This window comes from Canis lupus, chromosome 3, assembly GCF_011100685.1.
Source record: "Canis lupus familiaris isolate Mischka breed German Shepherd chromosome 3, alternate assembly UU_Cfam_GSD_1.0, whole genome shotgun sequence".
NCBI classification, from domain to species: domain Eukaryota; kingdom Metazoa; phylum Chordata; class Mammalia; order Carnivora; family Canidae; genus Canis; species Canis lupus.
The window spans coordinates 55,520,780-55,592,868 of record NC_049224.1 but is presented as its reverse complement, the minus strand read 5'-3'; the positions used below and the strand labels follow the sequence as shown (position 1 = coordinate 55,592,868).

Genomic DNA, 72,089 nt, shown 5'->3' with positions numbered 1-72,089 from the left:
ATTAGCATCTCTCTCGGGAGAAGAGAGAAAAGGAACCAGAGCCAACTTTTGCTTGTCCGTTTGGCTCTTTGTCAGCAACCCTGGTAAATGTGTAATCTGATGGAACCACCGTCCAAGATGAGAATTTGGACTCCTTCCCTCTCTCTGCCCCTTGCCAGGCATGTGAACTCCTGTCGAGGCTTCAAGTCCCAGCCTTCCCCCAAGGCCCCCAGGCAAAGTCAGAGGTTAGTCACTCCCTCCCTGCCTCCTGCGCCCCGTCTCCAGCACTGGGGAGCACTCAGCACATGATGAGCATCAGGCCCCGCTGCCCACCAGCAAGAGGCAGGGAACTCCTGGCCTTCCTTTCGCTCCAGCCCCACTCGTTGTGAGGTGAGAAATGGATGCTGAACAAACACTTAAACCCAAGCAGAACTTCTTCACCATTTTCTCAGAAAATTGAGAGTTAATGCTTTGAGGGTTTTCTGTTTGGGATTTTTCAGGGTATGTGTGCATGCACAAGTGCTCACTTGTTGTTTTTAAGAAAACAACATAGAATTTCTATAGATGGGAAGTCCTTGATTCACCTTATTCATTCAGCAAATGTCTGTTGATGATCCATGATAGACCAGTGCTGTTTTAGGTACTAGAGAAACATCAAACCCTCTGCCGTTGGGCCACTCACATACTCGGGATGGTATTCTTCCTCAGGTACTGATTCTCCCCCATAATTTCCTACTTTATATTCACCTCCCTAGTCCTTTTCCCTAAAGACAATGACCCATCTGAACTCTGTCCACCAAATAAGCAGAGATACCCAGGTTAGCAGTAAGTAAAATGGTAGGCACTTCTTTCTGCCCTTTTGGTGGCCCCCTAAAATCCACACTGTTAAGTAAAAAGCTCTTTAGGAGACCAGATGGCAGGGGGAGGCAGCAACCTGGGAGCACAGGGGCAGGTGGCAGAACAGGGAAGGCTCGTCACCTCCTGCAGCATAATGGCAGCCCAAGACACGTGGGTCCCCCAAGGAAAGACTTGGGGTCCTTCTTGATATCTGCTTCTGAGCAGGGAGGCACAACAGGAGACTAAACCAGGTCCACTTCCGCCTGAGTCAGGTCTTTAAGGGGAAGAACATGGAGTTTATCTACAGTGCTGTGAATTCCCACAGCCTTCGGCAGACCCATATTCCAACGTAAGCACAAAAACAAATTCTACAGCCAAGTGAATGACTGGTGATGAGCCACAGGTATGCATTATCACGACTGTTGCTTTCTCCGAGAATTCTCTCTGCAAGGGGAGGGGATCCGCCCCACGGATGCAATGTTCAGCCAACTTTTTAGCAACTGCTTTTCGTGCTTGGTACTGAAATAGCGACTGGCAGATAGGTCGATTTGCTCATTCCAAGGGTGTACTGCTAACACCTGAAGGAAGGGGGTATGTTACAGATGAGGCTGTCCCTCTGGGCTTGCCATTCTGAGGATCAACTTTTAAGCAACCAGAGCCGTGACTATAAAGGAAGATCTCTGTGTGGACAGAAAAGCAATAGTTTTTTGATGACTTGGAGTGATGATGGAAGTCATTTTGGCTTTCCTGGTGTCTGGGTGGAAAAAGAACAGGTGCATCCCTCTGCCCAAAATGACAGCCTATGAGTTCTATGGACACCCAGGAGACAGAGTCCTTCTGTGCCCTCCGTGAATTCCTCAGAGGCTGGGAGGTCTGCAGATAAGCACTGGTGTGTGTTGGGGGGGCGGGGGGAGTAGAGCTGGCCAAGACCTGGTTTCTAAGCAATTGGTGGGAACAAGTGTTGAGAAATATTTCTACGTCTGCCCAGCCATATTCGCCCACGAGAACTACATACCACAACTTCTGCTTCAGAGCAGTATTTGGTGCTATTGGCCAACTGAGGGATCGTGGGCACACAGAGGCTTTCCTGATGAGGCTCTGGCTTCATCTATGGGTCTCTGTCTTTGTCTTATGTCTGTCTCTTTCCAGGTGACATCATATCTGGTCGGCTGGCTGTTCTGTCTCATAGACATGTGTGTGTACACGCGTGCAGACGTGTGCCTGTGAGCAAGTATGCATGCACATTTACCCGTCTTTCATCAACACAGGCAGGATTCTTGCAGAGGCTTTCCTAGTGAGTTTAGAACATTTGGAGAAAAATCCACACTCGGGATGGGGGGGCTGTAAATGGGAGGGGCTGGGGTAGTCCTGAGAGCTGGGGTGGTGGGGGAGGCATTGCTGCAGGCTGCCTGAGCCCCTGGACAGCCATACCAGGAGAGAGAGAACCCGGGGATGAGACATTTGTCCCCAAACAGCCTGCATGCGGCCACACTCAAGATTACTCAAAACAGCGTGGAGCTGGACGTCTATACTCTGACACCGGAGGGCAGCTTGTCCCGTCCCAGGTGCGTGGAGCTGGCACAGTGCTGGGTGCAAGAAAGGGAGTTCCTGCTATGCTGTGCCATTTAAGGGCAGATGTTTCAGGAAGCCTCGGAATCAAGCTGACACGCATCCCACGGCATGACAACTGCGGTGCGAGGTTCTCAGGAAGGGCTGAGTGTGTGCATGAGGTCACTGAGCTCTGTTACTGCTCAACCAGCCTCAGCCTGTGTCGTGGTGACACACATCTGCTGACTGGACGGATCAGTGCCTTGCGCTGTAGGCTGACTGGTGGGCCATGCTTGAAAGACTCCTGGCATGTGCCCCTGCCTGCATTTTTCACTCTTGGCTGAAAGCATATGCTCCACACAATCAGGACAGTGTTCGCATGTGGGTCCGAGGCAGCTTCCTACACATCTGGCTGAGGCTGGCTGAATCACTTCCCCCGGGAGGGTGGCTTCCAGCCCTGTGACATCTGGAGAGTGGCAGGAAGTGTCTGGATTCATCCCAGAATGATTTTTATCTCCACATGCTTTTCCAATTTCATCAGGGCCTCCGTGCTACATTCCGAATGACATGTCCACATTTGCCACGGACAAGAATGACAGATGGAGAAAAATCATCTTTGACCCTTGAAAGTCGGTCATGTTTTATGAGGTAAGAGCGTTTGAGCCAGGAGGTATTGTAGCAGAGGGCCCAGAGATGGCTTGAAATAGAGAAGGTTATGGATGTTTAGCTTCTGGAAATAAAAACCCCCTTCCCAAATGACTAGTTTATCAAAGCAATGAAAATGGCATTTAAAAATTTTAATGTTTCAGGGCACCTGGGTGGCTCAGGTGATTGAGCGTCTGCCTTTGGCTCAGGTCATGATCCTGGGGTCCTTGGATCGAGTCCTACATCAGGCTCCTGCATGGAGCCCTGCTTCTCCCTCTGCCTATGTCTCTGCCTCTCTCTATGTGTCTCTCATGAATAAATAAATAAAATCTTTTTAAAAATTTTTTAATGTTTCTTTTGTATGAAGGCAGAGCTTACATCCACTGAAATGCACAAATCTCAGGTGTCTACCTTGGTGACGTTTTGATTTTGACACATGTACATTCCCCCCCGCCCCAGTGGCACCACCCAGACCAAGGGTTTAGGATGCTCCCAGCTCTCCAGAAGCCTGTCATTCCCCTCCCTGTCAACAGGCCACCATGCGGGTCCCCACTGTCCCAGTCTCTCTATCCCCATAGAGCAGTGGAAAGGGCATTTTTATTTTAGGGTCTTACTGCTTACCACGAACACACGATACACAAACAACAGCAGTCATGTAAATTGCCACAAATTGGCACAGGGGGCCCAAGTCAGGGCTCCCATTGAGGGATTGTTGTGACACTCATCTGCCACCGCACATAGGGGTCCTCCTGGACCGGATGTTTCACCATCGAGGAAGAAATGCTCCAGGAAGAACACTGGGTCTTTGGTGATGGGAGAGGAATTCTGGGCTTATGGTTACTGAAGCCTCCTGGGACCTGGCAGCAGAGCTCGTGCCCCAGTAAACAGGTAGCCACAGCCTTTGGGCTCCCCTTCCCTGAAGGACACCCAGGCCCCAGGCCTCAGCCCTAGCTCATCCTTGCTGTGCCTCTCCCGGCCCTTACTCCCATCCAGGAATGAGGCCCTCGTTGTAGCTTGCTCCTCTCCAGAGAAAATGCTTAGTCAGACCCACAGCTAGTTGCTGCAGGCCCCACACTGTCCTCAGGACATACCAGTAGAGAGGGCCGCAGGAGAGAGGATTAAAGCCTCTGCATGTTCCCAGACCCCACAGCTCCATTCTGCAACTGCCCTCGTTAGGGCGGATGTGCCCACTTACCCGACCGGCTGCCCTCCCTCAGAAACAGCTGTCGCCACTAGGACCTGACCTGCAGGTGCTGGCCTCAGGTACCTGGGCACAGCGTTTCTGAATGATTAGACTCTCTGTCATGCTGCTTTTATTTTTAGACTTGAGGGCAAGCACTTGGGAGGATTTTCAGTTACATTTGAGGGTCAGGAGGAGGGGGCGCCAGGCACCAGGCACCAGGTAGCGGTGGCACTGATGGAAGAGTCCAGAACAAGAGCTGTTTTCGTCTGGGTATGACACTGGCTGGCCATAGCATCCCTGCCCTGCGAGGAGCCTGCTTCTCCCTCTGCCTGTGTCTCTGCCTCTCTCTGTGTGTCTCTCGTGAATAAACTCTTTTAAAAATAAAAGTAAAAAAGACTATTAAAGGCAGAACTGTGTTGCTTAGAGCAGGTATAGGGGAGGCCCGCTGGGAGGCCCCCTGGGATGTGGCCTCTAGCAGTGTGGGGTTTTGAATGAGTGTTTTCCTCAGCTTCTCTAACTGTAGAAGGAGGAGTTGAATCTCTTCATGCCCCCCAAGGGCCTGGATTGTTTTGCCATGCCGGTGACAGGTGGCCCTGCAGCTGCCCTAGAGAAGGGGTTCCTTCTAGGAGCGCTCCATGCAAGGGGCAAATCTGAAGGGTCGCCGTACCTGCTGTCACAGGAGGACTTGGGCAAGGTGGGACTCTGAAGATAACTCTGAAAACCCCAGATAGGACAGGGTAATGCACTTCCCCACATGAGGAGGGCGGACGTTTCCCTCATCATGGCCAAGTTCACCATCCGCGGATACCCACTGCCAGCACAGCCACTTGACACGGGCTCACGGTGTTTTGAGAGCTGGTCTTTGGCGGAACTAGTACATATCCTGGGAGAGAACACCCAGGGGGCTGCTTTGTTGCCATATCATGGGGCCCTTGTGGGTATGCCAGTCTTCACGATGGACTGTGGTCACCAGCGTGGAGTCCACCTTGTCCAGAAATGTTCTGAGAAGGCTCTTTTCCAGGACTAAAGATAATATGAATAATTACTGTGTTTGGTCTTTTTATCTATTGGGCTGGTCTCATCCAGGCACTTCATATTACCAAGAATGGAATTTGTCATGTAAAATGTGCCATACATGGGTCTCCTGGGTGCCTCAGTCAGTGAAGCGTCTGCCTTCGGCTCAGGTATGATCCCAGGGTCCGGGGACAGAACCCCCCCCTTTTCCCAGTTTGTGTGCTCTCTCTCTTGTTCTCTCTCTCTCATATAAATAAACTCTTTAAAAATAAAATAAAGTGTGCCATACACAGCTTCTAGAGTAATCAGTCGTGTGTGTGTGTGTGTGTGTGAGACTATAATGCCAGTACTCTACAACATTAGGAGTTGTGATGTCCACATTAAATTCTGCACGCTGGGGCCCTAGCTCTATGGGGAAGAGAAAAATCTCTCCCATGCTATTTGAACCTCTTGGATTTACTTCACCCAGTGTCCTCTTCTGGGTCCTATACCATGCCATAGACAACACAGATTGTGTGGGGAGGTCCCCTACCCCGTTTGTGTTGTTCTCATGTCAACGGTGATGGCTATATCTCTGTACCCACAGTTGCTCAGAGTTGACACACCCTCATCAACACAATTCAGACAGCCCTGGGTCACCCTGTCCCACTGGCCACTGCACAGACTGTGCACATGCCCTGAGTCCCACACACTCAGTGCAGACGCCCCCACCCCCTGCGTGGCTCTAGCAGTGGCACGTCTTTGTGCCAAGCACACTTTGCCCAGAAACTCTTTCCATTCAGCAGTCTGCCTCCCTCACCGCCACTGTAGCCAGGAGGGGTTTTTTGGTGAAGGGAACAATTTCAAGGCTGAGAACAACCTGAAAATCTCTCCCCGAGCATGCCGACATCATCAGCTTCAGTGAGCTCCCTGTGGCAAGACCTTTCCAGGGATTTGCTGCTATACTATGAAAATGTCTGGAGATTGCTTTGTCTGGGGCCCTCTCTCATCCACCTGCATCCCCGGTGGTGTGGGATGGTGACTTACACATGCAAGAGATGTTCAGTGGATGAATGGATGAACTTGGCATCTTTTCACTTCAACCCAATCTTTTTATTGCATGTACTCGTCGTCTTTGATAAAATAAGCTTGGGTTCAAAAGAAAGCTGCAACTGAAGTGAAGTTTCTTTCCAGAGAGAAAAATTGCCATGCGTGCATTTTAACAATGGGGATGCTGGAATGAAGATGTGTTTTCCCACCCCTGAGATTCTTCAAATCATTTTTAATGAGGTGGGTTATCTATAAATAATGTCAACTTCTGTGACTCTCCTCCTCCCATTTCCTCCCCCTGAACTGTCCTTTTATCCACCCCATCCCCAACTTTGAGTGTCTAATTATGTCTATTATCCAAGACCCACATTCCAAGAAGCTCCCTGCCTAATGTTCCCAACTCCCTTCATTAAAGTATCTCTGTGGCTTTTACGGAGTTCTACCCCACATCCCAGCCACGTGGATTTTTGCCCAACCCTCTTAATCTGTGCTCTGTAGAGAACTCCTGGAGAATAGGACCAGGCTCTCTCCCAAGAGGTTTTGTTTTTTTTTAATTAAGGTATAATTGACATATAACATTATCAAGAGCTTTGCACATGGTAGGCAGTCAGGGAATATGCAGGAATGAATGGTTCAAATGGGAACCCTTTTGTGATTCAGAAGTAATTCAGATTAGCTTTTGGGAACATGGATTTTGATTATTACAACCTTCCATTTCCTTTTTGCGCGTCCAAAAATTAAGCTATGGAAAGTAATCTGCATATTCACTTGTCAATCTTTACACATACATATCATAAAACTTATCTTGGGACACCTGGGTGGCTCAGTGGTTGAGCATCTTTCTTCAGCTCCGGTCATGATCCTAGGGTCCTGGGATCAAGCTCCTTATCAGGCTCCCCATAGGGAACCCGCTTCTCCTTCTGCCTATGTCTCTGCCTCTCTCTCTCTGCATCTCTCATGAATAAATAAATAAAAACTTTTTTTTTTATTTATGATAGTCACACAGAGAGAGAGAGAGAGAGAGGCAGAGACACAGGCAGAGGGAGAAGCAGGCTCCATGCACCGGGAGCCCGACGTGGGATTCGATCCCGGGTCTCCAGGATCGCGCCCCGGGCCAAAGGCAGGCGCTAAACTGCTGCGCCACCCAGGGATCCCTAAATAAATAAAATCTTTTAAAAAAAACGTATCTTTATGAGTTCCTAGTTGGACTATTTATAATAGCCCAAAGCTGGAAACCATCCAAATGCCCATCACTAGCAGAATGGATAATAAATTGTAGGATTTCACACAATAGAATACTACAGGGCAACTATATTGAGCAATCTACAGCTATAGGCAACAATTTGGATAGATCTCATTAACACAATGCTGAGTAAAGGAAGCCAGGCACAAAAAGTATAATCTCATTTAGGTTAAGAACAATAAGAGGCAACACTAGGGTTTGCTAATAGAGGTCGAGATATTAACTTCCCTTAGAAGTATAAGGACTGGAAGAGGACATGAGGGGAGGTTCTGGGATGCTGATAGTAAACTGTTTCTTGATTTGAGTGCTGACTGTACAAGTTTTCAGTTTATAAAGATTTACTGAGTGTTTCATCTATGACACAGGTACCTCTCTCTGAGTACATCTCTGCCCCATGCACTGACTCTGGAGAGATCTTGGCCTGAATCATTCTTTCCATGTCAAGGGTCAAAAAGTATCAAGAATTGAGGTTCCTGGGTGGGTTAGTAAGTTGAGCATTCAACTCTTGATTTCAGCTCAGGTCATGATCTCAGGGTGGTGAGACTGAGCTCCATGTCAGGGTCTGTGCTGGACATGGAGCCTACTTGAGATTCTCCCTCTCCCTCTCCCTCTGCTACTTGCATGCTCTCATTCTCTAAAAATAAGTAAATAAATGAATAAACAAAGGTAATAGGAATCAAGCTCTGCCACAATGACAGTGTATCTGTTTATTAGTTATCTATTGCTATGTAACAAAATACCCCAAAACATAGTGGTTTTAAAGAGCAACCATTTATTATCTCAGAGCTTCTGTGGGCCAAGAATCAAAGAGCAACTTAGCCAAGCAGTCCTACTCAAATGCTATCATGAGGTTGTAGGCAAGATGTCAGCAGGGGCTGCAGTCACCTGAAGACTTAACAGGGTCTGTAGGATCCAATTCCAACATGACTTATTGACATGCCTATGGGAATGGGACCTAAGTTCCTTGCCATATGAATCTCTCCATAGGACTGCTTGAGTGTCTCACAATACAGCGGCTGGCATCCCCCAGAGCAAGTGAGAAGGTGTGCAAGGAACAGCCTCAGTTTTTTATCACTTAGTATCAGAAGTCCCATATCATCTTTCCTACCATATTCTATTCATCAGAAACAAGTCATAAAGTCCAGCCCACACTCAAGGGGAGGGGAATTAAGGTCACCTCTTGAAGGAGAAATATTAAAGAATTTTTGGATATATTTTTAAAACCATCAAAGTCCATCTCCAATGCACAAACTATTTATATTCTTCCCCTTCCAAGGCCACCAAAATTCTCACCCATGTGAGCATCAGCTATCAGAATCAAGTTCAGGAGCAGAGGAAGCTCCTTTGGTATCATCCTTGAATACACTTCCTCTCACTATGAGCTAAAGATACCAGTTATCTGCATCATTCCCCCACCCCCACCCCAACACACACCCCCAACATACAATGATGGGACAGGCACAAGGCAATCACCATAGATGCACCTATTCTAAAGGAGGTAAAACAGGAGTCACACCAAAGCCACTGGCCAATGGCAGTACTGAAATCCAGCTGGGCAGATGTGGGAAGTTCCCTGACAAGGATACAGTCCTGTATCTGCTCAGGAGTGATTCTCATGGCTCTTGGTTCCACCTCCAAATGTTTCTTTCTTTTCCATGAAAGGTGACATGTGTTTTCAGCTGCATGATTTTGGTTGCTTCTTGCTAATGGAATTCTGGGAGTCCAAAGACCTCTTTTCATTTTGTACTATCTCTTTCTGTTTCAGATTAAATGTGATTTTTTAAATATTTTTTTAAGTAGGCTCCACACGCAATATGGGGCTTGAACTCATGACCTTGAGATCAAGAGTCACATGCTATGCCAACTGAGACAGCCAGATGCCCCATCAAATGTGATTTTTTAAACCAAAGAGAACCTAAGGTTCAGAGCCTCTCTCCTGAGACAGGCTCTGAAGTGAATGTGCTGCTCTGTTTCAAACTGGTGTATGGCCACCCCATACAAATGATCTCTCAACCTGCCACTAACATGCCCATGAAAACATAAGGAAATATATATTTTTTAATTCACATTGCTGAAAACTGAGACAGCCCTTACCCCAAGAAAAAGACAAAAATCTCATAGAAATGGATATTAAACAATAAGGGGTAGGCAGAGCAAAAATTTTATAAACTGTCATTTTTTTACTATCATCATCCATGGAATGATCTGGTTTCTCAAAATAGAGATCAGCAGAAGAAAAGAAGGGGAGATATCTGGAGCTTCCTTATCATCACCAGAAAACCAGATAGGTAGCCCTCTACCTTTTGGGCACTATGCCTTCCCCACCGACCCCACCCAGTATAACCATCTCTACACAGAGAGGGGATATCCTGGCAGAAGGTCAGGTAAATGGTGACAAATACTGGATATCCTGAGATGTGGTCCCCATAAGTAAAGCAGTGAAGACAAAAGAACCAGGGTAGCAGGGCACGCTGGGAATTATAGTGTTTGTGTTCTACAGCAATTGAGAGTATTAAAAAAACTAGGCCAAAGAACGGGGGAAATTATTATGAGCCCCAACACCAGCTAAAATAGATTAACTTCTCAATTAAATGCAATTAAATACAAATGTTAACATATTTTTTTAAAAAAGAATCTACATTTTGAAGAAGAATCTGCATCTAAAATCCCCAGACCAAATTTATAAACAAGAGAGAGAAGAAGAAAATTTAAATATCAGCTAGCTAACTATTGACCCTAACAATGAAAGACGTGTGGATGAAAGAAGATTTTGGAAGACTTATGAAACAACTTATGAAATTAGAACTCGGATATATATGTTTCAAAACACTAGACTTCAACCGGAGGAATTCATACACCTAGAAAAGCCAAGAAAGTGTTAAAGAAGTGTAATAAGGTGTACTAGTGGTTCTCAAACCAGTATGCATCAGAATCACCTGGAAAACTTGTTAAAACCATTTGCTAAACTCCACCCCTCGAGGGGTTATAATTCAGTGGGTCTGGGTGAAACCTGAAAATTGGCATTTTGAACAAGTTTCCAGGCAATGCTGAAGGTCTGAGGACTCTACTTTAAGACCGTTGAGGTACTAGAAAGTGTATTATAAAATTACAATAACTGGGGTGCCTAGGTGGCTCAGTCGGTTGGGCATCTGCCTTCAGCTTAGGTCATGATCTCAGGGTCCTGGGATCAAGTCCCATGTCAGGCTCCCTGCTCAGTGGAGAGTCTGCTTCTCCTTCTTCCTCCCCCCTCCCCCTGCTTGTGCACCTCTCTCTCTCTCTCTCTCTCTCTCTAGTAAATAAATAAAATCTTTTTAAAAATTATAATAACTGATGGACAAATAAAGAAAATGTACATCCATACAAAGAAACAACATCTTGATCCATCCTACAACATGGAAGAACCTTGGGAATGTTATGCTAAGTGAAAGAAGCCAGACACAAAAGGTCACATAGTGTATGGTTTCATTTACATGAAATATCCACAATAAGCAAATCCATAGAGACAGATTCGTGGTTTTCGAAGGTTGGGATGAGGAGGAATGCAGAGGGCTGGTAATGGGTATAGGGTTTCTATGCAGGGTGATGAAAATGTTTAGGAATTAGATGGTGATGATAGTTGCATGACTTTGTGAATATGCTGAAAACCACTGAATCCTACATTTTTAAATGGTGAATTATAGGATACACACCAGATATCAATTTTTAAGTGTAACCATAAAGCTTACCAAACAAAAATATAAATGGTTCTCTATGTATTCTTGGGGTAAAGGTCAACACTAAAGATGAAAAAATTACAGATTTGACTCCATGTGTCTAAAAAAAAAACCTTGAAAGATAAACTTCAAAGCACTATTTGCAACAAATATGGTATCATCAATAACTTTACTCTTTCAGACTTTACAAATTATTACAAAAGAAAAAGACCAGTGCCTACAGAAAAGTGGACTAAAGACACAAACGGGTTAGTTCTTAAAAACTAAAATACACATTGCAGGAAAATGTACTTAAAATATTCATTCTAATTACCTAGCAAAAATAGAAGTTAGGGATGCCTGGTGGCTCAATGGTTGAGCATCTGCCTTCGCTCAGGTCGTGATCCTGGAGTTCAAGGATCTAGTCCTGCATCGGGCTCCCCACAGGGAGCCTGCTTCTTCCTCTGCTTGTGTTTCTGCCTCTCTTTCCGTATCTCTCATGAATAAGTAAATAAATAAATAAATAAATAAATAAATAAATAAATAAATAAATAAATAAAATCTTTTAAAAAATAGAAGTTACACTAAGACACTTTTTTGTCTAAAAAAGTGGCAAAGAATTTTTAAAAAATAATCTTTGGTAGGTGAGAGTCCAGACTTCCCTGGAGGTGAAAGGGACAATCTGGCAACGTGCATCTCAAACCTTTAAGGTTCTGCATCCTTTGACTCTGCAATATCACTTAAATGATTTTATGCTAAAGAAATAGTTAAGGGGAACCTGGGTGGCTCAGTCAGTTAGATGTGTGACTCCTGATTTCAGCTCAGGTCATGACTGAGGCCCATGTCAGTTCCATGCTGGGTATGGAGCCTGCTTAAGATCCTCTCTCTTCCTCTCCTTCTGTCCCACCCCCAAAAAAGAAAGAAAGAGTTAAGAGTGCATCCAAGCAACTCTCCTTCAGGTGGTTGATCAACAATCCTGTTTAAGATTTCAAATCAGAAAGGAGTTGTGTGTGAAACAGTAAGACTTATATTGAAAAGTAGTCCAACTATCAAAGGAAATGGTACTCAGCCATTAAGAATCATGTTGTAGAATTAATATTTTCTGCCGTGGAAAGATGCTCATGATATACAGTCAAATGGAAAATACAGGTCACAAAATTATATATATAGTGAGCCAAGGTTTTTGTTTTTTGTTTTTTTGTTTTGTTTTGTTTTGTTTTGTTTTTAGGCTATGTCTGTAATATAAAAGATCCAGAAAGCTGTACACCTGGGGTTACAGAAGGTGTCTCTGAGTGGTGAGAATAAGATGAGTTCTTTTTTTTCTCTCAAGCTGTTTTTTCTGCAAGTACTATGCAGTACCTTTGTAATAAGGAAACAATTTGCACTTTTCTAAAGGAATGTAATGTAAAATTGAGAGGGACACTCAATTTTCTGCGATGACACTCTGATGTACAGGAAATGGAAACCAGGAGCAAAGTGTAAACTGCAGAACGAGACAGAGATGCCTAGGGGCCCCACTCTTTCTGCTCTATTCCTTGCAATAATATTCCTCTGCTGTATTCCTACCATAAAAACACATGATTCTGCTAGCCAGAGGCGCTCTGCTCTTGAGGAAACTTGGTAACATCAAGGAGGAGGCGCTTCTTGAAGAGCATCCTCCATTCTTAGAAAAAATTTTATTTCCCTAAATATTTTATCTGGGAGAGAATTCAGAGACCCCAAATCACTGAGCAGATGAGAACATCAGACCTGAATGCCTTAGTGGGGAGTTATCTTCACCAGCAGGAATAGCCACCATTATTCAACACTCACTACCTGCCAGGCTCCACACCAAGTGTGTTCCATATAGTAACTCATTTAATCCTCACTGCAATCCAGCATGCTAGGTATACTATTATCCCCAGTTTAGAATAAGAAACTGAGGCACAGAGAGATTAAATCACTTGCCCGAGCTCTCAAAATACAATCTAAGCATTCTGGATGTAAAGTCTTTTTTTTTTTTTTTTTTTTTTTTTTTTTTTTAGGATTTTATTTATTTGAGAGAGAGAGAGTAAGCATGAGCAAGGAGCAGAGGGAGAAGCAGACTTCCTGCTGGGCAGGGAGCTCAATGTGGGGCTCAGTCCCAGGACCCTGGAATCATGACCTGAGCCGAAGGCAGACATTTTACCGACTGAGCCACCCAGGTGCCCCTCTGACTGTAAAGTCTTATAAATACTTTCTAGTGTCTCCTTGACAATAATTTTGTATTTCTGGGTCCAAGCATCTTGCTGTTGTCACTTGGGAAGGCTTCTTTACTTCTCACCAGGCTATGATCACTCTTCCCGAGAGGATCAAAGTAGTCCTAGAGATGTCTTGCATCATCTTACATCCATCCATTCCTGATCCTGAAGACGTGGGATTCCTTGGACTCTCAGGTCTCCTTCCCTGTTCCCATCCCGTTACCTCACGAGTTCACATCTGAAGAGCAAAATAGGAGTGGGCAACCACTGGGCTGTTGGCATAATGGCTGCTCATAGCACGGTATCCTCAGGGGGGTTAAGGTTTGCAAGTCAGGTCCCTAGTCCCTCCTGCTGCGACATGCCAGGCACACAGAGATCCAGATCCGGTTTGAAATCTCAAGGCATTGATAATGTTCTTGAATTTTCAGGTTTTTCTGACTTTTCAGGAAGTTATTTTGTTTAGTAACAAATGGGGCGGGGAACAAGGGAGGAGTTCCCCTGGGATGCATGGAGTAAGGGAGCACGGGGTCTCTAGAGAATTTTAAAACAATAACAAAATTAGGTATCTGCTTATTTGTTTTTGAGTTGACACAAAGTCTATTTTTTATCATCTCCATGCATCAACAATTCTAAACAATGTTCACGGGGCAGCCCGGGTGGCTCAGCGGTTTGGCGACATCTTCAGTCCAGGGCGTGGTCCTGGAGACCCGGGATTGAGTCCCATGTCAGGTTCCCTGCATGGAGCCTGCTTCTGCCTCTGCCTGTGTCTCTGCCTCTCTCTCTCTCTCTCTCTCTCTCTCATGAATAAATAAAATCTTTTAAAAATAAAATAAATAAAAATAAATAAACAATGTTCATGATAAAAGATTCCCATCTGGAATCTGGATTCTTCTCCCTCCAACAACCCCCCCCCCCCCGCCCCCCACACTCCATCCACACACACCTTGGCATAACACAGCTTTCATTCCTAGCTTTTTTTCTGTTCTGCCATTTTATTTGTGAGTCATTAACCCCACCCCCCAGTGCCCTCCCTCTTCACTGGGGTTCTTGGTACCCCAAGTGGTGGGGGAGGAGGAGGATGGGTGGGGGAGGTGGGTGATAGGAGGGAGGGAGGGAGGGGAGACGACTGGCCTTTAAATTTTGTCTCCCTCTCCTCCCCCAGGAAGGCCTCTGGGAAACAGGAGCTGGGAACCCAGGTGTGGGGCCCCAACTCCAACTTTCCCCTGAGGACAGACACTGTCCCCAACTTGGAGTCAGGCCCCTGCTGGGAACCGAGCGGGTGTGCCTTTGAAACCCAGCCCTGATGTCCCAGCTTCTGCAAGACATTCCCTGTGCCCCCAGGCAGAGTTAGTCACTTCCTTCTCGAGAGCTGCACAGCCCTCCTGCGTACACCCCTTTGTCAGAGCCCTGGGCGTGCTAGAGCATCCAGCGCACCCCACTCTGCAGGGAGCACCCTGAGGGCAGGGACCTACTTGCTCATCTTCAGTTCCCGGGTTCGAACAGAGGGACTGACACAGAGCCGCTGCTTGAAAATGTTCGGTGACCCCGAAAACAGAATCACACGCTGTCTTCGTCTTTCCCCGGGGAAACCTGTCCGCTCTCACCCCGGTGATGAGTGTGGTCTGGGGTGAGGCGTCATTCATTCATTTGTTCCCCGCGTGCCTGTATAGTCTTATGCAATTATCATTCCGGTAAAGGTGCTGCTCCTGATCTGAAGGATCTCATTTGTGAAAGCCATTGAATTCCTGCTAGAGGAAGAGCAGCTCAGTGCAAGGTGGGGACATTTTTGGAAAGGAATTCAGACAGTACGGACAGGAAGCTCATGCAGTTAATTCAGTCTGTGTCCCCGGCCGTGCCACTGGGGCTGGCGGCGACCAGGGCTTTGCTGAGGCCTCGGTGTAGTAAGAGAATTACTTACTAATCACGGGTGGGGATGAGCCTGGAGGGCAATGCGATGGGACTCGTTCAGCCTTGTCCGGGCCACACCCAGTTTAGTCAACCACTTCTGAACCCAAAAAACGTAAAGGAACACAGTGAAGCTTGGATTGAGGGCTGCAAAATAAAATTGTCAACCCGCTTCTGCCGTGAAGCACAATCCAGTTCCTCTTCCAGGAAAAGCGGTGGCAAGGAGGGTCTGCAGAAGGAGCTCTGTCCTGCAGAACACCTGACCCTTCTCCGGATCTGCTTCCTTCCCTTGACACAGGACAACTGGTTCAGTGGCTTCCACCAGACCCGTGTCAGCAGGAAATCAGTGTGACGAACTTTCTGCCAAGATGAAATCCAACCTCCACGGGCATGTGCTGGGGCGGCATTTAAAAATACATTTTCTAGGCCCCTGAAATGTAAAAGCACGTAAAATAAATAAAAGCCAATTAACAACAGCATCTGGGGAGATACCGCTGGGGGGTGGGGTGGGAAGAGGATGGAATGTAGTGGAAAGCCTTGGGAAGCATACAGCTGATGGCTTCAGCAGCACTTCCTGAGGCCTGGCTTTCACCTATGCTCGGAACCTTCCCAAAGTGGCCTCTCCAGTGATGTGAGCAGAGGCAGGGTTTGCAAACTCATATCCCATGGGCCAGATCCAGCTCACAGCTGTGTTTCATTTTGTATGAATGGCATGTTCATTTTTAAAAATTTGAAAATCTGCAAATAGGAGATGTGCTTGACCACAGTCCTTACTACTCCCAATTGTCTTACGACAGGCTGGTCATGTGACCTGCCAGGCCTCTGTGGGCATCGAGGTCTGTGACCCCTTATGCCCTGGACTCTCAACCTTGGCTGTGCTTTGGAATAATCAAAGGTAGCTTTAGAAAATACCTATGCCTGGGTCCCACCCCTAGAAACTCTGATTTAATCTACCTGGTGTACAGCCTGGACAGTGGTTTCAAAAACTCATCAGGTGACTCCAATGTGCAGCAAAATTGGAGAACCACTGCCCTTGAGAAAGCAAAATGGCTGGAGAGCTCTGACCCAGGACTTTTTCCACCAGGCACTACTTATCTCCAAATTGAGTGGTTTTTTGTTTTTTTTGTTTTTTTGGGTTTTTTTACCTAAGGCTGGGCCACCTGGTCATAGAAGCACCACCTCACCCAGACCCTTGAATCTGACCTTTTCTGAAAGGGGTCCAGGCCAAAGGCCCCAGAGGATCCCTAATGACTTGGAAGATAATGATCCCTTTTGAAATGATGACTTTAGGGCCACTTTTCTAGAGCTTTTAATGGTCAGTGACTTAACCACAGGCACATTCAGAATCAATCAACCTATATCAGGCATGAAGCACTTTCTCATTTGACTCCTCATCTTAGATCTACAACAACATCATGAAGAAGGTATTACTCTCCCATTTTACAGGTGGGAATATGGTGATACCTAGCCCTAGGGCCATAAAAGCCCTACTTTGTAACTCCGGCTACAGTTGAATTTACTTTTTTTAAATTTATTTTAATAAACACTTAATGTCTGCGATGCAGTCTACGGAGGGCTATATTCCAGAACAGCCCTAACAATTGTTTGCGGCCAGAATATACGCTGATTGCTCAGTGCCTGTGCCATGTTGGTTGGCAAACATTTGCATCTAGAACTAATGGGAATATATGAGGCACCAGGCACTTTGTCCTATCACTGCTGCTGCTAGATCCACAACAAAGCCGATTAAGATGCACCCCCGTGCTCCAAGGCTCATCATGCCTTGAGAGGGAGCTAGACCCTGTCATAGTTGCAGTGGGATCTGTTGCATGATAGAAGAGGATATAAGCTGAGGATGCAAGAGCATCAGGAGGGACGCATATACTTCTACTTGCAAACACCAAGGAAGACTCACAGAGCAAGAGGTATTTAGACCTGGCATCTTGAAAGATGAGTAGGAGTTTCTCAGCAGAGGAGGGGGTGAGTGGGTAGTGATACTTGCAAAGCAAAGGCATCAAGGTGCACCACTACCCAGCGTGTTTGGAAAACTTGGCTTGGAGTCAGGAAAAGATTTCCAGATTCCCTTGAAAGTTTAGTTTATTCTGCCTATCTATAAACTAAATGGTTCTGAATGGCTTAATAAGTTTTTTCAATATTTGGCCCATCAAGATGAGTTGAAGAGGAGTTTCGTGGTTGCAAAGACCGAGCTCACAGTTAGTTATCCAGCACCTCTCCTTTCCAAAGAGCATTCCAGAAATCTAAAAGTGACCCTTATCTCTAGCAAAAAATAATCTCCTTTTCTCTCTCACTGGATACAGTCACAGGCGCACAGGCGTTGTTAAATTACCTTCCACTGGCTAATTCCAAGGGCAGCATTATTTTAAAAATCACAGGGAAAGATGGGAATCCCAGAAAAACAAACAAAAAAACCACACCACGTAAATACTAATATTTTGGATATTTGCTTAAACTCATCTTGGGACAGTCAGAGCCTGCATCATCCCACTAATCAATACACTAACATTAATATAATTCCTCTTCTTTGCCATATCTTTTAAAATCCACACTCTGTCCCTTATTCTGGACATCTTTTTTCTTTAATGCTGTCAAATTCAGAAATTACGGATTTTTATATTCAAACTTCGTGAGTTATCTAAAGGTTTTTATTTGATCCAATTATGGCTCCACCTTCTAAAGTGAATGCATCATCAGAAGTAGCATTGCCTTGTCCGAGATCAGCCAAAATGTCTGTGCATGAGCCTGCATTCTCCTTTTCACGTGCATGTCTGTTCGCCCGGAGCGATGTACATGACTTTGATATTTTTCAATATATTCAGGCTGGAAGGTCTGTACAAGATTAATTACAAACTTAGGAGCCTAGGGTAGGTCAGCCCTTCATTATCATTAATGAACCTTCTTCATCTGTGCTAAGAAACCTCTAATTGGGTTTATTTCTTACAGTAGGCATGTCCTTCAGAAGTTTACTTTGCCAACCTATTTTGTGGGGTAAACCTGCTAATTCGTGCAACCTGGAAGATCCACAGAGGATAAATAAATTTCATGACATTAGCTGGTTGAGGAAGCCACAATGAAAATCCACTACATCACAACATACACTGGGTTCATTAATCTGGAAGTAGTAGAACCTGGCCTTAATTATTCATGATAATAGCCCTTAATATACTAGTTCGCTGCAGCATATTTTGTATCAGTAATGGAGGTCTCTGTCCTTTACGAACTTATTACAACTCTCTGCTATTAAATCTTCACTGAGAGATGGGGTAAGAGCCTGACCAGGGTTTTCATGGGAATGTCATGTTCGAAGCGTAATCATCAGGCTTTACTGTTCTGAAGAGACTTTCATCCTAGGAATCTCAAAGCGCTTTACAAGCCTTCATTAGTGCCAGGAATACCCTGAAGGCACCACGGTTTTGCTATATTTGTTTTATAGGTGAAGAAACAAGACCCGGGCTGGTGAAGTGACTTGCCCAAGGTCACAAAACAAATCAGCCAGACACATTGCAGGGCACAGGCAGGTTTAGGTGGTGACTGGTTTTCTCCGGAAAAAACCATCTGTGTGTCTTTTGGGCTGAAGGACCATGGCCGTGACTGTCAACGTCCGGGTGGCCCCCCATCCAATACCCTGGCATGTTCAAGGCACTTAACAGACCCTGGGTGCCTGCTGAAAGGGGGGATTAGCAATCATCCTGCTGGTGCTTCCGATTCAAAATTCCTTGTGAGTTACCCAAACTCTTTTGTTCACAATTTCTCTCCCACTTGGTCTGGCTTGTGGAAGAGTCCTGGGAAGTATGCTAAATATGCCACTGCTGTCACTTTCACATTCACGCTGCGAAGAAGTGTTTGCGGGGTTTTGTTCTTAGGAAGAGACACCGAGAGCTTTCCATCTTCCCTATCGTAGGATATTAATAAAAGACCTTTGCTCAGGTTAGGCTCTGCCGTTGTGTTGGAGAGTTCTAGATAATTAAGTGATGGGTTCTCCTTATAAGTCCAGCCATTCTTTCTAAACCCTCAAGCTTCAAGAAAAGCGAGAAAGAGCTTTTTAAGAGATATATTTTTTTATTGCTAGTGACGTCTGGAATATGGATCCTACTTTGAGGTTGGCGAGGGTGGATCTTTTTGTTTGTTTTGCTTCAAATGTGTGTATTTGATCCCAGCTCAGATTTACATTTAAGACATTTTAAAAGCGTCCGCACACTCCCCGTTGTGTGGAATGCCAGGAAACGGGTTCATTCCACGAGGAATGAGCTTTCAGCTCTGTCCTTTGTGACAGATTCCAGAGCGTCTCTACCTTAAGGCAGGCGGGTCACCAGGCCGCTTCGGTGACCCCCCCTAACCTGTACCAGGCTGCCGGCAAGCACTCCTGTCAGCTCTGTTTACTCTGGCAAGACTGATGGCATCCAGGTGGATTTCCCAACCCCCGCGCCTCCTCTCTCCGCCCCCACTGCTCAGCTCCCTTAGCTGTGCAGAACCGCACTTTCTGGAAGCCGCATCTCTCCGGAGTCAGAGCACTGGCTCAGCCTCTCCAGAGAGCAGGCCTGATGCGGGACTGCCCCCTGACTCCTCCACCACCACCACCACCACCTCCCCAGCCCCAGAGTGTGTCCTCTGGCCTCTGGGAAAATGTGCCTTTGTGCTTGTCACTGCCCTGGCTTCTCCCTGGATAAAATCACTCGCCTGGGAGGGCTGTGCTGTTAGGCAGATAATCCAGTTAAGCATCTGGAGGGCCTGCTCAGGAGATGTCGAGCTCAAGAATGTGTGTCAGGAGGAGACGGAAGGGTGCCAGAGACCGGCTCCTGGCTCTGGGCTGAGGGTAAGCAGGCTGCTCCCTGGTGCACATCAGCAGCTCTCTTCGCCTGGTGGTGGCTGCTGACTTCCCAGCCTAGTGAGCACACCGACTGTCAGGTGGCGGGAGGCTCTGGACATGGAGCTGAGCGTTAGGGACTCAAATGGGAGTAAGGCTCCATACCCATCCCTGGGCAGTGTGTGTGCGGACATGAGGGGCAGAGTCAAAAGATAAGAAAGCAAGCATTGAATAACATGTTATAGAATCTAGAGAGGCACTCAAGAGGGTGTTCGAAGGCACACAGGGGACCAGGACACGGTGCAGAAAGGAGTGTATTCCTGATGGGAGAAATGCCATAAGCAGAGGGGTGTTCAGGGAGCCCTGGCAGAGGGACAGGGCCGATACCTGGGCCCACACGCAGGGATGCTGACCAGCCAGGGTGGGCCCTGGAGAAGAGGGCCCTGAGTGCCAGGCAGAGGGGTTATTCAGGAGGCAGAAAGAAAAACGTTCTGGAAGAATGAGCCAGGAAGGTGGGAGTGTGGCATGATCCAAGTGGTGTTCTAGAAAATTCATCTGGCATCAGTGTGTAGGAAGAAAGAAACAGCGAGCAGAAAGCTGGTTGACAAAAGTAACCCACACATGACTTGATAACGCTTGCTAAACGTGTTCATGGTCTAGAGCCTTCTTTGTTAACTTCTTAGGTCTTGGCTTAAGTGCCACCTCTTCTGGGGAGATCTGCCTGGCTGACCCCACGTTAGGCAGGGTCCCTCAAAGACCACTTGCTTTGTCACAATTACCTCCTTGTGTTTTGTGTGTGGTTAAAATGACAAACACCTCATAATGTAAAATTGACCATCTTCACTATTTAAATACACAGCTCAATGATGTGAAGTATATTCATCATTTTGTGCAACCAGCGCCACCATCCATCTCCAGATCTTGCAAAATGGAAACTCCATACGCATCCTCAGCTCTCTCTTCCCTTTTGCCCAGCCCCTGGCCATCACCCTTCTGCTTTCTATCCCTATGAATTTAACTACCCTTAGGTATCTAATATAACAAGTGGAATCATAAAAGACAGTATTTGTCTTTTAGTACAATAGCCAGTATTTGGCTATTTCACTTAGTGTAATGTCCTCAGGTTTTATCCATGTGATAGCATGTGACAGGATTTCTATCCTTTGTCAGGTGAAATAATATTCCATTACATAAATATCCATCATGGAAATAGAGAAAGTTCATATTTTGTTTACCCATTCATCCATTCTTGAAAATTTGCAGACTTTTTGTTTTTAAATAAAATGGACTCTGATAGAATAAAACAGAACAGAATAAAAATATGAGGGTGCATTCTTCCAATAAAGGTATGTATTGTGATGAGTGTCACTTGTCAGAATTCCTGTATAACAAGATTAGCAAGATGGGAAACAAAAGTTAGAGACATGAAATACTCCCTCCTCTATATTGCATGTAACACTGCAAGCATCCAGGTGGGTACTGATGACTTTATGCATTTGACTTTTCTCACCTTAAACTGACAGAATGAGTGAATGAAGAGTGATAAGTGCTATTTTTTTCCTAGTCACATTTTTGCAGGCATTCTCCACTCTGTGGCACACTCTGTGTCAGAATATGCATAGTCCTCCTAGCTGTGTGATCGTAGAGGCTCTCACAAAATCAGAATGTAATCCTCTGCTACTTACTCAGCTTCCCTGGCCACTGGATTTAGCTCCTGATAGGAGCCACGAACCCTTTGTCTCTCAATGTCCTTCCATTTTGTGCTCCGAGCACTACATATTAAACTCTGGATAGGAGTTCTTCCTTCAGAGCAGGACAAGGGGAGTTAAGACTTATACCTTGCAGCCACAAGGTGTGAGGGGGAACACACATGTGTATGTATACACACACACACACACACACATACACACGCTCATGCATGCACACCCTGGGGCCAAGCAAGCAAAGGGTAGAGGTTGCAATAACACCATGGTGACTGTGGGATGGGAAGGAGAGGATGTGGAGGTAACCATGACCTCAAATCTTTTCTCTAGCTGTCGGCAGGAACATCACCACCACCTCCACCATGTGATCCCTTTGTTCTGGCTATTACACAGATGTTTAATAATGTAAGTATGCACTGAGGTCCAGAGCCTCCATGGATGCAGAGAGGTCCTCTGCTGACCTATGTCTGGTACACTTGCTTGCGCCTGGGCCAGTACTGCGCTGGACCAGGAGCAAAGTCATCAATAAATACCTCCATCAACCAAATCTGTATAAACAAGAACTGTGAGCTGGAAGTAACTTATACTGGTAGTTGGTTAACATAATGGCCATATCCCTTGAGATCTATTGACAATTTAAAGATTCACAAGGCATTTAAATTTAGAGAAAAGCTGTGGTTGGGATAATAATATATAACATGACTATGCTAATTTTCAATATAGGTAATAAAATAGAAATTCAAAATTAAAGAACTGTCTCTGACACTTGCTTGTTGTAAGTGAAGTTTAAAATTGTTCCTGGACCTCAGAATACTTCACTGAGACTTAGAGACACTGAAGACATGAATTGATACTGAACTTCCAATATAAATTATACATTTAGATGCAGGACTCCATCAAAATTGGGTTAAGCTCACACTTTGAGTTCTTCTTTACCTCTACAGGTAACAATGATAGATAAAATGTAAAAACAGAACACTACAAATACATAGCCAAGCTCAAAAAGAAAACAAATACTTCCATGGACTCTAAGTTTATGAGAAATACTAGCTGACAAGTGGTAAGCAAAGTTGATGGATTTAAAAGTACCCCATGAGAGCCAGGAGCACTGCAAAATAGCACAGATTCAAACACTGAGCAATGAGATGGCTTCTCTCCAGCCCTGGATGCCAGGTGGAACTTCTCCCACCTCCACAAGTAGGTGGCTTTTTAAGAGGTCCAGGGGACAGTCTCAGCATATTTTTTTACCCAAAATGTGTTTATTGGAATGATTTCCCACTCACTTTGATTCAGGATGCTTTCAGTGCTGCTCCCATCTGAAGGAACATCCTTCTGTAGGCCTTGTTTTTTCCTCCAGCAGGCTGGCAAAGGACAGTGGAGCAGCCAACACACAAAACTACTGTTTGTGCATGGCTAAGGACGGTGTTGATTTTATAGCATCCTGAGCACTTCACATCCATGAGGTAGGAAATGGGGCTCTGCACCAGGAGTTTCTTCTTGTGCTTCCTCTCTCTTCCAGAGAGGGGTGGAGGAAGCCGTTACTAGGGGCATGTTCTCATGGGCAGATCTTTACCACCAAAAAGACCATATTTTTTTCAGGCTCCTTTAATGGGTCATGGAGTCCTACTTCAATCTCGATTTTATACAGTGATCCTACATCTGGTTACAACTCTTGCATTAATTTTTAAATCAACAGTGAGTAGATGAACTCATTCTAGCTGACGTGAGAATAATATAGCTGCCTGAAAATGACTATAAAATGACAATTTTAGGGTCTTCAAAGGAATAAATGAATGAATAACATCCATAAAAGAATAAAAAAGCTATAAAACAAAATAGGCATAAATGAAACAAAAATAGGGGTGTATAAAGAACTTATAATAAATCTTAGAACTGAAAAATATATTCACTAAGGTAAAAAAAATCCTCTGTATTGGACACAAAAAAGAAAAGTACCAAATTGAGAGTACCAGGAATTTACCCAGCACAATAAGGATAGGTAACAGAGAGAGTTCTGGAACTCTGAACAGGTGATGGATAGAGAGTTTCCAGCATAGGTCTAATAGCAGTCTGGAGTAAAAGGATAGTGAAGATGAAGGAGAACAAAAGCTGAAAAATATTTGCTGAGAATTTTTCCTCATAGTGAAAGAATAAACACACCCAATACTGAGCTGGACAACTGAAAATAAGTCATTCCTAGACACATCATTATGAAGCTGCAGGAAATCAAGGATAACCCCCCAAAAAATCAGAGCTATGTAAGAGGCAAGACAAATTGTGCAACAGAGTATTAGACCAACAGTGGACCACCGTGAGCAGTATTAGAAGCCACTGTGCTGAAGGAAAAAATAATCCATTCAGAATCTTCCATACAGCTAAAGCATCATTCACAAGCAAGAACAAAATAAAAAGCTTTTTCAGATTTGCAGAGTCGAAGGGCATTTGTCATTCACAGATCCTCACTGAAAAGACTACCAAAGGATCTATTTCAATAAGAAGAAAAGTGAACCCAAAGGGATGGGCTGGGGTGTGAACAAAGTAAGCCAAATGAGGAAGAAAATCTAGATTAACTGTGGACTATAAACTTGGGTCAGAAGTTACCTGAAGATGCTTAAGATGAGAAGGAAATGTTGCAACATGATCCAAAACAAAGAAATAATTCACCAGCATGAATAAGAAAACACTTGGTCTGCTCTAGATTTTCTTTGTTCAGCCATCCAGCAGAAGCAGGATGAATGACCTGTACCTATTGATTGATTTATACTCCAGTCTTATTCCAAGAAAGATTTAGGTTAGCTAACCTGCTGCTATTCCTGGTCTATCCTTCATTTTCAGATTCAGGAACTTCCTAAGGGAGTTGTTGGCAGCCTTTTGATTGAACCTTTGGCACTAGTCCCAGGGAGAGCACTCCATGTTCAAATGAATCTTGGGATGTGGATTTTTTAGAAATCCAGTCCCTCTAGTCTTCCAGACAAACACACTAAAGACTTTTAGAAAAATTCAAAGGAACATGGGACCTCTGAAAAAATTCTACAGGACTAAAGAATATGTAAGACCCCAAAGGAAAATCTTCCTCTTCACATAAGTTAACTTGAAGATAAAGCTCTTCTCTATTTCCAATGAGATAAAGGAATTCATTATGCCAATAAACAGGTCAGCATAAAAAGTAGAATGCCACAAAATTATACTCATAATAGCTAAAACTGGGTCTTCATTAAAAGCAGTAAGAGCAGAATGAGAACTGCAGAGAAGTCATTTATCCAAATAGATGATAATGCCAAGAATTATATACCAAAAGCTACATAAATCAATATAAAATACTTTAAGTGATGCAAAAGAAGACAATAGATATGAAGAACAGAACACTGACCTGACTGCCAAACTATGAAAAAAAAACTTTCTTGATAAAGAAGGAACAGCTGATTAAGAATAGGTTAGGGGCACCTGGCTGGCTCAGTCCATAGAGCTTGCTACTTTTGATATCAGGGTTGTAAGCTCAAGCCCTATGTTGGGCATGAAACTTACTTTAAAAAAAATAAAATTAAAATAAGTGGTTATAAAAGTTCCCAGAACTTGGCGGGGAAAATATTGACCTTGGAAATCAGGAGAACTTGCCTATCCCAGATAAGATAAATACAAAGGAAACAATATTAACACATGTCCTCATGTATTCTTAAACCTCAAGGGGGAAAATATGTACATTTAATCAGATCATCAGCTGTGGAGGGGAAAGGCCATATTCAAAGGGGTTAAAATCAAGTTTGCTTTATATGTCTCTTCTGAAATAGCGATGTTAAAAGAGAAAAGAAACACCTACAGTACACTAAGAGGTAGATGTGACCCACGAGAATTTCATTTCTAGCCACGAGTTGTTCATATGTAAGAGAAATCGAAAGACATTTTAAGATTTGCAGAGACTCAAAAACATTAATAAGCTTAGTGCTGTTTATGCAGATAGTCTTCAAGAGTATTCAAACCCTTGGTCAGAATTAGTGAAGGAACTAATTAGTTGGGAAGTTACGATTGAAAAAAAAAAGTGATTGATATTGAAATTAAGTTATGGAGTTAAGTATAAAAATCTACATTAGATTTTTACAATTAACAGGGGGATGTGTTACTGTTACCTAAGTAACTGATACAGATATTGGAACAAAAGGAAAAACATTTTAAAAGAATACAAACAGGATGTTTTATATTGCACTATGCAGCTTCTAAGAGGACTCCCGTAGAGCCCCTCCTCTGGGTGATCTGGTCACTGTGAAACCTCCTGCCCTATAGTGTGAGCAGGACCCAGTGACACTCTTCTAACAGAGTATAGCAGAAGTGAGGGAATGTCACTTCTGAGATTAGGTTACAGAAAGTCTCTGGCTTCCATCTTGCTCACCATCTCTTGTTCTCTCTTGCTTTCTCCCTTACTGGCTCTGAGAGAAGCACCATCATGATGGGCTGCCCTATGGATCGACCCATGTGGCAAGAAACTGATAACTCTGGCCAACAGCCAGCTAGGATCTGACGCCTGCCGACAGCTGCATGAGCGAGCTTGGAAGTGGATCTTTTGAGGCCTGCCAATAGCCACATGGGTGAGCTTGGAAGCAAATGCTCCCCCAGTTAAGTTGACTGCAATCTCACTAGAGACTGAGCCAGAGGACCCCCAGTTAATCCATGTCCTGAGACTAAAGAGTTCATTGTCTGAAGCTACTACATTTTAGGATAATTTGTTACAGGGCAACATATACCAATAAGCTGATTAGATTTTCAATTTTAGAAGAATAGGAAAGGTAAGGAAAGAAGAAAGTGGCTCAGAGGAGGCATAATATTTCTTTTTTTCCATGAAGGGGAGTCAGAAGACACCAACTTTGGTCAAGTAAAGAACAGAGGGGTTATGAGATGTTTCTAGAAAATTGTTACTAGGGTGCACAATATGGTAATGGGCTTGCAGGTAGCCGAAAGTGAGTAGAGCTCCTTCCATAGGTCAGCACAAAAACAGAGAGAAACACTAAGGAAGCACATAATGAAATGTCTAAGTCAGAACAAGGGTTGCACTTAGATCAGGTGCTATTTTAGAGAGCCAGGAGTCTCAAGTTGGTTTAAAAAAGAGAATCCAACAATGTTGACTTATTCCATAAACAACCATCTATTGAGTGCCTCCTGGGATCCCTAGTGAGCTGAGCAGATTCCATCTAATGGTGAATACAAATAAGCAACTGCAACAAGGAATACTAAGTGCAACAACCAGGAAAGTAGGGGCAGTGAGAAAGTTGATTGACACAACTCTTTCAACCTTAGTATTGTTAACCCTTTCTGCTTGGGACTATCCATAGCTCAGCACCCTCCTCCAAGTAGCCTTCCAAGGTTCCCAAGCTCTAATCCTAACACAGACACATACATAGGACTGCTCTGAAAACTTTTAATTCACTGTTATTAGGTTGTGACAGACTAAATAGAGCTTGTACCAAAGAAGAATTAGGGAATGGGGAATACAGATAATACAATTTTAAGGTTGAATTAGTAGATGATATTTTTATAAGCAGAAACACAAATTACTTTTAACAAAGCCCTGTCAATAAATCCAAAGAAGTAGAAATTACTTTGGCCATAATCTCTGGTTATAAGTGTTGTAAAGTAAGACATTGTAAGTTAAAGACAAAAAAAAAGCCATCAATCAACTGGAAAGCCTTATGTGATATCTGGCTCAAAGAAAAAATAATAAAAGAAGAGAGGGTTTAGAAAAAAACAATTATGGAAATGTTACACAAAAAGACACAGGAAATGTGACTAATGATATACCCAGCATTAAATTTACAGAATGAAATTTTTTTAAAAGAATTTAGCATTCAATGTAAGCTTCTAGAAATAAAGCGAAAAAAGAAATGCTGAGGAAAATAAGAGGAAGGAAATAATAAAGATGAAAGGAGCTATAACTCTTTGAAGAAACAAATAACATAGACAAGACAGTGGCAAATCCACTTGAGAGGGAAAAAAGCACAACTAGAATTGAGACAATTGACATAACAAGAGTGATAACATATTTTTAAGTTATTATGTAATTGCCCATAACTATGTGCCATTGAACTTTAAAATAGCAATTAGGTGGACATTGCTCTCTAAAAGTAAATAAATTATGGAAGTAGAAGAAACAGGTAACTCAGAAAGAAGAAAACAATTTTTTTAAATTATAAAAACAAAACCTATACCCCTGTGACCAGGTATCAGAAATAAGTGAGTCTATGTGTGGATCAAGTCTTACAGAAGCAGTTAATTTTCATGTTAGAAAACCTTTTCCATGGCACTGAGGAAAATGACAAGCTACCAACTAACTGTACAAACTAAACATGTCTATGGAGTCCAGACTTCTATGTCTTATATATACCTCCTACAGGCCAATTTCCTTTCTAAATATAGATATGAAAACCTAAAATAGATGGAATGCCATGGGACTGGACTCTCCAGTTCAGTACTCCAACAATCATTTATTGAGCAGGTATTACTGGGCACAGGTGGTACTCCAAGCACTGTGTTACACCTTGGGAAATCTTGTATTAGTAAGATATGGTCTTTGCCATCAAGGAGCTCAGGACCTGATGGAAAGGAGAGAAAGAAAGAGAAGGAAAGAAAAGAAAGAAAGAAAGAAAGAAAGAAAGAAAGAAAGAAAGAAAGAAAGAAAGAAGGAAGGAAGGAAGGAAGGAAGGAAGGAAAGAAGGAAGAAAAGAAAGAAAGAAAGAAAGAAAGAAAGAAAGAAAGAAAGAAAGAAAGAAAGAAAGAAAGAAAGGAGGGAAGGAGGGAAGGAAGGAAGAAAGAAAGAAAGAAAGAAAGAAAGAAAGAAAGAAAGAAAGAAAGAAAGAAAGAAAACAATTAAACTGTGTTACGTGCAAATGAAAATATTCTTGGAGTGTAGCATGGAGTTGGAGACATCTAGCCCAGCAAGGAAAGGTTGAACAGGGAGCTCCCAGCAAAGACTCCCCAGAGGACAGTGTGCTTGAGCTAAGTCTCAAGGAAGAGTAGAAATTAGCCAAAAGGGAGGTGTGGGGAGCAATGCTCCACCTCAGTGTGTGAGGCTTTCCCAGGAAAAGGGGAAAGAAGTGGAGGCATGGAGGCCGGCATGCTTAGAACACAATCTATGTGCCTCCATGGTCTACAGGCCCACAACAGTGCTCCTAGTTTTCATGTTTTAGTCACTAGGTCTAAACCAAAAGAGGCAGTGTGAAGCATAAAAAAAGCAGATGGCTGTGGACAGAATCTGAGGAACATGAAAAGGGCAGGTGGAGGAAGAGGAGCCCACAAAGGACATGGAATAATAGTGAGAGACCAGGAGGTCAAAAGGACATAGCAATGCATGTTGCAGCGGTTGGCAGAGACCAGTACCAGGAAGAGGGGTAATGTGAGCAACTTAGTAACGTCCCTTCGATTAGAAATCAAGGATCAAGATGGGAAGTGCAGACAAGTTTGAAAAGCTTGGGCGATGGAGTGCCTGGGTGGTTCAGTTGGTGAAACGTCTACCTTCGGCTCAGGTCATGATCCCAGGGTCTTGGGATGGAGCCACATATGGGGCTCCTTGCTCAGCAGGGGAGTCTGCTTCTCCCTCTCCCTCTGCCACTCCCCAATCCATGCTCATTCTCTCTCTCTCTCTCTCTCTCTCTCAAATAAATAAAATCATAAAAAAAAGAAAGAAAGAAAGAAAGAAAGAAAGAAAGAAAGAAAGAAAGAAAGAAAGAAAGAAAGAAAGAAAGAAGAAAGGAGGGAAGGAAGGAAGAAAGGAAGGAAGAAAAAGAAAAGTTTGGGCAAGAAGAAGAGAAAGTGGAGGAGTGAGATCAAGGGAATGTTCTGGGTTTTGCTTTCAAGGTTGTTTCAAATATTTGCTCCTGCATACCAAACCGTTCTAAAACTTATGACTTAAAACAAGGATTTGTTACTTCTCAGGATTCTGTGAATGAATGCAGCAGCTTCCCCACTGGTCTTCCCTTTGGTCACTTTCAGGGCTGGATATGGCTGGTGGGTCACCTGGTTGGAAGGATTGTGACACTAGGCTTTTCTCTCCGCATGGTCTCAGATCCTCTCTCCCAGAGTGGTCACTCCTGCTACAGGGCCTCTTCCACATGGCCATTCTCTCCAGCAGGACAGTCTGGACTTTCTTAGGACATGGTGGCTTGGCTTCAAAAGGGAATAATCCAGGAGAGATAAGCTCAGTACGCACACACTTACCAAGGCTCTGCTTGCCCCACACCTGCTAATGACCTTTTAGCCAAAATAAATCACATGGTCAAGCCTAGAGTCCATCTGGGAGGAGGGAATCTATTGCTATAATAGTCCACTATCAGGATATTTTTTCCCTTTACTATGGGAGAGAGTTAAAAATGTTTAAAGGGGGAGCCCAAACTAATTGAAAAGGAGACACTGAAGATACAACAAAAAGAGAGATTGTTAACAGGGTCCCAGAGGGTGTGCTTGGTGGGAGGACAGAGAGGAACATCATCCTCTGAGACTGGAAAAAGAGAGATTAAAAAGGGTTTATGGGTGTGTTTTGGTTAAAGTACTGAGGCAGTAAAAGGGGGAGTTGTCCATGGAAATGTGGCATTAGGGTAGAGACTTGGCATTTGTGGTATCACCAACTCCACTGCCATCTTGCCTCCCCATCAACACTCAGTCGGCAGGGAAGCCAAGGAAGCTGATTATTGTACTGACCCAGGTTTAGAATTTGGTTGTTGGGGGCCTGGGTGGCTTAGTGGTTAAATGTCTGTCCTGGGGTTCTGGGATCAAGTCCCTCATCTGGCTCCTCGCAGGGAGCCTGCTTCTCCCTCGGCTTATGTCTCTGCATCTCTCTGTGTGTATCTCATAAATAAATAAATGAAATCTCTTAAAAAAGAACAAATTTGGTTGTTGAATGCTGCAGGAAAATAATGGTGCCAGGGAATTGGGGTTACTGGAGAGAATTATTTGAATCTAAGAAACAGGGTTCTGAGTCTGTACGTAAGAGAGACCAGGAGATGAGTGATAGATGATCAAGTCACGAAACTGGAGATCTCTCTGAGTTCAAAATACACTCAAGTGTGAGGGAAGATGTGAGAAAGAGAAGAGAAGGTGAAGCCTGAGCAGGGCCAAGAATTATAGGCTTGCATTATGGGATGGGCAGACCAAGTGAATGTGGAAATCCAGGTAGGGTGCAAAGCTCTAGGCCAGTCTCCAGTGTCTGCAGTGAATGAAGGGAAGTGAGCAGGAAGCGACAGCCCTGCTGAAGGCTGTTCATGAGAGTGGACACTGGGTCTGTTGTGTCCTCAGGCACCAGTATAGCACCTGGCACGGAGAAGGCACTCGGTATTAATAGTTATTTGTGGAATAAACAAATGACTTGAATCCTCAATTTACAGATAAGAACCCCAAGGCTCCCAAAGGTCGAATGTGTTGCTCAAAATTACACAGCTAGTGTTCAGCAAGCCAGAGCATCCCACCTCCTTACAAAACCGCACTGGATGTGGGTTTCCTTCTCAACCTTCCCAGAGGCAGCTCATGATTTTATTATCTCAAAACTATTTAAATGGCATTTGTCATTCCCTGGGTGCTAGGATGGAATATCCTGAAGTTGAATGAATAAAGGGAGTGGTTTGGAAAAAAAAAATCTTCCTTGAGGCCTAGAGGGATTTACTCACTTATTGGAAATACATCACATGTATTTTCAAGACACATGTAAGGAAGCTGGTCCTGTAACCATATCCTTGCCAGTTTGCCAACATTTCATTGTTGTCTCTTCTTCTGCTGTTATGGTCTTATCTTTTTTTTTTTTTTTAAGATTTTATTTACTCACAAGAGGCACAGAGAGAGAGGCAGAGACATAGGCAGAGGGAGAAGCAGGCTCCCTGTGAGGAACCTAATGAGAGACTTGGTCCCAGGACCCCGGAATCTTGCCCTGAGCCAAAGGCAGATGCTTAACTGCTGAGGCATTCAGGTGTCCCTGTTGTGGTCTTTGTTACGACTCAGAAAATCAGGAAGAAATACACACACACGAGAGCTGTCTATCCATAGTCACCATAGATTCTTCCACAGACTCTATATGATTAAAGAAATTAACTAGCCCTCAGCTGAGCAGGTCTGAGGCTGTTAAAGCCTTCCTATTTTCCTTAAAGAAAGATGAAAACATCTCCCCAAAGGCTATTGTCCATTCTGGAATCCAACTTAAGAAGGAGCGTGGTGACATGCTCCTCTTTCCCACCGGACCAAAATTTCAAAGCTACAAATGTGTGGTAAATCTAACCAAAGATAAAGATTTGCAGGTGTTTTTTGCATAAAAGCAAGAAGCGCAGATGTATCTGGAACGTGCTTCTGACCAAATGGGACATCTGCAATCCATTAAAGGTGTCCCGAAGAGAGAGAAAGTGAGAGGAGAGGTTCGAGCAGAAAGTCTGTTCTGGAGAAGTACAAATGTGAGGCTGTGTGTAGACCTCCCCATCAGGATCCAAGGACCCCAGGCATATATATATGTAATATATATATATGTTATATATATATATATGCTATATATATATAATATATGTAATATATATGTAATACATATGTAATTTATATGCTATATATATATATATAAAATTACCAGGGCACCTGTATGGCTCAGTGGTTAAGCATCTGCCTTTGGCTCAGGTCGTGATCCTGGGGTCCTGGGATCAAGTCCCACATCAGGCTCCCTACATGGAACCTGCTTCTCCCTCTGCCTGTGTCTCTGCCTCTGTATGTGTGTGTGTGTGTGTGTGTGTTTCTCATAAATAAATAAATAAAATCTTCAAAAAAAGAAAACGGTTACCTTTCTGGGGGTAAACGCACATCTCTGCCAAATACCCCAGTTCCTCTTTTTTCTCTCCTCCTATCTTTGAAATGTCAGAGCCTCCTCTGTACTCAAATACACCTACACGTTTTAGTGTTTAAGACTTGGCAGCCACCTCAGATAAAGAGAACATTCCCCTCTTTGAGTGCACGGACTCTTCTTTCCCAACACTCAAGAAAAACGACCCATGGCCTGACTCGGCTCCTTACGCTCCAACAGAACAAAGCAAAATTGTCACCACGGGCATTACTTGCGGGTTACTCACTGGCTGTTATGCACCCTGTTCAGACTCCCAAGAAAACCACTAGCTTTTATTAAAGCGTGTGTAGCAAAGCCTATTGCAAAATACCCATGGCTGTGGAAATAATGCGAAGGTGTGTCACTCCAGGATGGTCGTTACGAAGGTCACTAGATTTTGTGCATTTATAGGATCTATGCCCAAGGCTCACTTTTGGCCTCATGTTGAACTTCAGTAACCAGGCCTGAGCTGAGTGTAACATGTAACCAGGGGGTTCCTTAAATAAATTCCTTCGCTGAGCGTACCAGGTCTGTTTCCTGTGTAATGGCTCTTACTTGCTTACTGGCTTTTTGATAAACCATTAGTGCTGGGGCCTTTTGTTAATTACTAAACTCCTGGTGACAGGGGGGGAGAAAAAAAAAAACCCTGGCCTGTTGAAACTTGCGTTGTAATTTGAGGATTAAAAGCCACACCTCTGGGAAACATCAGTATCAAAGCTGATTCTGTGTCGAAGACAAGGTGTTAGAAGCCACAGTTTGACAAAGTGGATTTCCAAGTGCAGTTAGCAATTACATTTGTAGAAGTCCTCAATTATGCCATTTACAAGAAGGTACTTTTAAGAAGGTACAAGTCAGGAATGTGTTTTTAAATCTCTTCATTTATACATTTATAGGGAAAGCCCATGTTTATGAAGCATCTCCTGGTGAAGAACACTGTGCTAGCTAGCTACAGTGAAAATCAGTAGACCCTACTCTCCAAGATCTCAAAAGCCAATGAAGAAAAGTCTCTTCAAAAATCAAATAAGTAAAAAAAAATAAAAAAATAAAAAAATTTAAATAAGTCAGTCGTCAGTGCATTTCTGGAAAACACTCAGGTCAAGGATAAAATCCATGGCTACAACATTGACATGCTCTGGGGGGAAAAAAACTCATTTGGCCTGGGTTTGTGGATTGAGGGTGAGTCTCTCCTGACCCTCTTATCACCAATGTCATCTAAAGTGAAAGAACAGGAGTTCCTGGGTGGCTCAGTCAGTTAAGCATCTGCCTTCAGCTCACATCATGATCCTGGAGTCCTGGGATGGAGCCCCAAGCTCCCTGCTCAGTGGGGAGCCTGCTTCTCCCCCTCCCTTTGCCGCTCCCCTTGCCTGTGCTCTCTCAAGTTCTCTCTCTGTCAAATAAACAAAGAAAATCTTTCAAAAATAATAAAATAAATTTAAAAATAAAAGTGAAAGAACAAAGACTATTATGCCAGAGAGCACTTGGTATTTCATTTACCCTTCATCTCAAAATAATCTTCCAGTAAAATTGAATGTAAGTTTCTACATCAGTTGAGAATCCTTCTACTGAAAAAGAAATGAACAACAACAACAAAAAATCTCGAATTGGATTAAATGATAAAAATGATTTAATTATTCACAAATTTAAAAGGCCAAAGCTTCAGGCTTGGTTTGATCAGGGCTTCAGCTGACTTTATCCACAATGGTCTCATTCTACTCAACTCCATGTGTCAGTTCTGTTCTCCTTCTGATTCTCCTTTATTATCACAAGATCCTGTAAGCAATGACAGGGATCATACGGCTTTTTTCTTTACAACTATAGGGAAAGAAGAAGTTGGCTTCTCATTGACCATCAAACCAAAAGCCCTGAGCTTTGAGCTTATTGGGCCATTCTGGAACCAATCTCTGTGGCCAGAAAAATACCTGGGTGCTGACTGGTTTACACATGGGTTACCTACACCAGTAGCCTGTGGGATTGATGTTGGGTCCCTTCCCAGAGGATGTGGCTGCCACCTGCTAGGAAAGGAATAAAGCAGAGGTTTGAGGAGGCAATTCTAGCATAGGGTCTGCTACAATCCTTTTTCATACATAGCCTTGGGATCAATAGTTGATTTTTATTCAATATCAGATATAAGCTCTATAAAGAGAAATCTACTTCCTCTATAAACTTGCTAAGTCAGATATTGAAAGATGGCATTGGTTTTTCAAACACATAACAAAATGGGTTAACTCTAAGTTTGTTTATTCATAGCTCTCTTTTCCCTGAATACATTGAAAACCCCAAAGAAATGTTTTTAAAGTTTGATGTACATTAGTAATTGAGAATGATTTAAAATCTGTCCTACAGACTGTCTTCCCTAATCCTTTCTTCCCGATTTCCAAAAGCAATATGAAACCAAGTTAGGATTCTGTTACAGTAACTCAAATAGTTTCTCCTTCAGTTTGGATAATGGGTCATTAAATGTGCAGAAGATGCCAAGTTCCAAGGTATGATGAACCTTGAAACTTTTCTTCTGATGCATGATCACCAGCTTCTCAAAACTTACCAAAGCAGTCCCTGTCCTGAGCTCATAATATTCACCCCAAACTCATCAACTCCACATGCAAAATGCCAGTAGCAGGGATTTTCAACAACTGAGTATTTCTTTAATACCCTAGTCAGAAATAGAGCTCCGCAAGTTCAGAGATGTAACCAGAGTAGTGAATAAAGTGTCCAGGGAGGAGTTCGCCTGTGATACTTTCCTCTGACTGCCTTGGTGAAGAAAAAATGAGTTTAGAGGCCAGATCACAGCCTTGACTGTTGAAATGCCACCGACGACAGCTTTACGTCACACCCCATTCCCCCCCTCCCCCCCGCCGGGGGGACATATCAAAACAATGGACGAAGTGTCATAGCTTTCAACTTGTCCATGTGGGAAAGGAGTCTTCTTTTCTGATTACACAGGGTGCCACTGATGCTTCCAACCTGCATCCTGGGCACATGCATTGAGGGGAGCTGCTGAGTAGAATCAGGCCTGGGTTTGTTTTCGGTTTGGAGTTTATGACTGTATTTATCACTCTGCCTCACTGACATGCCCTCCTTGAGCTGTGGCAGTCTGGGCTACCATGAGCCAAAGGGCATAGTGCATCCCCCTCCATGTGGCAGGACCCGCAGGCCATTTTGGTCCTTTCAACCCCTCACCCCGTGTGAAAAATGAAGGACAGGAAAGAGTTTTCTCTGCCACCAAAATCCTGTGCCACCCTTGCAATGGCTTCTTTTCTCTCTCTCACTAGGGAGCAGCCCTGGGGCTGGAGGGAAGGACTTGCAACACCTGAGCCAGGCCTGTGGCAGGCCGGCCTTGCCCCCCAGCAGGGAGCTGGGGCTGGAGGGGGGGCGGGGGCAGCTTGGCCCAAATGCTGCTTAGTCAGGCTCCCATGCCGAGCTGAGCTGCAGATGTGCCCAGACCTGCCGCCACCAGGTGTCTGTGTCTGGGCTGGGAGGTGACGGCACAAATGTGACTCTTGCCTCCTGCTGTTTCCCAACACTGTCCTCAGAAGAATGTGGAGGACTCGGGCAAGGCCATCTTGGAAGGCTTCTGACAGAGCCACAGCTGCCTGGCCACCCTCCACGTCAAAAGCCTTTGCCCAGCCTGTCCCTTTGACCTTCTTCACACAGTGCTGCCGACAGCTCCAGGGCGGGCTCTTCCCCCAGAGCCCTGGGCAGGCGCAGGTGGCAGTCAGCTACCCCTGCCCTGCTGAAATAGGTGCCTTCCATCATCAGTGCCCAAACCTCCATCACTAAAGGTGTTTTTCTTTTCACTACAATGACCCAATGATTAAAAATGCCTTTTTTAATTTAAAAAAAATCCTTTTTTCTAATTCATTTGTCTCCCTGGGGAAAGATCTTACGCTTCCCAAGGAGAAGCTACTCTATATTTAACAGAATTATTAGCGACTAGAGCAAGGCTTCCCAGAGTGTAAATATTGGAAAGCTTACCAGCCTATTCGTTAGTGGACTTTCAATGCAACATAAAACGGTTGTTACTAATCTCTGTGTGGCCTCTGGGAATTCATCTTAAGCTCAGGCAAGCTGTGAGCCACTTGCCATTGAGACTGATATGCACTCTACAGAAGTTAATTGCACACCTACTAGGTACTAAGCCCAGGCCTTAAGAAGACACCACTGTACATAGCAGAAGGTACAAATGAACACCACATTGGCCAAATCCAGCCTGCATGCATATTTTGTTTGACTCACACCATATCTATCAAAAATTTGAATTAGTTGCCAACTTTTAAATATCAGAATATTTCCAGCTTCTCTTGAAAACTCAGGAAATCTGGCAAAACTGAGCTCACATTCCTGGCCGATGACAAGCAGAATAACAACTGCCCACTTCAGACAGGCACTGGCACTCGGTTCACACAGCCCCCACCTGCCCTGCTCCCCTCAGATTTAACCTGCCCGGCGCCTCAGCAGATGCCAGCGTTCATCACGATGGGCAGTCACAGCACGCACATCCCGCCCTGCCAAAGGCCTCACTCAGAGCAACCCAACCTGGTCTCTCACTTAAGAAGAGCAGCTTCACGCTTCCATAAGAACAGGTCATAAGGATTTTTCTTATTTTTTGTCTTCTCAACATTTCCTCTTTTCAATAAAGATTCTTTTGAAAATCCTCGGTAATGTCAAGAGAGGGGAGACATTCTGTGTTGAGTGCTCCCTAAGACAAGGAAGTGAACACAAAAGGACAATGACAAGAGAAAAAGCAACAAGGGGACTTTGAGAGCAGGGCAGGCCCACAGGGATGCCCCCCATTGGCCAGATGAAGAGGCCGAGGTCTAGAGAAGGCCAAGGTCATGCCCAGGTCCACAACTGAGCAGTAGGAGAACAGAAGCGTGATCTGAACAGTCTTCACCCAGCTAACGACATATTCTTTTTATACGAAGGAGTGATTACTCTGTCCCAGCCTCTGCTCCCCTGCTTCCAAGGAATGACAGAGAAGCCCATCAGGTTGGCCACCTGGGTGGCCCAGTGGTTGAGCATCTGCCTTTGGCTCAGGTCGTGATCCTAGAGTCCAGGGATCAAGTCCTGCATCAGGCTCCCCAAAGGGAGCCTGCCTATGTCTCTGCCTCTCTCTCTGTATTTCTCATCCATAAATAAATAAAAATCTTAAAATAAGAAAAAGAAGAAGAAGAAGAAGAAGAAGAAGAAGAAGAAGAAGAAGAAGAAGAAGAAGAAGAAGAAGAAGAAGAAGAAGAAGGTGACGTCGCCGCCCATCAGGTCTGGAAATAAATGTGAGGACTGATTTCAGAAGCCGCTCAGTAATATCAGATACACGATTCTAAATGAACCTGCAGAAAATTAATAATTAGCAATTTTCATCTAGACCTTACCGGTTCTCTAGATGTGGGTCAAAAATCTATGTGAAAGAAATGTGTCTGTTGATCCTGATGGTGTGTGTTGGGAGAGGCAGCCTGTTTTGATGTTTTCAAATTATGTATTGCCAAAATCCTCCTTGTGTTTTTAACCAGAAATAAACAGGTTGATCCTAATATTTGTTGCCAGTGGAAAATGTTACTAAAACAAATATAATTCACTTGCAACCAACATGAAGCTGCTGACCAAAACTCTTCCATTGGACAGATTAAAGGTACTAGAAGTGGGCGGGCCACTGCCTGGGACTTAGACATTTTGGTATTGTATAATAAGCATATATGGCCATTCAATGATACTACAAACAAGGACTCCTCTGTAACCAGCTTTTTGTGCCGCAGAAAGGAAGGGAAGCAAGCAGCATTTGTAGGACAGAGACAATTCTCTTTAGCCCCACGAATCAGGCCAGGAACACGATTTCATACATACTTTTTAAAAAGTTTTTATTATTATTATTATTATTCATTCATCAGAGATACAGAGAGAGGCAGAGACATAGGCAGAGGGAGAAGCAGGCTCCCTGCAGGGAGCCCAATGCAGGACTCGATCCCAGGACCCTGGGATCACGACCTGAGCCAAAGGCAGACACTCAACCACTGAGCTACCCAGGCATCCCCAAACCCACTTTTATAGAATGAGGACAGAGAGCCAAGAAAGCTGACTTCCTTCGGCCAGTCTTCAATTGCTGGGAACTGGCTACACCTGGCTCCTTCTAACTCCAAACCCTGAACCTCGTCAGCAACTCACAGCACAGAAGCTACTATGATGAGCAATGGCCGAAGAAGTTAAGACAAGGATGTATCACAAGAGGGCTAGAGAACGCAATGAGCTCGGTGAGAAAGGCAGGGACCAGTGCCTGGGGGTCCAAAGAGAACAAATGCACATGGAGGGAAGGGTTGGTTGGGTAGGGGGAGACTTCTGGGAAGCAGTGACATTTGAGACAAAGACCTCGAAGGATGCACTCACTGTGTCTGGTCCGACAGGGGAGAGAAGGGCAAGAAGGACTAAGTGCTGAGCCCTGGCGGGGAGTGGGGAGGTGCACAGGAGAACAGATGAGACGTTGAGGTCTGGTATTCACAAAGCAAAGCTTCATAAGAAAGTTATCCCATGTGAAAAAACATGAAGGGATCCCTGGGTGGCGCAGCGGTTTGGCGCCTGCCTTTGGCCCAGAGCGCGATCCTGGAGACCCAGGATCGAGTCCCTCGTCGGGCTCCCGGCATGGAGCCTGCTTCTCCCTCTGCCTGTGTCTCTGCCTCTCTCTCTCTCTGTGTGTGACTATCATAAATAAATAAAAATTAAAAAAAAAGAAAAAGTAAAACATGAATCCTGCCAACACCTGTAAGGCAGGTGGGCAGCTTCACACCTACACGGAAGGGCACCCCACTGCAAACCAGGACACTTGGGTGGCCAGAGGGCCCAGAATGTGCGTCCAGCCTGCAGAGAGGCAGCAGGCCCTTCTGAACCCCAAGGACCCCTCCTCTTGCCCTCAGGGGCCTGAACCTTTCAGCGCCAGAACCAGGCACCCTCTGCCTGCCTGACTGCATCGTGCTTTTTCCTTTTCTCCTTTCAATTCACGTCCTCTCTCCCAACCTGAGATTAATGACAGGTTTTGTTCCTGCCCCAGGATCTACACGGGCAGCAAGGTAGGTCGAATAAACTCCAGCAGGAGGAAACAGGACCCTCTCCCCAACCCCAGTCCAGCATTTAGAGAATCTTTTTAGGGAACTGAGGAGGGAGGGGACAGGAGGCCCGGTTCTCCGCGGGTGGTGTGTCTGCCTGCCCAGGGGCGGTAGAAGAGCGCGTCCTGCTGCAGCAGCTGCAGGTGATCTCTGCCAGCCCCTCGGGGTGAAGCCTCCTGGGCTCTCAGGCCCAGGAAGCTGGTGCTCCCAAAGGCTCCTCCCCCTCTGCACCTGGGGGCCAAGCTCCTGCCCGGTTTTCCAGAACACTGACTCTCCCTTTATCCTTAGCGCCCTATGGGACAGGTAAAAATATCATCCCATTTTACCACGTAAGCCCTGAGGCCAGAGAGCAAAGTCACTGGTCCTGGGACAGTGGTACAGCTGGACGGGAACTGGGAGCCAAAGGCAAGAGGGGCTGCCTTCTGAGTTCTGAGAGCCTCCTGGGGACCCCCATCCTCCCTCTCCTGGGACACGTGCCCACACTTCCCCTGGAAATCAATTTTCTGGGGGCGAGGATGGCGCAGCGCTCGCCCTGGCCGCGGGGGCACCCCCAGGGCGCCCCGGGGCAGGCAGGGCGGCAGAATCATCCCCCAAGACCGGAGCCAGGGAACTTCAGAGTGTTTCGCCCTTGCCCGGGAGAGGCAAACACCGACACGTCTGTGTCTCCGCCGACAAGTGCCTTCAAGCCCGGCGGGGGCAGACACCTCCGCTGCGGCCGCGGGCGAGGTCTCCGCTGTCTGCGGGGGCACGGCCTCGCATCAGCTGCGCCGACTTAGGGCGGCCGCGGGCCGCGGGAGCGGGAGGCGCTTCCCGGCGACGCGGCGGCCGGGCGGGGAGGGGCGGGGTGGGCGGGGGCGGGGCGGCGGGGCACCCCCCGGGGCGCCAGGGGGCGGGCGTGCGGGCACACGCGGTGCGCGGCGGGCGGGCGGGGGCGGGGGCTGCCACCGCGCCGCGCGGCCCGGGCGCCCGGGGAGCCGCCCACTTGGCCGCCGCGGCCCCGACGGTCGAAGCTTGGATGCGGCGGCGCCCGCCGAGCCGGGGCGGACGCGGGGCGGCCCGGGCCGGGGACACGCGCCGGTAGCCCGGGCGCCGCAGCGGCCGCAGGATGGCCGAGGTAAGCGCGGCTCTCCCCACCCCCAACTCCCCGGGACGGGCGGCCCCCTCTGCGCGCGGGGCGGGGCGCGGGGTGCTGGCCCGGGGCGCCCCTCGGCCGGGCTCCGTGGGCACCGGGTGCGCGCCCGGGGCCACCTCGCGGGGCCACCTGCGCGGCGGGGCGGCCCTTCCCCGGGCCCGGCCCGCGGGAGCGTCTCGGGGCGCCGGGCCCCGGGGCCGCCCGACGGCCCGAGCTGCGGACGCGCGCGCGGACGAGGCGGGTTCCCGGCGCCCCCGGGGCGGCCTGGGCGCGTCGGAGGCGCGGGGTCCGGGCGGCACTAGGGACAGGCGCGCTCCCCCGCAGCGCCTCCGGGGCTCGTCCGAGGTGCTCCGCACGGTCTCTCCCCGGATTCTGTTTCTGGAGAGTTCTGGGCGCGCGGTCACCTCCAGGCACCCGAGAGGCGCGGAGACGGGCGCACGCCGGGCCCGGGGAAGCGCTGCGGAGCGCGGTGCGCACGGCCGGCCGCGAGAGCCCAGGGACGCGAGAGCCCAGGGACGCGAGGGGCGAGCGCGCGGACCGGCCGGGGCTGCGGACCTGCGGGCGGAAGCCGACCCCGCGCCGCCGCCAGCCCTTCCGCGGGGCTCCTTGACCCGCCCGTGCGCGGCGCCCCCAGGGGGCGGGCGGGCCTCGGGCGGGACGGGCGGGGGCCGCGCGGGGTCGGCTCCCGGGGGTTTACGGGAAGGTGAAGGGGGGCGCGCCCGCCAGACCCCAGCCCCGCCGGCCGCCTGGCTTGGCATCAGCCGCTCCGGAGTTGTCAGCCAGATGTGACAAGATTGTGGAGAGGCGAGGGGAGGAGGAGATCTGATATTAATCAGCGCATAGCTCGGAGCCAAACTTTCTCAAATGCGGTGTAGAAACATGCTCTTCTCATTTAAGGCATTTCTTTGTGGCTGTGGGGCTGCCACCGGTCGCAGTTTGACAGTTCAATGGAATGCCAACTAGCAGCCTTAATTGTAGGAGTAAAATTGTGTGTGTTGGGGAGGGGGGGGTCAGACACTAAGGTTCAGTCATGTCCCCTCGTTTTATGGCCATGTTCACCGCAGTTCTCTGAAGACAAGGCATTTAAATCGGGCCAGACGCCTGGTCGCAGCCAGGCCTCTGCTGTTAACACTTAACGGGCCTGAAAGAGGCCCCACTGGTGTCCTGGGAATCCCTGTCAGTGCGAGAGTGAGTGTGAGTGAGTGTGTGTGTGTGCGCGCGCGCGGGCGTGCGTGCAGGGGAAGAAGACATGTGTTCCTGCAGCTTTGAGCCGCACGGCCGACCTAGCAACAATTTTTTTTTAATCCATTCTCATCAAAGTGACAAAGATTTTGGCTTGACAGTAAGCAAATTGAAAACCAGCATTTGGCAGATCACCTTTTCCCTTTCTTTCTGGCGCCTTTTCGTTCCTCGTTTATCGTTTTAATTTGCTATCCAAGTTCACGGAACCTTTTCATAAGATCCCTTAGACTCTTAGCTCACAACTATATGTTTATGCGCTAAAAGTTTTGCTCCATGATAAATATACTGGTTTCTCAATTGTCCCTTCCCAAATCCATTGCTATATATTATAAAGACCTCATTAAAAATGGAATAGGTCAAAATAAAATTTCCGTGTGTCATGTGGAACGACATGACCTCAGACGTGCCTGGTTGTCCAGGATTTGATTTTTGTTTTCAATGAGTGTGAAAAGATCACCATCATGTTTGCTCTGATAAATCTTGATAAATAGCTTTATCCTTTCTGGCAGACCTAGAAGAATAAGACGTGAGTCATTGTTTAATTTCTCATCTGATAGGTTTGCTAAATTTAATTTCACCAGGAAAGCATTAGGATTTCAACTCAACTGTTGGTTTGACCGTGTTCGTGTTGTAGCTCAATGCCGAGGAAGGTTGGCGGGTAAGCTCTTCTCTGGGCAAAAGTGCTGCTCGTGCTCTGGGAACTCATAATTATGTTCAGACATCTACATAACTTAATTTGGAAAATCATGTGTCCCTGTACATGCTATTCCATCAAGAACCGTCAGGATTTAGCCACACGCCCGTCCTCGGGTCAGAAAGTGATGAGCTGGGAAGGGTTATTTGGTCCTTGGTGTTCACTAGGATGAGGAACGAACATCTGTTTGCTCTGGTTATAATTCACATTAGAAATATTAACCAGCATGAGAATAATTCCTGTGAAAGTGCACAGTTTGCGTGGAGTGTTGTTTTTATTTATTTGTTCATTTTTTACATCTCTCTCCTGAAGCAGTGAGGCCTCCGTCCCAGGCTCTTATTCTGTATCTCAGAACCATCCGTGTGGAAAGAAGGTTGATCCACACCATTGGTTGAGAAAAGCTGTGCAGGTTTCCCTATGGAACAAATAATCATCGTCTTTTACACATACCATTATCATTTATGGATGCCTAAGGATAAATATAAACATTTTAAAAGTTTAGTTTGTCGGTAAAATTAAAGCACAGCATACGGGGTGAGGAGCAGTAGTGTCTTTTAGCCTCTGTGTATGGCTTTAGAAGTTATTTTGACAGTGGTCATTAAAAGAGTTGCCCCGAAGGTTCCACAAGGTAAATTACTTGCAGGAGGAGCATGCTTTATTCCAGGGTGAATTTTCACCTCTACAGATGTCATTTAGAGGGAGTTACTTTTGTCAGGAACAGCCCTGTTTAAAAAGAACTAGAAATACCCCAGGTGAGTTGAAATCTCACTGCTGAGCCACTTTTTTTTTTTTGGATCAAGATTTAGAGATCCAATGATTTTTTTAGTTACCTTTTTTCTGAATATCCTACTACAGATTTTTTTATTATATTTATTTATTTACATATTTTATTTTTGATGCCTTATCTGAGAGATGTTAAAGATAACTGGGTTCGGCACAGAAGATACATCTGGAAAGTTTTGTGGGTTTTTTTTTTTTTCTTTTAAATTGGTTTCCACCTGAGAATGTTATTTCCTCTTATCTTGTCATCCTTTGAAGCCCTCTTCCCTGATTCTGGAAATTCTACATTTCCAGGATAGCCCCCTTTCTCTGCGTGGCCACTTGCCTATTTTATCCAGAAAAGAGTAGATCAAAACAAAGAGCAGACCTTGCTTTGCCATGGTCTGATTTAGAGACTTCTCAAACTTCGTGGGTTGTAGTAGGCAGAAGGGCTCTCTCATTCTCGGCCACGCTTGGGCTCGTTGTTATAAACCAGCTAAACGAATCATAGAAGTTTGCCTTGGGGGAATGATAATTTCACTCAGCTAATGTGGCGGGGAATAGTTGTCTTAGTTAAGGACAACTTTAATTCAGGCTGCTAGCTTTTTCTTGCATATGGTTACATTCATTTGTCTCCTCTTACAGATTACTTGTGTGATCTTTCCACTCAGACAAACATCAGAATTATTTCCCAGCCCTACATACCAGCTTCCAGAAGCATCGTCTCTGTTCTGTAGCCCTCTGACTGTTAGTTGCATTATTCATGACAAAGGTAAAATTTTTATACGGACAACTCGAACGTTTCGTGATACACTACACTATGCTGGATTTCGAGACAGTGATCAGGATGGCGTAATTTGCTAACTCTGGTCTTTTTAAAAACTTCATTTTGAAAATCTAGGGTTGCTTTTTTTTTTCTTTACCCTTAGTTCTTGAAACTTTGCTCTCATTAAGTCCTTTAAAAAATATCTGCAAAATTTTACTTAGAAGTGTTCACAGTTTCATCATTATCTTGCAGCAGCAGCAGCAGAGGCAAAGTTGCACTGCTCGTGTAACTGGCCACCGTAGTTAAAATTATCCTAAAGTATAAATGTCTTTTTTGTGGGTTGGTTTTTGGTGCCCCCACCCCCACCACGGCCCCAGAGCTGACTTTGTTGCATTCAAACGTCCCTCCGTTTTTTGTTATCAAAAGTTTCTGAAGATTGCCTCTGAGATCCTCCCAAATTTAAGTTATAAAAGGAGAAAAAAAACATGTGTCCATATCATTTATACTTTCATATAGTTTTTTGTTGCTTTTAGGTTGCTTTTTTTTTTTTTTTTTTTTTAGTGAAGAAGTATTTGGTTTGGTTCGTAAGGTACCATTTGGATATTTTTTACTTTTTGTGTTTTCCATTTTCAGAACTAATCGTTTTAAGAAAAAAAAGGCACAGCTGTTAAATTATTTTGGCACAGAGTTTCTACTTTGATTTATAGAGATCAAAAGAACAAGTATTTTCTCCACCATCCTCTTTGAACTGAGCAACAAGAGAACGAGGCAAGGGTGTCACGCGTACTTTCTACTCACAGGTAGACTTGGCCCAACATCTGTGCCCTGAGTTCTACCTCCCACCTGCCCCTCCTCTGCCAGACCCTTCTCCATGCTTTCATTCTTTTTTGGTCTCTCTTTTCATCCCCATGCGTGCAGTGAGAAAGCAGATTCTGTTCATTCTCTAGTGTTGTTTTTGTATCACAAATTATGCCTACCTGGTTTGGGAGGCTTTCCGGGTCCCTTTTTTCAACTGTGCTCGTGGTAAAGGGTGTCTGCCTGTTGTTGGGAATCCTGATGGTTCCATGAAGCCAGCAGAAAGACTTCTGGCTGCACATCTGGACAGCCCACGCCCATCTTACCCCGAGTTCCTCAATACCCTTGATTATCTGGTAAGCCTTTTTTAACCATTGATGTGTCCAAATCAAGATCCACGTAATGTCCCTACAGCATGCCTCTTAATCTATTGGTTTACACTTTTATCCTTGCAGTTTTTTATGAAAAAATCTGGGCCATTTGTTCTGTAGAATGCCCCCCAGCCTGGATCAATGATCGCTTCCCTCTGGTATTGTTGACATTGTGGCTATGCCTTGGTCCCTAGGAGTTGACTGAGGGGCTTGATCTATTTCAGATTTTAATGTTTTCCACAAGAACACGGCATCCGTAGTAGTACATACCTTTCCATCCAGAGGCAGATGACCTGACCGTCAACTTTCACGTTAGGGCTTGTGGAGTGGTGGTATTCTAATTCTTCATTTATTCACTGGACACTCCTGTAAAGGGAATCTCTGTCTCATCCATGGTTTGGTTACCCTGAAGTCCAGTTTGTATAAAAAAAAAGATATATACTTGATTCCTTCCCTCTGCTAGCGAGTTTGGGGAACAGTTCATTGTCTCCCTAGCATTCCTTAAAGGTGGCCAGTGAGCCTTTCATTTGTTTTTAGTATCCTTTGAATTGCTAGATTTTATTATAGTGAATGACTCACACTGATTTTTGACGAGCCATATTCTCTGCTCTGCTTTTCTTGACCAGTCGAGCTGTATGGCTTTCTTCCCCCAGTGAAGACACGCATGCTTCCCTAGGGCAGACACCAGGAGTTCCTGGTCTTTGTATCCCCAGGAGGCACCCTACAATTACCAGAACATAGTAGATGCTTTAAAAACAAATGAAAACCAACAACAACAAAAGCGATTTGTTAAAGAAATTGGTATCGTTTTTGTTGAACGGCTCGCAGAGGAGGATGGCAGGAGACAAATGTCTGGTCGTCTGGTTGTGTGTCTCTCTCTAGGCAGCCTTCACTGCAGTGCCACCTGCTGCCTCCCCTAGGAGGCCCTCATGGTCTTTCCCTTCTCTCTTTCCCCACTGGCCTTGTTGCCTGTCTGGCAAAGGGGGATACTATTTCCAGAATCCTAGTTGCTGTACCTCTGTGGATTCATATATGTAAGGAAAACTTAAGAATTGAAAGAAGTCATGGAAAAATGAGAGAACAGAAGGTAGGGAGAAAAAAAAAAAAAAACTAAGTCTCACAAAAGAAGTAAGAAGTTAGAAAAAGTGTGTAAGAGGTAGATACTGAGCGGCCTGAAGAGCAGTTTGGTAGAGCCCTCCTACCCTTGAAAGATGTGGTGTCCTGAACCATGAAGGCTGGCCCCGCAGTGAGAATGGGGTGACAGCTTCACTGCGGGAGAAACCAGGTCCTCACCCCACAAGTTGAGGATGGTCTGGTGCCTTAGAAGACATTGCGTATTATAGATCCTGAGTGGCAGTTATCAATTTGCACTACAGCCTCCCAAGACTTGAACATACTAAGGATTGTCTGTATCCACACTTAAAAATATAACTTAGAAACACTTGAAGCCATTTTATGCTATAGTTGGTGACTTAAAAAGTGATTTAGCAGATTGGGTCCTTTGATTTTGTTAGGGAATTAGAATTCTTACCACTGAGAATCTGGCACCGCCATAGACTCTGACTGAAGAGATGACTTCAGACTCTAAACATGGCCTTGATGGATTTCTGCTAGCCACTTTTCACATGATCTTCACATGGCCCTCTCCACAGCCAGCAGGACAATCAGTATGTAAATTAAGAAATACATTTGGCTGCTAGCAAAGCTCCTAACTAACAGTTATCATCCTTTTTGTGCAGCCTTCCTTAAGGCGTGACCTCAGAGTTGCCTTGTGGTCACAAAATGGAATCTCAAGTCCAGCCATCACGTTCTTGTTCCAAGAAGGAAGGAGGAGGACAAGCAAAGAAATCTCTCAGCTGAGTCAACTCCCATTTACAAGGAGCTTTCTGTAAAGCTCCACCTAGCAACTTCCACTTGTATACCACTGGCCAGTACTTAGTCACCTGGTCACCCACAGAGACTCAGAAAGGAAGATCAGGTGAAAGACTGTTGGGTGGGCATCTATAATTAGTGAGCACGGTGCTGCTGCCTCATTCATTCATTCAGTCTTCTCCAGTTCATCCTAGCAGAGGGCCTACAGAGTATCAGGCCCCCTGCTAGCTGCTGTGTGCTGGTTGGGGGTTCAGTGGGCTCTTTTAGGACTGATTCCTTGTGTGGCAACGTTTGTGGAGTTTCTGTGATAGGTATTTTTAGTAGCTCTGTCTCTGTAGAATCAGACCACCTGTGAGCCTTGTTGTGGGCCTTGTTGAGCCTTGTCACAACACTCCTATCGTACCGAGTGGTCTTTTCGGCTCCTGTGTATCCTCGTTAATATGGCTAATAGGCCTCTGAGGTCGGCAGAAACGGTTGCAGAATCAGCCTTGTTAGGCAAAGGTTCCAAGGCATGGATCTGAAGGTTTAATGGGAAGTCAGAGCTAAGTCACCTGAAGCCAGTTGTAGGTTTTACTGCATCCCAGAGAAAGATGTTCCCTGTGGTAAGGGGAAGCAAGCACAGGCTCCCCACTTCTGCATCCAGAGGTAATATTTTTAACACAGGCAAATCAAATGCATTTCATATCTTTTTATAAAGAATTACTTAGAACAAAATCCAGACTCCTTGGTCTGCCCCCCAAGATCCCACGCAGAATGCTCTCTGCTGCCTCTCAGACTCACATTTTCTGCCTTTAACCTCATTGAGTCACTATCTAGACTGGCTCTTTCTTCCCTGAGCACTCAGCCTCTCTTGTGCCTAAGGGCCTTTGCACTGACTGTGCCCTCTACCCTAAGACACTTCCTCCCTCTCCAGTTTTTCACTGGCTCCTTGGTGTCCCTTGGATTCAGTTCAAATGTCACCTCTTCAAAAATCTTGAGTGATGATCTCATCTAAGAGGTACTCACTTATGCCCCTACCCCTCCATGCCACCAAGTAAAATTGCTAGCTTAGCTTTCTGTTTAGTGTATCCATAGCACCACTAACTCTGAACTGATACTGCCTATTTTTTTTAAAGATTTTATTTATTCACGAGAGACACAGAGATAGAGAGGCAGAGATGCAGGCAGAGGGAGAAGCAGGCCCCATGCAGGGAGCCCGGCATGGGACTCGATCCCGGGACTCCAGAATCACACCCTGAGCCGAAGGCAGAGCTAAACCGCTGAGCCACCCAGGCTGCCCTGATACTGCTTATTGTTTATTCTCTGTCTCCTCTAGATTGTAAGCACCTGGACCAATGAGGGACCTCATTGGTGGTGTTCAACACCTTAACCCCCAGAGTGTAGAACAGTGCCTGGCTCATTAAAGTTCAGTAACATTTATTCATTTATTATAAATGAAGTTTCTTTACAGTGTGAAACTTTAATGCCCTGATCTGCAGAACATGGATGATGATGCCTGACTCAGAGTTTGCAGGAATTAAATGAAACCTTAAGTGTTAGCACCAAATACTGATATTTCAAGATATAACCTCTCTCTAGTACCCAAATTGGAGACTGCCCTGACAGCCGTGAGTTCCTTAGTTTCCTCATCCATAAAATGGGGACGGTAATGCCCTCCCTCCCAGGGAGGCGGTGATGAAGAAATGAGACCATGTAGGGGCATGCTCCCTGCAGTAGCTCACACCCAATTAAGTGCTCAGGAAAGCACACCAACCGTGTGACTTTGGGAACATTACTAATCTTCCATAAGTCTGTTTCCTGAAAAGAATGCCCTCCTCCCAGCCACGTGGTAAGCGTGAGACAAGAACACCTGTGAAGTCTCGCCACCATGTGGCAGGGCAGATTCTGGAAGAATATCTGGTCTCACCATTGGGCTCTGAAGTGTCCAGTAGAACTTTCTGGGATGGTGAGAGTGTTCTGTATCTCCAGCCATCTGGTACTGTAGCCACAAAACCACACATACCTGCTGAGCACTTGAAAGGTAGCTGCTGTGACCAAAGAATTGAACTATTTATTTATTTATTTATTGGAGAGAGAGAGTGTGTGAATGGGGTGAGGGAGAGAGAGAGAAGCAGATCCCCCTGCTGAGCAGGGAGCCCGATGCAGGATTTGATCCCAGGACCCTGGGATCATGACCTGAGCTGAAGGCAGATGCTTCACCAACTGAGCCACTCAGGAGCCCCAGAATTGAACTTTTAAATGTTTTATTCTTACTAATTTAAATTTAGCCACATGTGGCTGGTGGCTGCCGTGTGGGGCAGGACAGACTAAGTCACCTGAGAGTACAGAGCGGTCCAGCGAACACGCACGTCAGTTTTGTATCTGAGCCAGTTCACAAACTGCTCCTCTCAAAGCATCAACGCCGTGAACCTGGAAAACCCCAGAGGTCTTCTATAACTTTTCTCCCTCACCTTCCATTCAATCCCTAAGCCTACCCCCCTGAATTTATTATCCTCAGTGGTAGGAAAATACCTGCGTGTACCGGAGATTGGACCCTCAAACCTACCTAAAAACGAGGTCATAACTTTCCAGCTGAAGACTGCAAATAACAGACTCCTCTGGCACATACTAGGTGTGTCAGTAATTTCTGGATGGATGAAGGAACAGATGATCAAACCAGAATTTTGAATGTTGATTCGTAGCACATCAAAGTGACTAATAACAATTCGGAAATAGTCTGATTAAAATGAGTGCGTAAAAAGCAATAATCATGTCTTGATGAGTTCAGAATGTTGTAAACATCTGCTTTATGTTTCTAAAGAATGGAAGAAGTATTAGGATTCCAGAGGAAAGGATGTAAGTTTTAAGAGTTTTCCATATTGATTTGCATGAGTACTTTTCGTCCTGTAATTAGAATTTTTTGGTTTGATTTCATTTTAGAAGTTTTAATTTGTCTTTAGATAATGGTGCTATAATTTTTACCACATCGTGGAATTCTGATATGGGTGGAAAAACTCAAGGGCCTTAATATTGGAAGTTTTCTAAGGCACTGTAATTAGCTTTTTTAGCTCATAAATAATTCCTCTGAGATTTATTTCCATGGATGTTTAATGAGCTTTATTAAGCCTTATTCAAATAGGTTCATATAGAGCCACATGAATATTTCTTTTAAAACAGCATTCATACATTGAATTTATAGATAAAGCTGCTTAAAATTCTGTCCCCAAACTAGAAGCTGCTAAAGCTGCATAGTCTGTTTCAGTCAGTGGTCTCAACTTGAGACGGTCTTGCCCCACAGGCACTTGGAACGTCTGGGGAGATTTTTGGTTTTCAAAACTGGAAGAGAGAGAGGTGTTTCTGTGGTATCTGGTGGGTAGAGACCAGGGATGCTGTTAGTCATCCTACAATGCACAGGACAGCCACCACAAAGAATTATGTGACTCAAAATGTCAATAATCCTGGAGTTGAAGAAGCCTGAGTCAGGTATCAAGAGATACAGAAAAAGCAAGTTTCAATCCTAGGCTATGAAATGTGCTTGGGACTGACTGTACCCTGTGTGGTTTCATTTTGCTGGGCCTGAGATGGAATCACCCAGAGCTTCCTGGGGCTTTGCCCAAGCAAGAGCCTTTTAAGCAAAATCTTCAGGAAAAGAGGAAGTATGTGCTCAAGGACATCTCTCTCTGATTGAAGCAGGTCCTATTTTCTGAATAAATGAATGTGAATTTACTCTGAATGATTCCAACGTCTTGCTCCCAAACAACGAACAGCATCTTGGAGAACATGATCCAAAGAATTTTTTTCTCTTTTAAAAATTTCCTTTAAAACAGTCGTATTTATAAGAATGTAGGTTGTGAAATATTGCAGAGGCTGAGTATGGAGTATGGAGTATGCTGGTAGCTGTTGAGAATGCAGGTGGCTGGTCCCTCGGTCAGCTGGCGTGGAGAGTCTCAGGGATGTTTGGGAATCTGGACAGCATGTTAGGTGTGCTACAAACAAGGCGAAGGCTGCCTTTAACATTCTCATTGGGACCAGGTGTAATAGAAATTAAACTCATTTTTGTCCTTCCAATCAAGAGAACTATATCATTATGTGTGTAGAAATATAGATGTGTATTTTCATGTATTTAATACATTTGTATATGTATATAGAAGTAGAACCTTTATAACCAAAGTCTCTATAATTTCTGGCGCAGTATTTCTCAATCTTTTCCTCATTAGGAGACTAGAAATTTTCCCTCAGTTGTGCCTCCCACAGTGAGATTTTTAGTATGGTACCATATACTGTGTTTCTGTTCACGTGTGTGTATCTGCATTTTATACATAAAAAGAATATTTTTTCACCTCCCCCAAGAACTAGTTTTCACCCCATTGGGATGATATCACCCCGAATGAGAGTGCACGCATTATTACAGTAAGAAGATGTTGTAATCACAGGGAGCTCTTTGTAGGATATCCTATGGCTGAGCAAACACACCTTCTGCTTTCTGATACACGTTTGCTCTTTTCTGTTTTGTGATCCTTCCTGAAGGGATCTGGTAACACTGTTACTATCTGCTGCATACCTCATTTATGAGGAGCCCTGTTCCTTTACCTGAAAATCTTGCCCAGCTGCTCCATTCAGGCCCATTGTGATCCAGAAGGAGTCACAGCAATCAATTCAGGTAGATTTTAACCTCTATTGAAGCAAGGTCATTGATTTTTTTAAGACTTTATTTTTTAGAACACTTTCGGATTCACAACAAAATCGAAAGCAGAGATTTCCCATATACATCCTGCCTTGACACATGCATAGCCACCCCATTATCCACATCCCCCACTAGAGGGTACATCTGTGATAGCTGATGAGCCCACATGGACGTGTCATCATCACCTAAAGTCCATGGTTTACGTTAGAAATCACTCTTGATGTCATCTATCCGATGGGTTTGGAATGTATAATGACATGTATCCATCATTATAGCATCATACAGAGTATTTTCACTGCCCTAAAAATTCTCCGTGTTCTATGTCATCTCTGGCAAGCACTGATCTTTTTACTGCCGCCATAGTTTTGCCTTTTCCAGAGGGTCATATAGTTGTAATCATACAGTGTGTAGCCTTTTCAGATTGGCTTCTTTCACTTAGTAATATGCGTGTAAGTTTCCTCCAGGTCTCTTCATGCCTCAATAGCTCATGTCTTTAGTGCTGGGTAGTAGTCCAGTGTCTGGATAGACCACGGTGTATTTATCCATGCACCCACTAAAGGGCATCTTGGTTGCTTCCAAGTTTTGGCAGTCATGTATAAATGTGCAGGTTTTCGTGTGGACAGGCATTTTCAGCTCCTTTGGGTAAATACCAAGGAACATGATTGCTGGGTCATACGGTAAGAGTATGTTTAGTTTTGTAAGAAACCACCAAAGTGTCTTCCAGAGTGGCTGCACCATTTTGCCTCCCCACCAGTAGTGAGTGAGAGTCTCTAATGCTCTCCTCATGAGCATTTGGTGTCGTCAGTGTTCTGGACTTTGGCCATTCTAATAGGTGTGTAGTGGACCGGTATTTTTCAGTAATATTTCTATTGAGATATAATTTACTTACTATAAAATTTACCCTTATAAAGTATATAACTGAGTGGTTTCGCTATATTCACAGTTGTGCAACCATCACTACTATGTAATTTTAGAACATTTTCACCTGAAAAAGTAACTCTGGTCAAAATTTAAAACATCTGTGCTTCAAAGGACACATGAAGAAAGTGAAAAGATAATCCAAGGGCGGGAGAAAACATTTGCAAATCATCATCTGTTAAGGGACTTGTACTAAGAATATATAAAGAACTCTTAGAACTCAATGCTAAGAGACAAACACCCCAATTAAAAAATGAGCAAAGCATCCACATAGACATGTCCCCAGGGAAGACCTACAAGTAAATGGCCAATGAGCTCATGAAAAGATGCTGATCACCATTAGCCATTGAGGAAACGCACATCAAAACCACAGTAAGACACCACCCCATACCCAGTAGGATGTCTATTTCAAGACAGGAACAAAAGTGTTGGGAGGGATTTGGAGAAGGTGGAACCTTCCTACATTGCTGGAGTGGATACAAAATGGTGTGGCCACTTTGAAAAACTGACAGATTCTCAGGTTAAACAAAATTACTATACGATCCAGCAATGCCATTCTGAGGAAGACATAGAAATGAATACGTATGTCCACCATAGACTTACACACAGGGCTCCTTCTGCAGGTGATAGAAATGTTCTAAAACCAGATCATAATATTTGTACAACTCTGTGAATATACTAAAAATCATTGAGTTGGATACTTTGAGTGAATTGCATGATACCTGAATTGTGTATCAATTTAAAGCTATTTTTAAAAAGATGAAAACAGGGGCACTGGGTGGCTCAGTGGTGGAGCACCTGCCTTTGGCTCAGGGTGTGATCGAGGACTGGGATCGAGTCCCGCATCGGGCTCCCCACAGGGAGCCTGCTTCTCCCTCTGCCTGTGTCTCTGCCTCCCTCTCTGTGTCTCTCATGAATAAATAAATCTTTTTAAAAAAAGATGAAAACAAAAAAAACTAATATTCTGCTCCCACAGCCACCCATTAACATCCTTCCTCATCCCTGCCCACTCTGCACAGCACTGGTAACTGCCAGCTGGCTTCCAGCCTCAGTAGATTGGCCTCTTCTTGACGTTTCATGTAAATGGAGTCCTACCACCTGTGACTTTTTGTCCTTGGTTTATTTCACTAAGCATGTTTTCAAGATTCATGCATGCTGTAGCAATGTGTCAGTACTTCATTTTTTTTTACAGCTAAATAATATTCCATTGCATGGGTATGCCTCATTTTGTTGATCCACTCTTCAGTTGATGGACATTGGGGTTGTTTGCATTTTTTGGCAATTATAAATAATGCTGCTATGAACTTTGAGGTACAAGCTTCTATGTGGGCCTATGTTTTCATTTCTCTTGGGCACATACCTAGGGGCAGATTTGCTGGGTCATGTGACAACCCCTGTTTAACTTTTTGAGGAACTGCCAGACTGTTTTCCAAAGTGGCTGCACCATTTTACATTCCCATTGGCAACTGATTTTTAAGTGAAGACTAGTTATATACTTCTTAAAGTGAGTTTGCCAAGTCCCAGGACAGAATCTCCCCTTCCCTGTCCCCACACAAGGCCACAGAATCCTTTAATTGATAGGTGGAGGTTCCCCACCCCAAACCACACACACACACACACACACACACACGCACGCACACACACACACACACCAGTTTCAGGGCTCTTCTGAACTGTGTAGATTCCACCCAGTGGCTCTTCCCAGGAGCCTCGTGGATGCAGCCCTGTGAGAGCTCTTTCTCTTTAATAATACATACCATTCTTCAGACCTCTCTACTCCCTTTGGAGGAATTCATCTCAAAAATATATGGGAAGCTTTGTTCTTAATACCAGAACTTAGCTGACACGTACCTCTCTGGATTCTCTTTCAGCCGTGTGAACTTGAACATGCAGCTGGGTGAGCGTGTGGGCTGCCAGCCTGGCTGGGCCTCAGCAGCCACCGCGTCCAGTGGGTAGAACCGGGGGGGATCGGCCACGGCATGTCCTCCGTCTGTGTGGACTTTGAGCCTTGACCATGTATTGGGGGATAACCACGTCCACATTTGGATAATTCTCCATTCATATCACTCTTGTTCACTTGTTTCAGGATGGCCCCTGTATAACTTTCAGGGGTGACTGCTTCGGTCAGCTTAGAGGTCAGTGAAAATGTGACTGCTCATCCTGTCTGTACTCTTAATAACAAGCAAAGGGGCACCTGGGTGGCTCCGTGGGCGATGCATCTGCCTTCAGCTCAGGTCACGGTTCTGGGGTCCTGTGATAGAGCCTCAGGTCAGGCTCCCTGCTTAGCAGGGAGTCTGCTTCTCCCTCTGCCTCTCTCCATTCCCCAACCGTGCTCGTGCATACACGCTCGCTCTCTCTCTCTTTAATAAATAAAATCATTTTAAAAAAATAACAAGATATTTCCATCTAACTCATATTCTTTTCTTAGAGAACATTGTGATGCTCCCCAGCCTGCTCGCACCCCCTGAGCAGCAGTGGGAGGTGTTTGCCCCCCCAGGGCCCTGGGCCAGCTGCTCTTCTTCCCAGGGAATAGGGTCCCCCCTCCCGAGGATGGCCCAGTGTGGGCTCACGGTGTTCCACGAGTGTTCCTGCATGGAGGCCCACATCTTGTTTTGTAAGCCCCGCCCAGGTTCTGTACATCACTCACATCCTATGAATGACCTTGTTCTCTTTTGCAGGCTATCAGCTGCAGTCTGAACTGCAGTTGCCAAAGCTTCAAACCGGGAAAGATAAACCACCGTCAGTGTGAGCAGTGCAGACATGGATGGGTGGCCCACGGTAACTTTGTTTTTCCTCCTCCCTCAGCCTCTCCTGTGCCCTCTGAATAACTTAGAGTAATTGGGGAATGGATTTAATGATCTGAGAATGACAGATGACACTTATGTGTTCCTGCCCTTGCCAGCTAACAGGCTAAGAGCTTTATATACGTTCCCATTTTGAATTGTAACAATTCCATGGGACAGGTGAGGTCTTAGCTCAATTCAGCAGATGGTAGAAACTGGTACTTCAGGTATCCCCGGGTGGCTCAGCAGTTTAGCGCCTGCCTTTGGCCCAGGGCGGGATCCTGGAGTCCCGGGATCGAGTCCCGCGTCGGGCTCCCGGCTTGGAGCCTGCTTCTCCCTCCTCCTGTGTCTCTGCCTCTCTCTCTCTCTCTCTCTCTCTCTCTCTCTCTCTCTCTCTCTCTCATAAATAAATAAATAAATCTTTAAAAAAAAAAAAGAAAAAGAAACTGGTACTTCGATCCTGTCTTCTGTGGTGATAGAAATGTCCTGTGGTTGAGATGTCTGGGTGACTCAGCGGTTGAGCATCTGCCCTCGGCTCAGGCTCAGGGCATGATCCTGGGGTCCTGGGATCGAGTCCCATGTTGGATTCCCCATGGGGAGCCTGCTTCTCCCACTGCCTGTGTCCCTACCCCTCTCTCTGTGTCTCTCATGAATAAATAAATAAAATCTTTAAAATGTGGTGTGGTCAGTGCACTAGCCTGCAGGATTGCTAGGCAAAATTCAGAATGCTCAATTAAATTTAAATTTCAGATAAACAAGAAATAACTTTTTAGCCCAAGTATGTCCCAGTGATTATTTTTAGTATAAATATATCCCATTTATTCACTGTTTACATGAAATTTATGCTCACACTTACCTGGGCATCCTGTATTTTTATTGGCTGAACCCAGTAATCCCACACGAGCCCTTGTGGCTGCCATGTACTTGAAATGTGACTCTGAAGAACTGAATTTCTGATTTTAGTAATTTAAGAAAGAAAATAATTTAATAAGGTAAAAATAATCCAAAATTTAAAATGTAATCAATTTACCTAGCCATGTGTGGCTGAAGACTGTCGCATTGGATGGTATGGGTTTTGGTGGTTAACCACCGGACGCGGTGTAGGAAGAGGCACAAACCCAGATGCATCAGATCCCCAAGACTGCGTTCTTCACCAACAGACCCCGTTCTTTCCGATTTAAGCCTTTTGGTTATGTAGCTGCCACCTTTGTGTTTATGCCTTTTCCTTGCACCTGTCCTATGCGGGGCTATTTTTTACTCCATAGGGCCGGGGAAGGAAGAAAAGAAGGGTCTCAGGCCAGTCCATCTTATTTTTAGAAGTTCCTGTGAGTAACGTAGAGCCTGATAGCCTGATTGTTAATTATTTGCATATTCCTGGGTTTTTTTTTTTTTCTGTTTGAACACATGATTGAGAGCTTGTGCTCGCCTGCTGCCTAGGTAGCATTTCTTTGAGAAGTAAAAATCCTTTAAAAGGGTATTTCTTGGGATCCCTGGGTGGCGCAGCGGTTTAGCGCCTGCCTTTGGCCCAGGGCGCGATCCTGGAGACCCGGGATCGAATCCCATGTCGGGCTCCCGGTGCATGGAGCCTGCTTCTCCCTCTGCCTGTGTCTCTGCCTCTCTCTCTCTCTCTCTCTCTCTGTGACTATCATAAATAAATAAATTTAAAAAATATATTTAAAAAAAAGGGTATTTCTTGGGGATCCCTGAGTGGCTCAGCAGTTTATCACCTGCCTTCCGCCCAGGACGTGATAGTGGAGTCCTGGGATCGAGTCCTGCCTCGGGCTCCCTGCATGGGGCCTGCTTCTCCCTCTCTCCCTCTCTCTCTCTCTCTCTCTCTCTGTGTGTTTATCATAAATAAATAAATAGTATTTTTGGGGACGCCTGGGTGGCTCAGTGCTTGAGCGTCTGCCTTTGGCTCAGGTCATGATCTCGGGGTCCTGGAATTGAGTCCCACATCGGGCTTCCTGCAGGGAGCCTGCTTCTCCCTCTGCCTGTTCTCTGTGTCTCTCTTTGTGTTTCTCATGAATGGGTGAATAAGATCTTTAAAAATAAAATAAATAGAAATAGAAGAGTATTTCTTCAATTTGATCTTTCAGCCCTGAGCAAGCTGAGGATCCCCGCCGTGTATCCCACAAGCCAGGTGGAGATTGTCCAGTCCAACGTGGTGTTTGATATCAGCAGCCTCATGCTCTACGGGACCCAGGCCATCCCTGTTCGCCTGAAAATCCTATTGGACCGGCTCTTCAGTGTATTGAAGCAAGATGAGGTCCTCCAGATCCTCCATGCCTTGGACTGGACCCTGCAGGATTATATCCGGGGATATGTGCTGCAGGTACAGGAAGCGTGGCCACCGTTGTCCTGGAATGTCTTCTCAAATGCGTGTGCGTAGGACTGCTATAACCCCATTGCTGTAGCCGTTGGTGGGCATCCTTTTCTAGCGGCTGAAAAACCCCCACCTTACATTCTGGGGAAAATCCAGTGTTTTCCTCAAGATACCTGTGAAACCTCCAGACATGTGCTGTTTATTTACATATTCTCCGATTTGGGCATCACTAAGCCAGCTCACCCACAGGAAAGCCTTTGCCCCGTGTTACTATCCGCAGGCCACCGCCTGACACAAGACACCGTCTGTGCCAGGTTTTCATGAGGGTGTGGGGTGAGAAAGGAGCGTTCCAGAACCACACAGACAGCTGCAGTTCATGCCACCCTGTTGCTGGCCTTCCTTCCCAGGCTCCATCATCCTGGGATATGTCTGTGTTCCGGTTCCTGCTCATTTTCTTTCCTTGCATCCCCTTTGGCCTCTCCGTGTGTTCTCTGCATCCCTCCTTTGTGCCTTTCACCCCTTGTCCTTCTTGTTATTTTGCAGAGTAGTCTTACCTCCTTCTAGTCCATGTCATGGGGTCACAGCCACAGGCAAAGAACTTGTTTCCTGGTATGAATTCTATCATTTCTCTGACGTAGGAAGCAGCTACAACTTTTTTTTTTTCACCCTTCACACTACACTTGAAAATGTTAAAGTTTCAATGACGCGGGATGAATCTACTTCTAAGACTGATAATATACACTTCATTTTGACTCAGGTTGGCCATGTCACCAACACAAACACTTAATCTTTTGTCTCACAGGGCAGGTAAATTCTCTTCATTTTCCACTCAAAAAGCCAGAGGCACAGAGTGCTTCTAAATCCTGGCCAAAGTCAGACCCAGGATTTGAACCCATTTCTTTCTAACTCTAAACCCCACAATCATTCTGTGGAGGCCTATTTGCTCACCTCAGGCGCAGGACCCCCAGCAAGCTAGAAGCAACCTTTTATGTAGAGTAGCATTATGATCTTACATTATGACATAGATCAATATTTAATGATCCTAATAATCTTGCTTTCTAGTGTTAGGATTAAAAATATGGAATCAATTACCTTGAACCTCTAGTGCATCAAAAATTTATGATGTTACATCCCTCATCATCTTCAAAACTCTTCCATGCATTGTGAAAAATCTCAGTAGGCCATCAAATACATGTTCTGTGATAAAATATTTATTGTAGTTTTGGGAAAAGTTAGGCCTTGCTAGAGTTTGAAAGATCTCCAACGCTCCAGTGTAATTACAGCTCTACTTTGTGAACACGGGCAGTAGATCAATACAGGTTCATTTGTTTTCTGATGTTAGTTGCTGGGGAAGATTATTAAACTTGCAGCAAATAAATACTTGAGCTCTGCCTGGGTCTGACTGCTCCGTCTCTACTTCCTAGATAAAGAAGTTACTATTGTACAGATGATACATATTTTCATTTTAGTGGGGAAAATTATTACACCTAATGCAAAACAACCAATTGCTTTGAAATAAGATGGAAAATAATCACCAAATTTCCTTCAGGCTTGAGTAATATTTTATTTCTCTCTTTTAGAGCACCACTTACATTTGTATGGTTTATTTCCTGCACAGGGTTTCTGGCCTAGGAGATTAGCGTGAGTGGGGGCTAAACTCTACAAGCCCTGTGCGTGTCCAGAGGGGGTGTTTTGCACAGAGGTGCCCTGTGGGGCTAGTGAAGGCCCTGACCATGTGACTCTTTCTAGCGAAGAGGGTCAGGAGTAGTAAATTAATTGCACTTTTTGATTCTGGTTTGGGTTTTAGGATGCATCGGGAAAGGTGCTAGATCACTGGAGCATCATGACCAGTGAGGAAGAGGTGGCCACCCTGCAGCAGTTCCTTCGTTTTGGAGAGACCAAGTCCATAGTTGAGCTCATGGCAATCCAAGAGAAAGAGGAGCAGTCCATCATCATCCCACCGGCCACAGCGAACGTGGACATCAGGTCTTTCATCGAGAGCTGCAGCCACAGGAGTGCCAGCCTCCCTACTCCTGTGGACAAGGGCACCCCCGGCAGCCTGCACCCCTTTGAGAACCTCATAAACAACATGACTTTCATGCTGCCTTTCCAGTTCTTCAATCCCATGCCTCCCACGCTGATAGGATCGCTGCCTGAGCAATATGTGCTGGAGCAGGCGCAGGACCAAAGTCAGGACCCCAAACAGGAAATCCATGGCCCTTTCCCCAGCAGCAGCTTCTTAACTTCCAGCTCCACCTCATTTCAGACTGAAAAGGAGCCATGTCTAAACTGTCCAGACACGATTACTAAAAAGGAAGACAGCTCCCACTTAAGTGACTCCAGCTCATACAACATCGTCACCAAGCTTGAGAGGACACAGTTGTCCCCCGAGGCCAAGGTGAAGTCAGAGAGGAACAGCCTGGGTCCAAAGAAGGGCCGAGTATTCTGCACGGCGTGTGAGAAGACCTTCTATGACAAGGGCACGCTCAAGATCCACTACAACGCTGTCCACCTGAAGATCAAGCACAAGTGCACCATCGAGGGGTGCAACATGGTGTTCAGCTCTCTGCGGAGCCGGAACCGCCACAGCGCCAACCCCAACCCGCGGCTGCACATGCCCATGAACAGAAACAGCAGGGACAAGGATCTCAGGAACAGCCTGACCCTGGCTGCCTCGGACAGCTACGAGCGCCCCGGCTTCGCGGTGACCTCTCCGGACTGCAGGCCTCTGCCAGGCTACGCTGCTCCGGGGGACGGTGCCACCGGGGGCCAGCCAGCCTTCCCGAGCATCGGCCAAAATGGAGTACTGTTCCCCAACCTGAAGACCGTGCAGCCGGTCCTTCCTTTCTACCGCAGTCCAGCCACTCCGGCCGAGCTAGCCAACACCCCCGGGGGGCTGCCTTCTCTCCCTCTCTTGTCCTCTTCAATCCCAGAACAGCTGGTTTCCAGCGAAGGGCCATTTGAGGCCCTTCCCAAGAAGAAATCCCGCAAGTCCAGCATGCCCATCAAAATCGAGAAGGAGACCGTGGGAATAATTAACGACAAGAGGCATGCTCTCAGCTCAGATGAGGATGTGCCCCTGCAGGTGGCCAGCGAAGACGAGCCGGAGGCCTGCAGTCCTCGGTCAGACAGGCCACCCGAGGAGCGGCACGCACAGGCAGGAGGCCCCGGGAGACCCCTCCCGGCAGGGGACAGGGTCTGCCGCCTAGAATCAGGGATCGAGTTGAGCAGAGCCATCTGCAGGACCCCTGAGCAGGCCACGCAGCACTCAGAGAGGGAGGCTGAGCAGAAGGCAGCAGTGACCGCAGTGCCCAGGGAGATCGAGAGTGGTGGCCGTGAGCTTCAGCTCACACCTGGGCCAGAGCCATGTGTCCCCTTTCCTGACTACATCAAACTTCAGCAGCGCCTGCTGGCCGGTGGGCTCCTCAGTGCTCTGTCCAACAGAGGGATGGCTTTTCCTTGTTTCGATGATTCTCAAGGGCTGGACCACATGGGTCAGCACACGTTGGGAAGGCAGAAGGAAGAGAATCGCTTCCAGTGTGACATCTGTAAGAAGACATTTAAGAACGCTTGCGGTGTGAAAATGCACCACAAGAACATGCATGCCAAAGAAACGCACGTGTGCACGGTGGAGGGCTGTAAAGCCACCTTCCCTTCTCGCAGGAGCAGAGACAGGTAAGACATCTATTGGCAAGCATTGCTTCTAAAGCAGGGATGCTTAAACTTTAATATGCATCTGCGTCACCTGGAGTTTGTTAAAACACATACTTCTGAGCCCGGCCCAGAGTATTTCTGCTTCATCAGGTTTGGGAAGAGGCCTGAGAGTTTGCATTTCTGAGTTCCCAGGTGATCTTGCCCTTGCCATCCACGGTTTGAGAAACACCGTTCTGTAGAATATTCAAATTTTCCATTCCAAATATAAACTCATTTGGCCACAAAACCCGACCCAAAATTACATGAAGCTATGGGTTGTCTTTTTTCTTAAATCTCCCTTTGTGTGAGTTTTTTATTATATATTCATTGCAGAACTACTAATGGATTTATTACAAGGACAGGAACAAAATATTACAGTTTATGCATTATTTGCCTTCCTAAAGTCTGAGACACTCTGAATTCAGAAACACATCTGGCACAGATGGTTTGGAATAAGGAATTGTGAACTAGGCTCACGTGAAGGAGAGGTTAAATCATCACCATAGCTTCCCAACACTTGCCTAACATTTCATTTTGTGATACGAAGCCCATCAAATGAAACCTTTTCTCTTATGTCTGGTTAACCAGCTATACTCAAAAGGAAGAATGACTGCGTGGTTGGGGAATTTTTAATAATTAAGATATAAGAGCAAAGGCACTTATTATTAGCATGTTGCTTCAAGGGTTTGTGATGTTGGTTGAAAGATGAGAACTGTTTGGGTGCCAGCTGTTGGTGAGCCTCACACAGCGTCAACCTGTTTGCCCAGTGCCCAGGCAGACAGTGTATCTCATCACTCTGGGGACACAACATTGGCATTACTGTCTTGCTTGTGCCTCTCTTCATGAACTTAGTCACAACCCCAGCCTGTGAACGGAAGCACACACATAACTCAGAGGTGACCCCAGAAGGCTTAATGGAAGGACTAGCTTTCTGACGAAATGCACTGGTTCACGGAATAGTAAAATGTTCCATTTGCTCAAACAAGCTTGACTTGAAACAATTCAGCATCCCCATGACCTTAGTCCAACCTCTAAGATGAAATTCATTAAGAAGGTGGAGATGAACAGACTGCCATACACATTTCTGCATAGGGCTCATAAGAACATATTCGCATTGAGCAAAGAGGATAGAGCATGAGTGATATTGGTTAAAACTCCAGCTTCTGTTGCTGGCATATTGAACCAAACCACCAGGATCCCCTGATTTGCAAACTCATCCTTCTCCTTCATCCTTCCAAAAGGAGGGTTTGTTCATGGACAAGCTGTGATGTTGAAAAAGAGATAGTCCTATCAAGCACATTATCCTTGACAGTTAAGATAGTGTTGTGGCCTACAATGTTGCACTAAATTAGAAGGCGTATTGAATTTAACATATTATACCTTCATTTTCTATTTATTTTTTCACGTAATTAATATTTTCCTATATTCTGGACATAATATATTGTGGACACCAGCCTCCTCCCCCCACTACAGGAAAGCATCTTGAATTCTGAATCTAAACTACAAATTCTGGTGGTCTGGAACTTGGAATGCATTTTTAACTAGAATCGGATTAATATGGCACCATTTTTAAAAGAGCTTTGTCGACAGACTGGGGGCCACCATCCTGTCTCTGGGTCAGCGATAAGAACTGTGTTGTTGGGATAGCTATCCTCCCCTCTGGACTCTCAACAGCAGTCACTAGGACCACTCAGAAAGGGGCTGGGATAGCACCCTGGATGCTTAGTTAGCCAAAAAATACTTAAGAACTTTCTGTTAGTTGCTGTAGACCCTGCTCGCAAAGGCCAGTGGGGGAGACAGAGCAGTAAAGAGCAGAGACTGAATGTAGTGGCTGCTGTAATGAGAGAGACTCTGACAGGTTGCTGTGGGCACATACTGGCAGCCCCTGACTAGACTCTTTGAGAAGTTAGGGAGGGCTTCCTGGAGGAAGGGGCATGACTAAACCAGCAGCTCTCAGACATTTTGGTCTCAGAACCCCTTTACAAATTCTTAAAACCCCAGGACCCTCAAGAACTTTTGTCTGTTTGGGTTTATAAGTATTGATGTTTACCGCATTAGGAATCAAAACTGGGAAAAAAGATTAGTATTCATCTCATCATTTAAAATAATAAACCTAAAAAATAAATAAAATAAAATAAAATAATAAACCTATTATATGTTAACATACGGAACATTTAATGAAAAATAACTCCGTGTTCCAAAACAAAAAGTCAGTGAGAAGAGTGGCTTTGTTTTACATTTTTTGCAAATCCCTGTAACGTCTGGCTTAGCAGAAAACAGCTGGCTTCTCACATGGGCTTCTGCATTCGACCTGTTCCAATACCACATGTCACGTAGCCTCTGGAAAACCACGGTATGCTCATGAAGGAATGATGGTGAAAAAGGCAAATAATGTCTTAGTATCGTTATGAGATGAGCTTTGACTTCAGGGCACCCCTGAAAGCGTCTCAGGGACCTTGAGGGGTGGCCAAACCACACTTTGAGAACCACTGGTCTTAACGAGGCAGAAACAGGGGAGCAAGAGGGTGTGGGGTTAGGGATGGAAGACTCAGGGCTCACACACACACACACAAACACGGGCAACAGGCACGGCATTAGCAGTCCTGGACACAGGAAGCCTGGGATGTGGTCCAGAGGGTTTTGCAGCTGTGGTCGTCCCTGGTTTTAGGGGATGTGGCACCCAGGAAATGCACCTAACCCTCCAAGGCTTAAGGAGAAGGCTGGAGGACGCCAAGGGCTCGCTGTCAGTGTTCATGGTATACCCGGGCCCAGAGCTTTGCTTTGTTGCAACAGGGACTTTCCTTTGCAAGGTTCCAGGAAACCTGTCTGTCTGACTTTTTTTTTTTTTTCAACCACTCTTATGTGCTGGGACCTGCGTGTCAATCTAGTGTCTGGTTTTCTGCCGACATATACCTGCCGCTTCCACCCAGAACGCTGACATAATCACAGGGCAGAGCTGCTGTTGATAAGAGTTGTTTGCAGAGTGGGTGATCTGGGAGAACAGTTCTGATTATGTCCAGAAAAAGAATGTAAGGCCTAGAAGAGACACGTCGAATAGCAAATGTTAGACGTTTTATGAAATAAGATTAAATTTCCACCCGCCCTACCTCCTACTGTGTCTTTGAGGTTGCGAAGAGAACACTCAATTCTAGTTATTTTGGTGGAGGTCCATTCCCCACCACCCACCACCAACCACCCCCCCATGTGGTCCTAGCATGCATCTCATCTGTACCGATAGCGAGAGGTTTCTTCGCTGTTGGGAATCATTTTCTTATATTGTCTTTAAGCTTGTACTCCTATAGGAAGGGCTATTTTTGCCGGTCAGAAGTCGGCAGGGGATCTCTGAGCAAGGCCGAAATTGATTTACAAGTTACATCCAAATGATATTGTGTGAGCAAGAAGCATATGTCATAATGGATACTCATTATCTGCCCTTGAGGAGTAATCATTGGGTAGAAGATTGGTGGTGTGTTCAGTGCTGCATTTGCAAAACTCCCGTCTGGTTTCTAGTGAAACGTTGCAAATATGAACTGAACCTAAATTCTCACTCGCTCTCTCTCGCTCGCTCTCTCTCTCACACACAATTTGTAGCCAGTCAGATTTTCTCACCTATAGCACTTCTGTGGTGATGTGAGAGCAAATGCTGTAAACCATGACACAAGCCATATAGAAAACTAAATTTCCCAGTAGCCACGTTAAAATATAAAGAGACACAGGTGAAGTAAGGATTAATTATGTATTTTGTTCCATTCAGCGTATCCAAAATATTATCATTTCTTTTTTTTTTTTTTTTTTTTTTTTTTTAAATTTTTATTTATTTATGATAGTCACACAGAGAGAAAGAGAGAGAGGCAGAGACACAGGCAGAGGGAGAAGCAGGCTCCACGCACCAGGAGCCCGATGTGGGATTCGATCCCGGGTCTCCAGGATCGCGCCCTGGGCCAAAGGCAGGCGCCAAACCGCTGCGCCACCCAGGGATCCCAATATTATCATTTCTGTCTATGACATATCCATGCGTCAGGTGCTCACTAGACACATAGGGGTAGCTCTCCTACTGCCACACTGGAATATAATTCTTGGTTTCATTGTAAAAAGTCCTTTGCTTAATTCCTTATTGTGACCATTTCTCTGTGAGATCCCCTGGTTCCAGTATCCCAGGGGAATTGAGCTAACTGAAGTAAGCTGGCCATTCTCTGTAGATGAGGTATGGGAAATTATATGTCTGTCACATGGTAGAAATTAAGAATACATATTCCCGTCTTCTAGACTATAGGCTTTCCTGACCAGTGCTACCTTTTGACAGGGACTGAACAGCACTGGATCAGTGTCCACCGACATGCATTTCATCCCACTCTCTCTAGGGTCGCTTCTTCCACGCCACAAGATTTTTCTGGTATCTCCCTAGCGTCTCCCCGTTGAATGATGACTGTTTTTACAACTGCCCAACCCATTGCTAACCATCTTTTCACTCTTGTAGACACAGTTCAAACCTAAACCTCCACCAAAAAGTGTTGACCCAAGAAGCACTGGAGAGCACCGAAGACCATTTCCGTGCAGCTTACCTTCTGAAAGATGTGGCAAAGGAGACCTACCCGGATGTGGCTTTCACTCAGCAAGCCTCCCAGACATCTGTCATCTTCAAGGGAACGAGTCGGATGGGCAGTCTGGTTTACCCAATCGCCCAGGTCCACAGCGCCGGCCTGGAGAACTACAACTCTGGTCCGCCAAGTGAGGGCACCATCTTGGATCTGAGCACTACCTCAAGTGTGAAGTCAGAGAGCAGCAGCCACTCCTCTTGGGACTCAGACGGGGCGAGTGAGGAGGGCACCGTGCTCATGGAGGACAGTGATGGGAACTGTGATGGGCAGAGCTTTGTCCCCGGGGAAGATGAGTACCCCATCTGTGTCCTCATGGAGAAGGCTGACCAGAGCCTTGCCAGCTTGCCTTCTGGATTACCCATAACGTGTCACCTCTGCCAAAAGACGTACAGTAATAAAGGGACCTTCAGGGCTCACTACAAAACTGTGCATCTCCGCCAGCTTCACAAATGCAAAGTTCCGGGCTGCAACACCATGTTCTCATCCGTTCGCAGTCGAAACAGACACAGCCAGAATCCCAACCTGCACAAAAGCCTGGCCTCCTCTCCCAGTCATCTACAGTAATATGATGGTGGCCCAAGCACACTAGGATAAGTGTTCACCACAGTTCAGGAATAGTCCAAAGAAAGGTCTCTAATTTTGTTCATTAGCACCCTTGAGGCAAGCCAGGCAAAACATCTTTGGGTTAACTTGATAGTCTCGTGTGGCAAGGTTGAGCAGAAGACAAGCCTTGTTGGAAGTCAACTTTGGGGCAGTCCTTCCTATTATTTTTCTTAGTCTAAGGGGTTTTTTCCCCTGACATAACAAAAACTCACAGAAACACGGTTTTTCCCACATTTGTTTACACATTCCCTGGAATTGTTCCGGGGCTGCAGATGGACGATGGGGCCCAGGACCTTGGGGCAGCTTGACGTAGGCCTGCAGTGTGAAGGGTCAGGGGAGCGCCCTGGAGAAGCAGACTGCCAGCACGGGTGAGGAGCCAGTCCCAAATATCACATTTTTCAATTCCTGCTTTTAATGAGTCTGAAATCCAGACTCGGGTTTGGGAAAGTGACTTTTTGAGACTGTTTTGCCTCTGTGGAGTGGAGAATTGCTTTTATTTTTTTTTTCCCCCTTCAGAGGTCTGGTGGACCTCTAGGAGTTCCCAGAAGAAGCAGGTGGGCTTCCAGCACATAGGAACCAGGATGTTACCAATGCTGTCTGTTCCCGCTGGGTAGCGGGAGAGATTTCATGCACTTAAACATAGCAGTCTTCAATTTAATTTAAAATAGTTTTGATAATATTTAATTTGTGTTTGTTACATGAGTAGTTGGGGTGAGTGCAGATGTGTCACAGTGTGACCTCTGGGTCTCTGCTGGAGAGCAGATCAAGGGTCAGCCTGAACTTCAGAACGCTGTCTATGTCCATTCAGTGAACCTCAGAGTCTGGTCATTTCAGTCCCCTGTGGTTGGAGTGCAGGCGTGATCGTGGCAGGACATTTGTAAATACTCGGCTGAAGCATCTAGAGAATGTGGCTCTGACCGTCGGGTATCTTCAGAATCACTGGGTCCCTCAGTCCTCATCCTTTTATACACGTGTAAGGTTAGGATAAACTTTCCAAGTTACACGATAGAAGAATAATAGGGCGTTACTGCTATACTGTACGTCTTAATATTTAACTTATTCTGAAATGTACCCCACACCATTGTACACATTTGCTGTTTGTAGAAAGGAAGTTTCATCGGTCCTGTAAAAAGAGACCATCTCTTGAAATTTGGCATTTATGGTACTCGGAAAGCCTGTGGCAGGGAGAGAGAAATTGGCTTTGTATTAAGACTTCAGGTTCACCTTCTTTTAAACTTACAGTTAAAGTAATGAAAAACACCCTCAAAGAGAATCGGAGGTTATATGAGAGAGATTATCCTCCGCAAATGCTGACAACCTGTTGTGGATTGTTTCAACATTTTTTAAAAAATAAATGTGACAACCCTTGGTCTCTGCTTAAAGTGAGATGTATCTTTCCACTGTTTTGTTACTCAGCTGTTTATTATTCCAGTTTCCCCCAAAGTAGCACAATTTGTATACAAATGAGTTTTCTATGACTTAATAAAAATGTATGCCACACGTTTTTGTTTAAAAAGGCAAACATTTGTAAGACTGGTTTTGTTACATGGAGTTCATGGTGCACGCACACTGCAGTCTTTCACAAACACAATGTACGCGCTCACTCGTGCACGCAGGTGCACACACATGTTACAGATTTTACAGAGCTGAAAACCCGGGAGGCCAGGTGGGCAGGGAAGAATGGCCGTAACTATGGCCTCATCAAAACAGGGAGTGCGGCTTTTTTTTAAGATTTTTAATGCCTGCTTCTCCCTCTGCCTGTGTCTCTGCCTCTCTCTCTCTGTGTGACTATCATAAATAAATAAAAATTTATAAAAAAAAAAAAAAAAGGGATCCCTGGGTGGCGCAGCGGTTTGGCGCCTGCCTTTGGCCCAGGGCACGATCCTGAAGATCCAGGATCGAATCCCACGTCAGGCTCCCGGTGCATGGAGCCTGCTTCTCCCTCTGCCTGTGTCTCTGCCTCTCTCTCTCTGTGTGACTATCATAAATAAATAAAAATTTATAAAAAAAAAAAAAAAAGATTTTTTATGTATTCATGAGAGACACAGAGAGAGAGAGGCAGAGACACAGGCAGAGGGAGAAGCAGGCTCCATGCAGGGAGCCCCACGTGGTTCTCGATCCCGGTCTCCAGGACCATGCCCTGGGCTGAAAGTAAACCCTAAACCGCTGAGCCACCCAGGAGTCCCTTTTTTTTTTTAAGATTTTATTTATTTATTTATGAGAGAGACACAGGGATAGAAGCAGAGACATGGGCAGAGGGAGAAGGAGGGAGCCTGATGTGGGACTCGCCCCTGGACTCCAGGATCATGACCTGAGCGAAGGCAGACACTCAACCTCTGAGCCACCGGGGTGCCCCGGGGAATGCAGCTTATAATAAGTGGAGTGGCTACTTCACGGGGAGCAGGTGCTGGGTATCAATTCATTATTAAGAAAAATACAAAATAAAGTGATTGTTTAAAAACTATAAGGTCAGAGATAAGTCTTTCAGGCAGTGCTGGAAGTCAAATGCAGTGAGCGATTTCCGCTTCTTTGTTAAACATGCAGGTTTTTTTTTTTAAGTCATTTTTCATAATCTTTTAATTTCCTCACCTCTTTTATCTGCCCTTCCAATGGACAGATAAAAAGCATGATCCCCGCAAAGGAAAAATAAAATAAGAGGAAAATAGGGAGACAAACCAGAAGAGAACTTAATTCTAGTAAACAAACTGAGGATTGCCGGAAGGGAGGGCAGTGGGGAGATGGGGTGCCAAGAGGATGGGGTGCCTGGGGGATGGGCATTAAGGAGGGCACATGGGATGCCTGGGTGGCTCAGTGGCTGAGCATCTGCCTTTGGCGAGGTCATGATCCCAGGGTCATCCCAGGACCAAGTCCTGCATCAGGCCCCCAGCAGGGAGCCTGCTTCTCCCTCTGCCTGTGTCTTTGCCTCTCTCTGTGCCTCATGAATAAATAAAATCTTAAAAAAAAAAAAAAAAAAAGGCAGGTAATGGAAGGAGCACTGAGTGTTATCTGCAACCGATGAATCACTGAATTCTACCTCTGAAACTAATACAGTACATGTTAATTAAAGTGGATTTAAAATTTTTAATTTAATTTTAAAAAGAAAAAAAGATCCCCTCTACCCTCCAGCGCCCCGGCCAGAGGAGGTCCATGTCCCTGCCTCATGGTGGATTGAGAGGAAGAGGCCACCAGACGGGGGGCGTGCTCATCCACCAGCACCTGCTCTAGACCAGGTGGCCTCCTAACTGGTCCATCGTGTCATGCTCACCTCCTAGAACAGCAAGAGTGGTCCTTCTAAGATGTAAACGACATCACGTGGTGCCCCAGCTCAGTACCCTGCAGCAGCTGCCGTTAGCTGTTAGGATAAAATCCAGAGACTCTCTCAAGGTCAACAAGGTCCTAAAACATCCTCCCACCCCTGTGACTTCTCCATCCTCTTTCCTGCTCGCCTTTCATCACGACCTCTGTGGGCTGTCTCCGTGTGGCAGCTCCTCCGAACCTCCACTTGGCATGATCCCACCACACAACTCGCCGTAGCTACAGTAGCCGACTCACCTCCTGCTCTCAGAGAATTCAGTGTCTTCCCCCCTTGGCCACCACCCTGTCATTTGTCTATATGGACACCTGTACCCCTGGGCTGTCACACTCACACCCACCATGGTCTCCTTAGGCTCCACACTTCTCCCTGAGGTATCGGGAGTCTCATCACTCAGACTTTCGGATTTCATCCACTTGTGCCTCTGGGCAGCTACGTTCGTCTGGGTCCTCCAGGAAGTGGATGCCAGAAGGACTAAATGTGCAAGGGTTTTATTAAGATGGAAAATGCTATCGGAAACAGGTAGGGAGCTGGGGGAGCCAGACACAGGGCAGGTCGGAGCCCCGAGGGAAGACAGAAGGATAGAAGGTTGGTTGGGTGAGGGAGTCCAGGACTGCCACATAGTCTGTGGAGGGTTCAGCCAGGACCTTGTGGAGTCTCTGGCCCAAGCCGGCCATCGGAGCAGCCCTTCATCCCCCAGGATGGGTTCCCTAGGAATCAGACCCTTGCCACACCCCATGTGGCTGTGAGCAGCCTGCTGGAAGCATGGCCTCTGTGCCAACGCAACAGTGGGTTTGGGACATGGTCCCTGGAGCCCTTGGCCAAATCCTACCATTCTGAAGTCCCTGGGTTTTATTCAAGGTGGATTCAAACCTGTATTTTTTTCTGGACTCAAAGTAGTGTTCCAGTTCTTTCTGCAGGCCAATACCCTCACTCACCCTCCACCCCACAGCTGCCTCAAGGGATGGCATCCCATCACTTCTCCCCTCTCCCATCTTTGTCAAACTCATCCTCTCTACCACTTCCATCTCTCTAGCCTATGACTCCTGCAAGCCTCTCTCATCTTAATGATTAAAAGAAAAAATAGCTCTCCAGACCCCTGGTTCCTCCTGGTGACTCTTCTTCCCTTTTCTTTGCGTAGCTGAAGACCTTCAAACAGTGGGTTTTACCTCTCCCCTAAATCACTGCATTTCTTCCCTTACCTAATGAGGGTTCCACCCTCACCAAGCTTCCAGTGACCCCCCAGACAGGCCTTCTCCAAAGGATACATGTGGCTCTGTGGTGGACACTGGTCCCCCCTGGCTTTTTCTCTCCTCACACTCATGCTCTTTAGGATGTCTCATTCATCCCCATTTCTAGGCTTCAACTATCCAGGCTGATGCCTCCTGAGTCTACACCTCTAGAGCTGCCCTCTTGACTAGCAGATGCCCACTGAATGTCACAGAATTATCCATAGCACTCCTTTCCAGCTCCACTGTGCTAAACTCGATTTGTCATCTCTCCAGCAAACATTTTCCTCCTTTCATTTCCTTGGCTTCGTGGATTGAGGGAGGGATGCCATCACCTGGGCGACCCAAACTGAAACCCCAGGGGCAGTACTAGGTATGGTCAAGAGCATGGCTCTTCAAGTCCAACCTTCCTTGGCTGCTCTACACACCAACCGGGTGGATTTGTCCACATAACAGCTTCTCAGGGTCTCCGTTTTCTCATCCATATGATGAGGATAGAAATAGTCTCTACCTTGGTGGATCCTGATGAGGCTCAAAGGACACCGTGCATGAAAAGTGTGCAGCCCAGTGCCTGGCACGAGCCGTAAGCAGTCAACAAACACT

The 72,089-nt window shown here is 45.6% G+C and overlaps 1 protein-coding gene across 1 annotated transcript; it reads left to right on the top strand.

Annotated features, from left to right (window-relative positions):
• Positions 1-40,778: 40,778 nt before the first annotated feature.
• BNC1 (basonuclin 1) lies at positions 40,779-68,466 on the top strand. Its single transcript, XM_038532972.1, has 5 exons — positions 40,779-40,846; positions 55,623-55,722; positions 57,824-58,059; positions 59,858-61,725; positions 66,221-68,466. Exons 1-5 carry the CDS (start codon positions 40,838-40,840, stop codon positions 66,903-66,905), a joined length of 2,898 nt encoding a protein of 965 aa, XP_038388900.1. The 5' UTR covers positions 40,779-40,837; the 3' UTR covers positions 66,906-68,466.
• Positions 68,467-72,089: the final 3,623 nt, after the last annotated feature.

Bases quoted from the DNA above. Each gene is read 5' to 3' on its own strand.
- BNC1 (XM_038532972.1), top strand. The intron at 55,723-57,823 runs GTAACTTTGTTT...TTGATCTTTCAG, and splicing joins ACATGGATGGGTGGCCCACG to CCCTGAGCAAGCTGAGGATC. The intron at 58,060-59,857 runs GTACAGGAAGCG...TTTGGGTTTTAG, and splicing joins TCCGGGGATATGTGCTGCAG to GATGCATCGGGAAAGGTGCT.